This window comes from Lissotriton helveticus, chromosome 6 (genome assembly GCF_964261635.1).
Source record: "Lissotriton helveticus chromosome 6, aLisHel1.1, whole genome shotgun sequence".
Classification (NCBI taxonomy): Eukaryota; Metazoa; Chordata; class Amphibia; order Caudata; family Salamandridae; genus Lissotriton; species Lissotriton helveticus.
In genome coordinates this window covers 363,974,512-364,046,600 of record NC_136067.1, presented here as the reverse complement: position 1 = coordinate 364,046,600, position 72,089 = coordinate 363,974,512, and the positions used below count along the sequence as shown (strand labels likewise).

General features: G+C 48.5%; 1 non-coding gene and 1 pseudogene across 1 annotated transcript; both read left to right on the top strand.

Moving 5' to 3' along the window:
- The first annotated feature begins 38,854 nt into the window (after positions 1-38,854).
- On the top strand, positions 38,855-39,024 carry LOC144764430 (U2 spliceosomal RNA; annotated as a pseudogene).
- A 17,417-nt stretch (positions 39,025-56,441) lies between these two features.
- LOC144764441 (U2 spliceosomal RNA) lies at positions 56,442-56,628 on the top strand. Its single transcript, XR_013596545.1, has one exon. It is a non-coding gene; the product is annotated as a U2 spliceosomal RNA (small nuclear RNA).
- Positions 56,629-72,089: the final 15,461 nt, after the last annotated feature.

Below are 72,089 nucleotides of genomic sequence, written 5' to 3'. Positions count from 1 at the left end.
GGCACACAAGTGCCAAAGAACCCACGTGAAAAGACAAGCGAGCCCCCAGGCGCACCGGCTGGTGCACGGCCAGGGGGCACGCACCGCACTACAGGTCACACCATGGAAAGCACAAAAAGCTACGCATCTGCCGCGGGAGACGCACGAGCTGGAAGCGGACCAAGGAACACCAACAACTTTGGAAAAGCAGCCCCAAAAGGCATCAAATACTCGGTAAGGTTCGAAATAGAAGAGGATGCAAAACACAAACGAAACCTTAGCCACTTAATGGACACTGTACTTAAAGGCATCTTCAAAATAGAACCCTCAGCTGTAAAATGCCTACAGGACTTTAGAATTCGAGGCCTTTTTGACATCACGTTTCGTGATGAGGGATTGTACCAAAACTTTCTGTTTGATCTAAACAATAAGAAAGACAATGTAGAGCTACAGGGTTACTCCATAACACCACTAGCAGCCCCCAGAGAAATACCCATCACAGTACATATGAACAACCCATTCGCCTCCCCATCAGAAATCACCAATTTCCTGGGTAGATTCTGCCAAAGTGTAAGAGGAGGTAGCGGGCTAAAAAACGAATGGGGAATATGGAATGGCAAACGCAGATTTATGGTCATTTTGGAAGCAGATGAGGCAGGGATAGGAGGGACAAAACACCCACCCTTAAACTTCTCCATAGGGCCAAACAGAGGATTCCTCTGCTACCCGGGCCAACCAAACTTTTGCAGGGCCTGCCTACAGTTCGGCCATACAAGAGAATGGTGCCCAGGGGACATCTGCAGGAATTGTGGAAAAGAGGGACACATGGCACAAGAATGCAAAGCACCCAAAAAATGTAACCTATGTGGGGGAATCAACCACCTGTACAAGGACTGCCCGGTCAGGGGTTCTACCACTACTCTTAAAAAACCCCTGTCTAAACCAGAAGCTGGACAACCAATGGAGAAACAGACAACAAAAGAAAGGGCACATAGGGAGGAAAACCCCCCAGAGTCACAAGAAATGTTTATCACAAGCCAAGTAGAAGGAAACCAGGAAGGAGAGGCACAAATACCACCCAACCAACCTAGCACTAGCACACAGCCACAGCAAACAGACTCAGACACAGTCTCAGAAACACCAGAGTGCCAGAGGCCTCAAGAAACCACCCTTCAGCAAGAAGAAAATAGAGATAGTACAGAAATACACCCCAGTGACACCAGTACCCACATCACAGGGCTAGAAATAGAAAACAATGAGGCAGAGAAGGGAGAGGACGAATGGGAGACAGCACAATCAAAGAAGAAAAGGAAATCTCTCAGACTAAAAAATTTGCAGGGAATGGAATCAGAAAAAAGCACAGTAGATCCCAAAGAACAGGAAACAAACACAGACACAGAGGAGGAAACATCGTACGTCAAGATAGCAGCAGCCAAAAACTTCAAAAAAATAGAGAGGAAAATAGAGAAGTCACACCAAAACTCCTAAAAAGGAAGAAAGTCCAACACCTAAAATTCTCCCAAGAGGCAATGTATACACGCCTCAAAAGGAGGGGCTCAATTAAATTAACTGAAGACACACTAGAGGGGTTCGACCGCCTCTTTCCCAACACAGAAGAGAAAATAGTTACAATTTTTTCTAACCTGCCCACCATGTCAGATGCAGAGGGCACAAAGAAATCAAGCTCACAAGACAGCTTAACGCCTTCCGCATCAGAAATAGGGAAAGAATCCCTATATGAATTCGAAGCCTATATGGAGGAAGAAGAAGGTGCCTCAGAGGACCCAAACAAAGAGACTGAGACAGAAACTGAGGAAACAATTGAAATAGACACCATTTAAAAATTGTAATGATGCACAAAATAATCTTCCTAATGGCTATCACTATAGCCACACTAAACGTGAGAGGATTGAAACAAGACAGGAAAAGGGCCTCAGTATTAGAATACTGCAAAATATTACAAGCAGATGTAATTTGCCTCCAAGAATGCCACCTCCCATATAACAACAATTACACATTCCTACAGAAGGAATGGAATTTAGGCCCCTCATTTTGGTCAGGAGGAGGTAACAAAAATGCCAGGATTGTCTTCCTTTTCAAAAGCCACGCTTTCTCCATCCAAAGACAAGAAGTCATAGAACACGGTAGAGCCGTGATATTGTCCATAAACTATAAAGGGAATAACTTCCGCCTTTGTAACATATATGGCCACACAACCAAAAATGAGCGATACGACCTCTTTGAAAGCCTACAACACTTCATAGTAGGAGCAAACCCTACTATCATGATGGGAGATTTTAACTGCATCTCAAAAAACAATGACCGGTTGGGAGCTAATACAACTTACAGATTAGACAAATCATCCAAAATGCTCAAAGAACTTATGGAAAACCTGGACCTGAAAGATGCCTATAGAACAAACAAGCCAAACTCTCCAGGTTTCACATGGAGATCAGATGACAACTCCACAGCCTCCAGAATAGACCTCATCCTGCTTTCTGAAAACATCACCTGTCATTCTGCATCCCTAGAAGATAGTTGCCTTAGTGACCACCAAACCTTAATTGCCAAAATAATCCTCCCAACCATAGACAAAAAAGAAAGGGGATATTGGAAACTTAACACCTCCCTCCTACAGGATCTTGAAACACAGAAGGAATATAAAAAGCTCTACAAGAACCTACAAACAAAGAAATCAAACTACACAACCTTCCAGGAATGGTGGGTGAATGTTAAAACACAGACTAAATCTTTTTTCTCTGCAAAAGGCAGGGAATAGCTAAAAGGAAAAGAGAGGAGTTCACTGAACTACAAGAACAACTAACACACCTTATAGAACTAAAAGATGCAGGAGTCCAGGTGACACAAGACATTAGAGAAACCAGAACAAAGATACAAAATTGGCTACTGAGAAAAAGGAAAGAAACCATTTTCAACTTGCGAGTCCTACAATACGAACAAGATGAGAAATGCAACTCCTTTTTCTTCACCAAAGCAAAAAGGAACCACACAACAATGGAGGGACTCATAGACAACCAAAACACCCTCCAAACAGCCCAGGAAGAAATAGTAAATATTACACACCAATTCTATGACAACCTATTCTCTGCAAAGAAATCAGACTCCAATGGTAGAGACGCTCTACTATCACACTATGACCTGGGTCTCTCCCAAGAGGAAAAAACCTACCTAGACAAGCCACTACAAGGACAAAAATACCTAGAAGTTATAGAAAAAACACCCAAAAACTCCTCCCCAGGGCAAGACGGTCTCCCATGGGAATTCTATAAGACTTTTTGGAGGGAAATAGCAATGGACTACATCACCATGATTGAAGAAGGGATCAAAAACAACAGCTTTCTACCCTCTTTCAACCAAGGGGCAGTAACTTTAATACACAAAAAAGGTGTGGCTAATGACATCAAAAACTGGAGACCCATCACCCTCCTAAATGTCGACAACAAAATTTTAAGTAAATGCATTACAAACAGAATGAAGAAAACCCTAAAGTCTGTCATCCACCCAGACCAAACATGCGCGGTTCCTGGGAGAAAGATCTGGGACAGCCTTATCACCATCAGAGATGCCATATCTAAAGCACTAGAGGAAAAAACCACCCTAGGAGTTCTCTCCTTAGACCTACAGAAAGCTTTTGACAGTGTATCACACGACTACATGTTCCAAGTCTTAAACACAATGGGTTTCCCCCCTCCTTCTGTAAAATTATCAAAATGCTGTACTCCAATGCAACAAGTAGGATTCTTGTGAACGGCAACTTCTCACCCAAAGTAAACATCAAATCAGGAGTCTGCCAGTGCTGCCCTTTGTCCCCAGCACTCTTCATCTGCGCCCTAGAACCACTGTTTTCCACACTAAGAAAAGACAAAGTCATCAAAGGAATTTTTGTCCCTGGAGCCAGGGGAGAGGTAGCAAAATGTGTGGCATACATGGATGATGTCACAGTCCTTTGCACAGGCCCCTCCTCAGCCAAGAGAGTACTGCTTCACTCAAAACTTTTCGCACAAGCATCAGGGCTGGCCCTCAACTTAGAAAAAAGTACATGTCTCACCATAGGGAACTGGAACCAACTGGGTAAACTGGACGTCAAAACAACTAAAAATCCAACCAAAATACTCGGCATCCTTTTTTCAGAGGACACAGAAGGACAAACAAATTGGCCCCCAATACAAAGCAAAATCAACCAAAAATTTGGTTTGTGGAAGAAGAGATCCCTATCCATGACAGGGAAGGTCATGGTAATCAAAGCAGTCATACTACCACTGATACTGTACCTTGCTATGATTTTTCCCCCAGACATATCAACACTGAGACACTTGCAAAAATGTTTGTTTACCTTCCTATGGAACTCCAAAATGGAAAAAGTTAAAAGAACAATCGTTTTTAAACACACACCAAACGGTGGTAAAAATGTGCCTAACTTGTACCTGTACATTTTTACAACGTACCTCTGCCTATGCCTGAATGCGGTGAAGGAAAAAAATAAATTGGGCCGCCCACTTCATCAGGTATGGAGCAGGAGACATCCTGCACAAATATAAACTTTTACCAAAAGACAACACAGTACCTGTGGCCTTTTTTCCGCACAAACTCTATGCATGTCTACAGCCATTTCTGCAGATGCTGAGAACACTTGAAATAGACACTGACTGCATGGGAAACAGAACACTCCTAAAGAAAGAAATTGAAAATCTGGAGAAAATGGAAATGGTCAACAACTTATCAGGAAACCTTTCCAAAAAAGTCTGGGAAAAAGTAAACCACCAAAACATCACCAACTCCCAGAAGGACATCTCTTGGCTGGCGGTCAACAACGCCCTTCCAGTAAAAACTTTCCAACACAAAAGAGGGCTGGCCAAGACCGCGAGATGCCCAAGATCAGACTGCCCAGGAGAAGAAACTGTCATGCATTTTTTGTGGTTGTGTGTATTTGCAAATGCTTTTTGGGGTAAAATGAAGAAACTTATTAAGGGGATCACAAACCTTGACACTGTCACATATGAACAAATTCTTTATGGCCTAGGAACCCCCCTGTCAAAAAATAAAGACAGGAAACTGTGGAGGATACTATGCGCTGGGAAAGAAAGCCTTTGGATAACAAGGAACCTAGTAATGTTTAAACACAAAAACCTGATTGTTAAAGATGCCATTCATATATGCCTAGACACACTGATGACTTACTACTACTCAGACATTAAACTTATGGGTAAAGAGAAAGCTGAAAAAGACTGGAAACAAAAGCAATGGGCAGAATGGGTAACTTGAATATATTAAGGAAACACTTTAGCATAAAAGTGTTCTCCAAATTGAAAAATATCTTGATGGAAAACCGTTAGGTAAATGCCTGCGTGCATTACCTAGACAGGTTAAAATGTTTACCACCCTATGGGATTGGTTGAAATGTAAATTGCACACTCCAAATTTTTAAATAAAGTATATTTAAAAAAAAAAAAAAATCAGATTCACAGCGCGGTTTCTGCGCAGTTGAAAGTTGATTTTGGACTATACTACGACTTTGACTTTTGGAGGCGAAGAAATTTGCTTTATGCAAATGTATGCAAATTTTCGAGACGGCCCGACGCGCTTTTAATTAAGGCGGAGGAGGGACACCAGCGTGCCGGTGCCTGTTTGTTCACTAGGAACTCAAAGTAGAACCCCCCAAGGGCCTGCGGCCAGCTCCTAGAGCACAGGTAACGTTGCGCGCTTTTACTCTCTCTCTCCTGGCGTTTTGGTGGACTAATGCTGGAGGCTTAAAACACCTCCTAACTTCCTTCACAGGCCTGAACAGCACCCAGATCTCTGGTAAGGGGGTTTATGCTTAGGTGGACACACCTATAACCCTGCCTTAGTCCTAGGGAGTGACTGGTCAGAGTTTCTTGCACTGCAGACCTCTAAGGTTTGCTGGGAGACACCCCAGGCACCCAGGCGGACGGTCCAAAGGTGAACCAGGTAATCCGGCGGTAAACCATAATTTACCAGGTGATCCCCCCAACCAACCAAATGGAAGACAGGGACACTGAACCCTCAGTGGCCACCACAGAAGGCATCCCCCAGCTGAACGCCCAGAAACCAAACCCCCTACCCCCTGGGGACAGCGGCAAGGTGGCGAGTAAGGAGGCACCCGTTGAAGTGGGCACCAGCGCAGGGAAGGCTGGCACCCCCAAGACCCGGGTACCCCAGGCCTCAGGGCCCAAGGCACCAGGAGGGCAAACAGGTGCCCCTGGAAACCCCAAGGCAGCCAAACCAGGGAGTGGAGGGAGGGGTGAGGCAGGGACCAGGCAGGGGACAGCCCCAGAACCCTTCAATGGGTACAGCATCACCCACAGGAACACCCAGCTCATGCAGTGGGAGATAAAGGAAAGAACCGGACCCCGAATGGAGCGAGCCTCATTCGTGAACAAAATCCTCAAGCCAGCAGGGGTCCAAGGGGACGAGGTACTGAGTTGCCAGGCATCCGCATCGGGCATGATCTTCCTACTCAGCTTTTTCAGTCAAGCACTCTTTAAGAAGTACTGGGACTTCTTTCAGGGGAAGAAGGAGGAGACACCCTACAGCAACTTCAGCGTAACGGCAGGAATGGAGCCAGCAACCACAGAGAAGAGGATAACGGTTAAGATGACCAGCCCCCACATCCCAGACAAGGACATCGCGTCGCTCCTCCAAAGGTACGGCACCATCCTGACAGGACCCACCAAGGTCAGGGACCCCAACGGAATTTGGAACACGACCTGGCAGGCACAGATTGACCTCCACAAGGACCCATCAGGGAGAGATGGCATGAAACACCCACCGGCCAGCTTCTACCTAGGATCAGACATGGGGAGGATCAAGTACCCAGGACAACCTTTCACCTGCAGGAAATGCGAAGGCACGGGACACGCCAGCAAGGATTGCCCTGTGAAATTCTGCTGGATCTGCAAGCAGTCCGGACACGACGCAAGCTCATGCAAAGGGACCAGGAAGTGCAACCTCTGTGGAGAGGTGGGCCAACACGTACTACCGATGCCCAAAGTCAGACTTGCCGAAGACATACGCAGCGGCCGCTGCAGCGAGCCCAGCCTGGAGCCAACCATGGAGACAGACAAGGCCGTAGCTCTCGGCAACAGCCAACGCCAGCCTGAACACCCTCCTGAAAGACGCCAGAGACCAATCGGGGAAAACAACAGCGACACCCGGGAAGGTAGACCAGAAGGGCCAGGATCCAAAAACAGCAACCCCCGCAGGACCAGGCCAGAGCAACGAAGAGGGCCCCAAAGCAGGACCGGACACAGGACCACCACCACCACCTACTGTGACGGCACCAGTCAAGGAACCCCAGACCCCCAAAGGAAACCCGAGGACGGAGTGTCAATGAGGGCCCCGCCAAAGGAAACCCCGAGGGAATCCACGCCGGCTGAGGGAACACCAGCCAAGGAACAACCGGAGCCCCCCAATGACGGAGCACCGCAAGAAACAGCACCGCCAGAGGAGGCCACCGGAGAGAAGGCACCAACGCCAGACACAGAGACCAAGGAGGCGGAGAAGGAGAAAAAGGACTCTGCCAAGGCAAAGGTTGCCAAGAAAACAGATAAAAAGGGAAAAAAGAAAGGAGGAAGGACGGACAACGACAGCGAGGAGGAGTGGGTTCAAGATTCGTGGACGCAAGTCCAATCCCAGTCGCTGCGCCAGAAAGCCTTCAAACTCGCAGAAGCCAAAGAGCAAACATCTCCAGCGCCAGGATCCAGAAGGCGGCAGCACAAAAACCGCCGCCAACGGGACCCAAGCCAGAGATGCTGGAGGATGGGGAGGAGCCAGACGAAAACCCCCAACGGACAGGCCCCCAGAAAAGGAAGCTACAAGGGAAGGAGGACTTCCTGAAGAGCAAGAAGGGGAACAACGCGGGCACCGATGACGAAACAGGAAACGGAACCCCCATCCTCATCGAGAGCAGCGGGGAGGACGAGACGGAGGAGGAAGAGAGAAACGAGCAGGAAAAGGAGGAATCAACCCTCCAGGATCTCCACCGCCAACTCAACAGCTTGGCGGCCATAGTCGTATCAGAGCATTGGTACCTGGCAGTAGAAAATGAGGAGCTCGTCGAATACGGAGGAGACGCCTCAGTGGAGTGGGGGCCAACGGAGGAACAGGATAACCTACAGGCACACCCAGGGCCTTCAACCCCAGTAGGTACCGAAACCAGACACTGACCGATAGCACAGAGACAATGGCTATATCATTGCTCACCCTAAACGTCAGAAGCATGAAGGATCAGCTCAGGCGGGTCGGCACGTTGCGCTTCCTGGCCACCCAGAACCAAGATATCTGCTTTCTGCAGGAATGCGGAATTCCGTACACCCAGTCGTACAGCCAACTTGAACAGCAGTGGACGCACGGGCCATCCTTTTGGTCTGGAGGGAACGATTGCAAATCATCTGGAGTGGCCATTCTGATCAGGGGAAGGCATTTCACCGTGGACAAAGTCACCGAGCAGGTCAACGGCAGAGTGCTGGTCGTGTACGGCTCGTGGGCCGGTGAGCCCCTTTCCGCTCATCAACGTCTATGCCCCCCCGGAGAAGAAGGAGTGACTCGAGATGTTCAGGGTGCTCAGGATGCAACTCGTGACCTCCAGAACCATTCTAATGGGTGGTGATTTCAACTGCATAGTAGAGATGGATGGACGCAGTGGGCCAGGCTCTGCAGGAATGGATGTGACGTCCAGTCTGTTGGTGGAGATGATAAAGGAGGTGTCCCTCCAGGATGTCATCGGGAGCATGGGGCCGAACGCCAGGAATTATTCCTGGAGCAAGCCGGACAGATCCGTGCGTTCACGGATCAACCTCCTACTCACCTCCCCAACAGTAAAGCCTGGGTGAAGCTCCATGCTCGCCGTTCACTTCTCTGACCACAGAGCAGTCAGTTTCGAGGGGGAACTTACAGGGAAGTTCTCTGCTGGCCCAGGTTCGTGGAAGCTGAACTGCTCTTTGCTGGACAACGAGGAGTTAGTGGTGAACCTCAGAGACGCGTACATAGAGTGGAAGGACATGAAGGGCCTCTTTCAATCCACCAGCGAGTGGTGGGAATGGGTGAAAGTCAGGTTCCGGAGCTTCTTCCAGGATGCAAGCAGAGTTGCTGAACGGGAAAAGAAGAGGACGTTCAGGGGGCTGCAAAGCAAACTGCAGCAACTGTACAAACTCGAGCTCAGGGGATGGGACGTGGATGACGACCTGGAGGACACCGGAAAAGGGCTCGCAGAGCACTTTAGGGAAGAATCTGAGAAAATCATCTTCGGGACCAGAACCAAGAACCTCGAGAAGGGGGAGAAATGCAACTCGTTCTTCTTTAAGAAAATTCACTTAGCTCACACACCGCTGGTGGACCTTCGGGACTCAGGGGGCAACCTCCAAAGTGAGAAAGAGGACGTCATGAGAGTCGTTATGGACTTTTACGGCGAACTCTACTCACCAAAGGCGTCGGAGAGAGCCCAGGCGGACAGTATCCTGGAGGGCATCTCAAAGACACTGGGTCCGGAAGAGAGAGAAGGCCTAGACGCGCCTTTCACCCTGGAAGAGCTGCACTTGGCCGCCACAACCTCCAAGAGAGACAAGACGCCCGGAAATGACTGTCTCCCAGTGGAACTATATGTCGAACTGTGGGACCTGATCGGGCCGGACTTGCTGACCCTCTTCGAGGAAATGGTGGGCAAGGGCAGTATGCCGCAATCCCTGCGAGAGGGCATGATAACACTCTCGTACAAGCAGAAGGGAGAGAGAGAAGACCTCAAGAACTGGAGGCCCATCTCTCTCCTCTATGTGGACTACAAGATTCTCGCGAAGGTAATGGCCAACCGCCTAAAGAAAGTGGTAGCAAAGATAGTCCACCCAGACCAGTCCTGCGGTATACCGGGACGGCAAATCGCGGACAGCCTGGCCCTGGTCCGGGACACGATCGAGTACGTCAAGGGCGAAAGATCCCGACGGCCTTGGTCAGCCTAGACCAGGAGAAGGCGTTCGACCGCGTTTCCCATGAGTTCATGGACCGGGCACTCAGAGCACTGGGCCTGGGGGATTTCTTCTGCGACATGGTGAAAACAATGTATAGAGACATCTCCAGCACGGCAACAGTGAATGGCTGGAGTACCGACCCTTTCCCGGTCCTGTCAGGGGTGAGGCAGGGATGCCCTCTCTCCCCCCTCCTGTTCATCTGCGTAATAGAACTCCTCGAGGAACGCATCCGGCAGAACAGTAACATCAGAGGAGTGAAGGCACCGGGAAGCGGAGGAAAAGGAGAAGTGAAGTGCTCTCTGTACATGGACGACGTCTCAGTATTCTGCGCAGACGGACCGTCCATAAGAGAACTGAAAAGGACTTGTATCGAGTTTGGGAAGGCATCAGGAGCGAAGATCAACAGCGCCAAGTCAGAAACCCTGCTCTTCGGACACTGGACCCCCCCGAGACCCACTACCATTCCCCATCAAGAGGGACTTCCTGAAGATCCTGGGAGTCTGGTTCGGCGGAGAGGGTGCAGCAGAGAAGACCTGGGAGGAAAGACTGGCGAAGACGAGGCAGAAGCTGGGACTCTGGAGCCTCCGGAAGCTGACAATCGAAGGGAAGTCTTTGGTCCTACGGAACGAGACCCTGCCAGTACTCGAGTACGTCGCTCATGTATGTCCAGTGCAGACCACAACGGCCAAGGCCATCACGAGAATGATCTTCTACTTCATCTGGAGCTCGAAGATGGACAGAGTGAAGAGGACGGTGATGTTCAAGACCCACGACAAGGGAGGCAAAGGAGTGCCGGACATCGCCACCATCCTGAGAGGGATCTTCGTGTGCCACTGCGTGAGGAACACCCTGAGGACCGAAGATGAGAGCCACGTCGGCTTTCTGATGGCACGCTTCTTCCTGCTGCCAACGTGGAGGCGCCTCGGATGGGCAGAGTGGGTGAGCGCCGTCCCGTACAACTGGGAGACCCCGTGGTTCTACAAAGAAGTGGAGAAGTTTGTGAAGGAATTTAGCCGGGAGGCAGCTAGCCCCGCCACATGGACCTCCAAGCTTGTCCAGCGCAAGGGACGTCAGCGAGCCAATCGGCGCCCACCCCTCAGCCACAGCAGACCACGTGTGGGAAAACGTCGCATCCAAGCACCTGACGAACCAGCACAAAGACACCGCCTGGATGGCCATCCAAGGAGGACTGCCTGTGAGAGCCTTCATGCACGCAAGAGGACTCAACCGATACAAGTCCTGCCCAAGAGGATGCACCGTAGACGAGACAACACACCATCTCTTCTGGGAGTGCACGTACACACAGGACCTGCTGAAGGCCCTGGGCACAGAGCTTAGGGCCTGGATACCTACGACCTGCATCACTGCTGACTCTGTGATGTATGGACTGTTCCCAGGGACACACGCACTAAGCGACCTTCAGGGCTGCTGGAGGCTCCTGTGCTGTTTCAAAGATGTTCTTCTGTTCTCCAGAAACCAACTGGTAGTAGGGAAAAAGGACACATCAACCCTGGGATGCCGTAAGATGATCCACAGCCTCCTGCGCGACTACGCAGCACTGGACGGATCAGATGGAGATAGCGAAGACAAAACCTGAGGACCAAGGGGTAGCCTGTCACGCAGGGGCCCCAGAAATACTCAGGGAACAAAAGCAACCCCAAAGGAGGCCTCCTTGTCACTCAAGGGGCCCCCAGACGGACCACTAACCTGTGTTTTCCTATTTTTCCCCTCAATCCAGGAACCAGTTTGGCGACCGGGGAGAGGAGAGAACGGATGAAGACAGGTGGAGTAAATGTAAATAATTTACTGTATGTATTTTATTTAACGTGACCTTTTCCCTTCACAAGTAAAAGGTCAATGGGATAGCTTGCGCAATTGTTGCCAAGTTTGTTACCAACGACTTACGAATAAATAGGGTGTTGTGGAAGGTGATGATTGATGTATCTGAACCAGAAACGATGCCCTGACATGTAGGAAAAAAAAATAATAATAAATCTGTTCTTATCAGTTCTTGCGTGGTTAACTGCAAAGGGTTGAGGAGGGACACCAGATCCCTGAGGAGCTGGGCCTGCGACCTCTGGCTTGTCCCGAGCCAGGCTGCGCGACAAAGGGTGAAGGGTTCCTACGGCGAGCTGGACATTGCTTGCAGTGTCTGCCTTAAGGGGCTGGGCCTTCGCTCCCTGGCTTGTCCGGGACAAGGCTGCGTCTCTGAGGCGGGCACTCAGGCAGGAAGATCGATATCAACGTATCAATATCAACGTTTTGGAACTGACACCAGGCGCTCCTGAAGTGGACGGGCTGGGCCTGCGGCACCTGGCTTGACCGGGACCAGGCTGACTCCCAGGACACCGAAGGGCACCTGCTGGAACCCCGCCCCGGCGACCCCCTGCAAGTGGAGACCTACAGCCGGCGCTGGTGACCACTGAGGACGGCGGACATCCCCTGATCGGGACCCCTGCCCAGCACGGGTTGAGCCTTGCTGACCCCCCCCCCCCGCGGGATTCACCGACTGGCCCCTCCGGACGTCGTGGGACTTGGACCGGCACCTGGGCTGTTCCCGCGCTCACAGCACGACCCCCCCCCCGCCCCCTGTCCTGGGGGCCGGGAGGGTGACAGCCCCGGCCTTCCCTCATCTGGCTGGGCTGCCCGAGTCCCGGAGCACCGTTGGGGCGCCATCCGAACACTCAGTGTGACACACGCACACGGAGGTAAGACCGACTGAGCCCTTGAGCTAAGAACACTTCTTACGTCCCTGCCTCTGAACTTGGGATAACAGGGAGTGTGTGAGACTGAGCCTCTTGCCTGTGCTCGGCCTCCGCCGCGAAGCACTACTGAACTGCCTAATTAGCATATTTCGCGGACGGAGAGGCAGGACAGCCGCAGCTGCAGCCTCTCTGCCCTCGTGAGCGGCGCACAGGAAGCGCTCGCCGTTCCCAGTTTCTGGGCCACATTAGCCCGCGTGGTAACGCTTGGGGAGCCCACCACCCTTACCCCCCTCTCCCCCCCCTCATGGCAGCATACTCCACAGCCGCAGGATCCACCAGAATGGGTGATCACATCCCCAATACGATCCGAGTGGAAGTGTGGGGGGAAGTTAGAAAGGAGAAAAATCTATTGTATTTGGTCGAAGATGTTCTAAAAAAAGAGTGTGGCGTGACTGAACGCGCCATTGAATGTGTACAAGATTTTGCGACAAGGGGGTTATATGATGTGACCTTTGTCAGTGATTCAATATGTCAGGAAGTGTTGCGTATTGTAACGAGACCAGCCTGTCCTCAGAGGTCTCCACTTCACACCCATGTTTGCACCGAGGGAAGTGGTACTTATTGTTCATATGTATAACCCATACACTGATCCACGTCTGATTGAGATTTTCCTTTCTAGGTACTGTGAAACTTTTCGGGGGGGGCAAAAGATTAAAAACATGTGTGGCATTTGGAACGGAAAGCGGAAATACCAGGTCACTTTTAAGGAAGACCCGAGCGGAGTGGGGGGCTTTGCTCACCCCCCCAGTCCTTCAACCTGGGGGCAAACAAGGGTTTCCTGCTCTATTCAGGCCAGCCCTCCTTTTGTAGAATGTGTCAGCAGTTCGGTCACGTTAAAGATCAATGCTCTGGACAGGCGTGCCGTAACTGTGGTAGCCTAGACCATAAAACGCCAGAGTGTATGGTACCCAAGAAATGCAACCTTTGTGGTAGTGACCAGCACCTCTTCAGAACGTGCCCAAAGAAGAAATTTTCCTATGCCTCTACAGCCGGTGGAACCCCATCCCCCCCCCCCCCCCTGCCTGTGGGTCAAGCTCCAGGGTCAAAAAACACAGTGGAGGTCTCAGATGTGTCTCAGCTTGGTACTGATCCCCTTGATGCTGAAGTTCTAGGAATCATAGATGGCATAGAAATACGGTGCTGCGGGGGACAGGCGGACCAGGGGGAGGAAGAGGAGGCACAGATCACAGATGACCCCCCCCCCCCCCGCCCTGACCTCGTTGTAGACTTGACAGAGGAGGAGGTGCCGCTCCCCAGTGCGGAGGAACTGGCTGAACAGGCAGAAGCGGCGAGCCTTAGACAGAGCTTTTTAGAGCGTAGGGCTGCACGCGCAGGGAAGACACAACCCCCGCCCCCCAGTACGGAGCCTGCATCTGTGGCAAGAGATTTCCCCCCCTACCCTGGTCGGTCCAATGTCCCTGTCCTGCCTGTGGTAACACCGAGTGTGGTGGCCGAAAGTGTGTCGGAAAATGTGGTCAGCGGTGTGAGCCAGGTGGTGATTGACCTCAGACGAGCAGCGTCAAACACGTCCGTCTCTACTCCCCGTTTGGCCCCGGATGTAGAGAGTACTAGCATGGATCATAATGGGTGGAAAACGCAAAACACCAACAAGCGCAAGAATAGAGAGGCGAAACTCATGGGGGACCAGTCCTCTTCCATCAAGCTGCGCAGGCGTGTGTCCTCCCTAGATAGGGGCTCCAGAGGGAACAGATATGCTCCTCTCTCCTCCCTCTCGCATTCCGAGGAGCGTTTATCAGATCGACCAATAGACACTGGGTTCACAGGTAGCCAAGCCACGGATCTGGACAACACACCAGACCTAGAGGCATTATTGATGCATGCCATGCACCCACTTTCAGATGATGAGTTAGTGATACCAGATAGTGGCTCAGAGGAGCAGGTTGCACAACACCCACGGAAATAAATATGGCTAATGTATTTTTTTACTGTCTACAGATGGCAGTCACTGTGGCATCTTGCAATGTGAGGGGTATGAACACCCCCCTCCCACGAACAATGGTGCTGGACTACTGCAGAAATGTGTGTGCTGATATTATTTGTTTACAGGAGTGTCATTTGCCCTTCCGACCCCGTTATGCATCTCTGCAGGCACTCTGGCCGGACGGCCCATCAGTCTGGTCCGGTGGCCCGGAAAGAAATGACGGTCTGGTAATGCTTTTCCAGCGCAGGCATTGGCAAATCACTGAGGAGCGAGTACTGGACCCTGGACGGGCGGTCCTCCTTTCGCTCCTAATGGATGGCATCCCAATTAAAGTGTGTAATGTGTATGCTTCCCCCCATAAACAAGACCGGGCGGAGCTACTCACCCTCATCAAACCTTTTCTTACAGGTGCAACGCCTTTGTTTCTAGTAGGGGATTTTAATTGCATACTGCATGTAAAAGACCGCCAGGGGCAGGCGACTGGCTACTCACTTGATGCTACTTCTCATTCACTCACCAGGTTGTTAAATGATTTAGGCATGTATGACACTCATAGGATCCACTCACCACCAGGCACTGGCTTCACCTGGGAAGCAGAGCACGGACAGGTGCGCTCTCGAATTGACTATATCTTTGCTTCCAAGGCCTTCACGTCCACATCTTGTACATTGGTGCCGGTGCCCTTCTCAGATCACCAACTGCTATGCGCCTCTTTTACCATCCCGCAGCGCCCGCAGAGGGGTCCGGGGTCCTGGAAGCTCGGTGGTCATCTGCTTCGTGACCCTGCTGTCACGGCCAAATACCGAAAACAATACGTTAAGTGGGCCACCGTTAAAACAAAGTTCCCCTCCCAATATTTATGGTGGCAATGGGTAAAAATAAAAACGCGCTCCTTTTTCCAGGCACAAGGAAAGCTGATCCGGCAAGCGGACTGGAAAGACTTCCGCGCTCTGCAAAACCACTTGGTGTTGGTAAGACAATTGGGGGCAGCGCGGAAACCTGTTCTAGAAGAAGTACGTGCCATAAAGAAGGACATGTCAGACTGGTTGGCAAGGAGAAACAAGGCCATTATGTTCCAATCCCGTGTCAAACAGTTTACTGAAGATGAAAAATGTACCTCTTTCTTTTTTAAAAAGGCTCAGGGATCCCACACACTACTTACCACTCTGAAGGATGCCAAGGGTGTCTGTAAACAAGGAGTTACTGAGTGCCAGGCTATTGCCCATGATTTCTATCGTGACTTGTATGCTGCTCCTACTAACCCCCCTTTGATTGCAGAGCTCGACTCATACTGCGAAGCGGCAGATGTGGGTCTGAACAGGGAACAGCAGACGTACCTTGCAAGCCCTTTTACCGGGGAGGAGTTCCTTGCGGCACTGGGCACAGCCCCCCCAGGCTCTAGCCCAGGCCCTGATGGGCTGACCTGGGAGTTTTACAAAACGTTCTGGGAACTTATTTGCCAGGACTTCATGGACATGGTGGTGACCTCCTTCCAAAAAATGATTTCACTAACGATTTTTTCACAGGTATCATCATCCTGCTTTACAAAAAAGGAGAGGTGACCTCTCTGCAGAACTGGAGGCCCATCTCCTTGCTCAACACGGACTACAAATTGATTTCCAAAGTGTTGGCGTGCAGATTTCGCGCTGTTCTGGGCGAAGTGCTCCACCCAGACCAAACTTGCGCTGTGAAGGGGAGGTCTATTGTAGATAGCCTGACCACGCTAAGGGATGTCATTTACTATCATGCTGACAGGCGCACATCCTTGGGCGTCTTGAGCCTAGACTTCCAAAAGACTTTCGATAGAGTGTCGCATGCTTTTCTTTTCACAGCGCTGCAACGCCTAGGGATCCCGACTACTGTGGTGAGCATGCTGCGGACCCTATATGCTAGTGCTTACAGTGTGGTGAGCATCAATGGCTATCATACCAAACCTTTCCCCATCCTGTCCGGGGTGCGTCAAGGTTGCCCACTGTCTCCTGCTCTCTTTGTGTGTGCACTGGAGCCCTTCTTATGTCACCTACGAAGGGATAAACGTATACGTGGGGTGTTTGTACCAGGGGGCAAGGGCACACAGGCTAAGCTTGTAGCCTACATGGATGATGTCACGATATTGTGTACGGACGCCCAGTCTGTCCGTAGAACGCTCACACAGGCATCTATTTTCCAGGAGGTGTCTGGCTTACGGCTCAATGTTGACAAATGCATATGTTTGAAAATGGGCCCATGGGACCCATTGACCACCCTACAGGTACCGGTGACCACAACGCCCATAAAACTGCTGGGGGTGATCTTCGCGGAACAGGCACCAATAGCACAAAACTGGGACGAGGTGTATGGTAAGCTGTCCAAAAAAATCTCATTGTGGTCCACGCGCACTCTGACACTGGAGGGCAAAGTACTAATTGTCAAAGCTGTGCTCATGCCCTTGATGCTGTACCTCGCCATGGTCTTTCCTCCCCCCCGCCCGTTTTGGCAAAATGTACCAAGTTGTTGTTCACTTTCCTCTGGGGCTCCAGGATGGAAAAATTGAGTCGCTCGAAAGTTTGTAAACATTGGCGGAAGGGGGGTAAGGGGATGCCACATGTGTCCATTTTTCTAATGTCCAACATCGGCGGAGACTGGCACCCGTGGACCGATGCCCCAGAGACTCCTGCCTGCATGCAGAGACTGTGTACCACTTGTTCTGGACTTGCGCCCATGCCCAGGCCTTCTGGAGTTTGCTACTGCCTTCTCTCAAGAACATTGCCCACATTCAGACATTGACTTTTGAGATGGTCTTGTATGGTTGGTCCCTGCCAGACCTGTACCTCCTAACGGCATGGCGCATTTTGAACTGCGGCAAAGAGACACTGTGGGAGGCCCGCAATGCCCTGCTTTTCCATCATAAGGTGCTCCACCCGGCGGCCTGCAGGAACATCTGCCTGGACAAGATGCACACGTACGTCCACATTGACGATGCTCGCTTTGGGGTTTCCCAGGCTAGAGCTCTGTGGCGTTTCTCGGACTGGAAAGGTTGGGTCACTTGAATGACCTCCCGTGCTGCCCTGCCACCGGGTACACAATAGGATTGGCACTGTATAGGCCCAATAAAGATTTAGTCCGCCTTTTGGAAAATGTATTTATAAAGCTTGCCCTGCCCTATGCCACGATCTGTAACACTTGGTTTATAAACGCAATATGCTGGCTTTATTTAGATAATGTACTTACCGACCCTGCCCTATATCACGCTCTGTATCCTATGGCGCTGACAACACCGTACTGATATTACCCCTCCTGGATGATGTATTTTGAAAACCGTACCTGATACCACGCTCTGTAACCTGTGGTTATGAATATACCAGGCTCTCTTGGATAACATGTAAATGTACTTGTGAAATTACCCTGTATTTGTGCCTTTAAAACTAAATAAAGGTTTTCAAAACAAACACTTGCCTCCCCTAGGGGAGGGCGGTCAGTTGGGATGTCTTCATTGAACTTCGTGGGTCAATGATATTCCCAGCATGGTGAAACGAGATTCGGAATCGGAACGTACCGGAACGAAATATGACAGAAATGTCATAACCCATATGACAGCGATGTCGGGCTGATGACCCTGGATGGAACGACAGGGCCAAACGGATAAGCCATGCCTAGTACCCCCTGGGCTAGTGGGCTAGTAGGCCAGGCGAGACGGCTGGGTTGAAGGGCGAGGCCGGCAGACTGAGGGTGTGACGGGTAGGATCAAAAAAATCTGTTCTTATCGGATTCACAGCGCGGTTTCTGCGCAGTTGAAATTTGATTTTGGACTGTACTACGACTTTGACTTTTGGAGGCGAATAAATTTGCTTTATGCAAATGTATGCAAATTTTCGAGACGGCCCGACGCGCTTTTAATTAAGGCGGAGGAGGGACACCAGCGTGCTGGTGCCTGTTTGTTCACTAGGAACTCAAAGTAGAACCCCCAAGGGCCTGCGGCCAGCTCCTAGAGCACAGGTAACGTTGTGCGCTTTTACTCTCTCTCTCCTGGCGTTTGGGTGGACTAATGCTGGAGGCTTAAAACACCTCCTAACATCCTTCACAGGCCTGAACAGCATCCAGATCTCTGGTAGGAGGATTTATGCTTAGGTGGACACACCTATAACACTGCCTTAGTTCTAGGGAGTGACTGGTCAAAGTTTCTTGCACTGCAGACCTCTAAGGTTTGCTGGGAGACACCCCAGGCACCCAGGTGGATGGTCCAAAGGTGAACCAGGTAATCCGGCGGTAACCCATAATTTACCAAGTGATCCCCCCAACCAACCAAATGGAAGACATGGACACTGAACCCTCAGTGGCCACCACAGAAGGCATCCCCCAGCTGGACGCCCAGAAACCAAACCTCTACCCCCTGGGGACAGCGGCAAGGAGGCACCCGTTGAAGTGGGCACAAGCGCAGGGAAGGCTGGCCCCCCAAGACCCCGGTACCCCAGGCCTCAGGGCCCAAGGCACCAGGAGGGCAGACAGGTGTCCCTGGAAACCCCAAGGCAGCCAAACCAGGGAGTGGAGGGAAGGGTGAGGCAGGGACCAGGCAGGGGACAGCCCCCGAACCCTTCAATGGGTATAGCATCACCCACCGGCACACCCAGCTCATGCGGTGGGAGGTAAAGGACAAACTGGACCCCGAATGGAGCGAGCCTCATTCGTGAACAAAATCCTCAAACCAGCAGGGGTCCAAGGGGACAAGGTACTGAGTTGCCAGGCATCCGCATCGGGCATGATCTTCCTACTCAGCTTTTTCATTCAAGCACTCTTTAAGAAGTACTGGGACTTCTTTCAGGGGAAGAAGGAGGAGACACCCTACAGCAACTTCAGCGTAACGGCAGGAATGGAGCCAGCAACCACGGAGAAGAGGATTACGGTTGAGATGACCAACCCCCACATCCCAGACAAGGACATCGTGTCGCCCCTCCAAAGGTACGGCACCATCCGGACAGGACCCACCAAGGTCAGGGACGCCAACGGAATTTGGAACACGACCTGGCAGGCACAGATTGACCTCCACAAGGACCCATCAGGGAGAGATGGCATGAAACACCCACCGGCCAGCTTCTACCTAGGATCAGACATGGGGAGGATCAAGTACCCAGGACAACCCTTCACCTGCAGGAAGTGCGAAGGCACGGGCCACGCCGGCAAGGATTGCCCTGTGAAATTCTGCTGGATCTGCAAGCTCATGCAAAGGGACCAGGAAGTGCAACCTCTGTGGAGAGGTGGGCCACACGTACTACTGATGCCCCAAGTCAGACTTGCCGAAGACATATGCAGCGGCCGCTGCAGCGAGCCCAGCCTGGAGCCAACCATGGAGACAGACCAGGCCGAAGCTCTCAGCGACAGCCAACGCCAGCCTCAACACCCTCCTGAAAGACGCCTGAGACCAATCGGGAAAAACAACAGCGACACCCGGGAAGGTAGACCAGAAGGGCCAGGATCCAAAAACAGCAACCCCCATGGGACCAGGCCAGAGCAACGAAGAGGGCCCCAAAGCAGGACCGGTCACAGGACCACCACCACCTAATGTGACGGCACCAGCCAAGGAACCCCAGACCCCCAAAGGAAACCCTGAGGACGGAGTATCAGTGAAGGCCCCGCCAAAGGAAACCCCGAGGGAATCCACACCGACTGAGGAAACACCAGCCAAGGAACAACCGGAACCCCCCAATGACGGCGCACCGCAAGGAACAGCACCGACAAAGGAGGCCACCGGAGAGAAGGCACCAATGCCAGACACAGAGACCAAGGAGGTGGAGAAGGAGAAGGAGAAAAAGGACTCTGCCAAGGCAAAGGTTGCCAAGAAAACAGATAAAAAGGGAAAAAAGAAAGGAGAAAGGACGGATGACGACAGTGAGGAGGAGTGGGTGCCCATTCAAGAATCATGGGGGCAAGTCCAATCGCTGCGCCAGAAAGCATTAAAACTCACGGAAGCCAAACGCTCCAGCGCAAGGATCAAGATGGCGACAGCACAAAAACCACCGCCAACGGAACCCAAGCCGGAAACACTGGATGACGGAGAGACAACAGACGGAAACCCCCTATGGACAGGCCCCTAGAAAAGGAAGCTACAAGGGAAGGAGGACTTCCTGAAGAGCAAGAAGGTGAACAACGGGGGCACCGATGAAGAAACAGGGAACGGAACCCCCATCCTCATCGAGAGCGAAGAGGAGGATGAGATGGAGGAAGAAGAGGGAGACGAGCAGGAAAGGGAGGAATCAACCCTCCAGGACCTCCACCGCCAACTCAACAGCTTGGCAAACATACACGTACCAGAGCATTGGGACCTGGTAGTAGAAAATGAGGAGCTCATCAAACACACAGGGGACGCCTCAGTAGAGTGGGGGCCACCGGAAGAGCAGGATAACCTACAAGCACAGTAGGGACACTCAGGGCCTTCAACCCCAGTAGGTACCGAAACCAGACACTGACCGATAGCACAGAGACAATGGCTATATCATTGCTCACCCTAAACGTCAGAAGCATGAAGGATCAGCTCAGGCGGGTCGGCACGTTGCGCTTCCTGGCCACCCAGAACCAAGATATCTGCTTTCTGCAGGAATGCGGAATTCCGTACACCCAGTCGTACAGCCAACTTGAACAGCAGTGGACGCACGGGCCATCCTTTTGGTCTGGAGGGAACGATTGCAAATCATCTGGAGTGGCCATTCTGATCAGGGGAAGGCATTTCACCCCGGAGAAGAAGGAGTGACTCGAGATGTTCAGGGTGCTCAGGATGCAACTCGTGACCTCCAGAACCATTCTAATGGGTGGTGATTTCAACTGCATAGTAGAGATGGATGGACGCAGTGGGCCAGGCTCTGCAGGAATGGATGTGACGTCCAGTCTGTTGGTGGAGATGATAAAGGAGGTGTCCCTCCAGGATGTCATCGGGAGCATGGGGCCGAACGCCAGGAATTATTCCTGGAGCAAGCCGGACAGATCCGTGCGTTCACGGATCGACCTCCTACTCACCTCCCCAACAGTAAAGCCTGGGTGAAGCTCCATGGTCGCCGTCCACTTCTCTGACCACAGAGCAGTCAGTTTCGAGGGGGAACTTACAGGGAAGTTCTCTGCTGGCCCAGGTTCGTGGAAGCTGAACTGCTCTTTGCTGGAAAACGAGGAGTTAGTGGCGAACCTCAGAGACGCGTACATAGAGTGGAAGGACATGAAGGGCCTCTTTCAATCCGCCAGCGAGTGGTGGGAATGGGTGAAAGCCAGGTTCCGGAGCTTCTTCCAGGATGCAAGCAGAGCTGCTGCACGGGAAAAGAAGAGGACGTTCAGGAGGCTGCAGAGCAAACTGCAGCAACTGTACGAACTCGAGCTCAGGGGATGGGACGTGGATGACGACCTGGAGGACACCCGAAAAGGGCTCGCAGAGCACTTTAGGGAGGAATCCGAGAAAATCATCTTCAGAACCGAGAACCTAGAGAAAGGCGAGAAATGCAACTCGTTCTTCTTTAAGAAAATTCCCTCAGCCCACACACCGCTGGTGAAACTTCGGGACTCGGAGGGCAACCTCCAAAGTGAGAAAGAGGACGTCATGAGAGTCGTCACGGACTTTTACGGTGAACTCTACTCACCGAAGGCGTCGGAGAGAGCCCAGGCGGACAGTTTCCTGGAGGGCATCTCAAAGACACTGGGTCCGGAAGAGAGAGAAGGCCTAGACGCGCCTTTCACCCTGGAAGAACTGCACTTGGCCGCCACAACCTCCAAGAGAGGCAAGACACCCGGGAATGACGGTCTCCCAGTGGAACTATATGTCGAACTGTGGGACCTGATCGGGCCGGACTTGCTGACCCTCTACGAGGAAATGGTGGGCAAGGGCAGTATGCCGCAATCCCTGCGAGAGGGCATGATAACACTCTTGTACAAGCAGAAGGGAGAGAGAGAAGACCTCAAGAACTGGAGGCCCAACTCTCTCCTCAATGTGGACTACAAGATTCTCGCGAAGGTAATGGCCAACCGCCTAAAGAAAGTGGTAGCAAAGATAGTCCACCCAGACCAGTCCTGCGGTATACCGGGACGCAAATCGCGGACAGCCTGGCCCTGGTCACGATCGAGTACGTCAAGGGTCGCAAGATCCCGACGGCCTTGGTCAGCCTGGACCAGGAGAAGGCGTTTGACCGCGTTTCCCATGAGTTCATGGACCGGGCACTCAGAGCACTGGGCCTGAGGGACTTCTTCTGCGACGTGGTGAAAACAATGTATAGAGACATCTCCAGCACGGCAACAGTGAATGGCTGGAGTACTGACCCTTTCCCGGTCCTGTCAGGGGTGAGGCAGGGATACCCCCCTCTCCCCCCTCCTGTTCATCTGCGTAATAGAACTCCTCGCGGAACGCATCCGGCAGAACAGTAACATCAGAGGAGTAAAGGCACCGGGAAGCAGAGGAAAAGGAGAAGTGAAGTGCTCTCTGTACATGGACGACGTCTCAGTATTCTGCGCAGACGGACCGTCCATAAGAGAACTGGAAAGGACTTGTATCGAGTTTGGGAAGGCATCAGGAGCGAAGATCAACAGCGCCAAGTCAGAAACCCTGCTCTTCGGACACTGGACCCCCCCCCCGTCGAGACCCACTACCATTCCCCATCAAGAGGGACTTCCTGAAGATCCTGGGAGTCTGGTTCGGCGGAGAAGGTGCAGCAGAGAAGACCTGGGAGGAATGACTGGCGAAGACGAGGCAGAAGCTGGGACTCTGGAGCCTCCGGAAGCTGACGATCGAAGGGAAGTCTTTGGTCCTACGGAACGAGACCCTGCCAGTACTCCAGTACGTCGCTCATCTATGGCCAGTGCAGACCACAACGGCCAAGGCCATCACGAGAATGATCTTCTACTTCATCTGGAGCTCGAAGATGGACAGAGTGAAGAGGACGGTGATGTGCAAGACCCACGACAAGGGAGGCAAAGGAGTGCCGGACATCGCCACCATCCTGAGAGGGATCTTCGTGTGCCACTGCGTGAGGAACACCCTGAGGACCGAAGATGAGAGCCACGCTTCTTCCTGCTGCCAACGTGGAGGCGCCTCGGATGGGCAGAGTGGGTGAGTGCCGTCCCGTACAACTGGGAGACCCCGTGGTTCTACAAAGAAGTGGAGAAGTTTGTGATGGAATTTGGCCTGGAGGCAGCTAGCCCCGCCACATGGACCTCCAAGCTTGTCCAGCGACAGATACGTGCAAGGGACGTCAGCGAGCCAATCGGCGCCCTCCCCTCAGCCACAGCAGACCACGTGTGGGGAAACGTCGCATCCAAGCACCTGACAAACCAGCACAAAGACACCGCCTGGATGGCCATCCAAGGAGGACTTCCTGTGAGAGCCTTCATGCACGCAAGAAGACTCAACCGATACAAGTCCTGCCCAAGAGGATGCACCGTGGACGAGACAACACACCATCTCTTCTGGGAGTGCACGTACGCACAGGACCTGCTGAAGGCCCTGGGCACGGAGCTTAGGTCCTGGATCCCTACGACCTGCATCACTGCTGACTCTGTCATGTATGGACTGTTCCCAGGGACACACGCACTAGGTGACCTCCCGGGCTGCTGGAGGCTCCTGTGCTGTTTCAAAGATGTTCTTCTGTTCTCCAGAAACCACCTGGTAGTAGGGAAAAAGGAGACATCAACCCTGGGATGCCGTATTATGATCCACAGCCTCCTGCGCGACTACGCAGCACTGGACAGATCAGATGGAGATAGCGAAGACGAAACCTGATGACCCAAGGGGTAGCCTGTCAAGCAGGGGCCCCAGAAAGACTCAGGGAACAAAAGCAACCCCAACGGAGGCCTCCTTGTCACTCAAGGGGCCCCCAGAGGGACCACTAACCTGTGTTTTCCTATTTTTCCCTTCAATTCAGGAACCAGTTTGGCGACCGGAGAGAGAGGAGAGAACGGATGAAGACAGGTGGAGTAAATGTAAATAATTTACTGTATGTATTTTATTTAACGTGACCTTTTCCCTTCACAGGTAAAAGGTCAATGGGATAGCTTGCGCACTTGTTACCAAGTTTGTTACCAACGACTTACGAATAAATAGGGTGTTATGGAAGGTGACGATTGATGTATCCGAACCAGAAACGATGCCCTGACACGTAGGAAAAATTTAAAAAGAAAAAAAAAATCTGTTCTTATCAGTTCTTACTTGGTTTGCTGCTAAGGGTTGAGGAGGGACACCCGGCCCCTGAAGGGCTGGGCCTGCGACCTCTGGCTTGTCCGGAGCCAGGCTGTGCAAAGAAGGGTGAAGGGTTCCTACGGCGTGCTGGACATTGCTTGCGGTATCTGCTTTAAGGGGCTGGGCCTTCGCTCCCTGGCTTGACCGGGGCAAGGCTGCATCTCTGAGGCGGTCACTCACGGCAGGAAGATCGACATCGACGCTCGGGGCTGATACCAGGCACCCCTGAAGTGGACGGGCTGGGCCTGCGGCACCTGGCTTGGCCGGGACCAGGCTGATTCCCAGGACACCGAAAGACACCTGCTGCACTCCCCCCCCCCCCGGCGGCCCCCCATAGGACGGAGACCTTCTGGATCGGGATCCCTACCCAGCACGGGTAGTGTCTTGCTGACCCCCCGGGGGATACACCGACTGCCCCCTCCGGACGTCGTGGGATTTGGACCGGCACCTGGGCTGCCCCCGCGCACGCAGCGCGACCCCCGCCCCCTGTTTTGAGGGGCCGGGAGGATGACGGCCCGCCTTTCTCATCTGGCTGCACTGCCCGAGTCCCAGGACACCGTTACGACCCCCCCGAACAATTGGTGAGCCCCGCACACGGAGGTAAGACTGCACGAGCTCTCGGGCTAAGAACACTCCTTGCATCCTGCCTACAGGTGTGGGGAAACGGGGGGTGTGAGAGGCCAGGCCCCTTTTCCTGTGCTCGGCCTCCGCCGTGAAGCACTGTTGGATTGCCTCATTTACATATTCCGCAGACGGAGAGGCGGGACAGCCGCAGCTGCAGACTCTCTGCCCTTGTGGGCGGCGCGCAGGAAGCGCCCGCCGGTTTTCAGTTTCTGGGCTTCAATTTGCCCACGTGGTGACACTTGGAGGGTCCATCACCCATACTCCCCCCTCCCCCCTTTTCCCCCTCCCTCATGGCGGCATACTCCACAGCCACAGGGTCTACCAGAATGGGTGATCATATACCCAACTCGATCCGAGTGGAAGTGTGGGGAGAGGTTAGAAAAGAGAAAAATGTATTGTATTTAGTTGAAAATGTTCTCAAAAAGGAATGTGGCATGACTGAGCGCGCAATTGAATGTGTGTAAGATTTCTCGACTAGAGGCTTATATGATGTAACCTTTGCCAGTGATTCCATCTGCCAGGAAGTGTTACGCATTGTGACAGAGCGCCGAGACCAGCCTGTTCTCAGAGGTCTCCGCTTCACCCCCTTGTTTGCACCGAGGGAAGTGGTACTCATTGTCCGTATGTATAACCCGTACACTGACTTGATTGAGATTTTTCTTTCTAGGTACTGTGATACATTTCGAGGGGGGCAAAAGATTTAAAATATGTGTGGTATTTGGAATGGAAAGCGAAAATACCTGGTCACTTTTAAGGAAGACCCGAGCAGAGTCAGGGGCTTTGCCCCCCCCCCCAGTCCTTCAACCTGGGGGCAAACAAGGGTTTCCTGCTCTATTCGGGTCAACCCCCTTTTTGTAGAATGTGTCAGCAGTTCGGACACGTTAAAGAGCAATGCTCTGGACAAGCGTGCCGTAACTGCGGTAGCCTAGACCATACAACGCCAGAGTGTAAGGTACCCAAGAAATGCAACCTTTGCGGTAGTGAACACCTTCTTCTCAGAACGTGCCCAAAGAAGAAATTTTCCTATGCCTCTGCAGCCGGTGGGGCCGGGCACCCCCCCCCCTGTCTGTGGTTCAAGCTCCAGGGTCAAGATGCACAGTAGAGGTCTCGGACACGTCTCAGCCTGGTACGGACCCCCCCCGACCCTGAAGTGCTGGGAATCATAGATGGTATTGAAATACGGCGCTGCGGGGGACAGGCAGACCTGGGGGAGGAGGGGACACAGACCGCAGACGACCCCCCCCCCCGCCCCGACCTCGAAGTAGACATGGGAGAGGAGGAGGTACAACTCCCCAGTGCGGAGGGACTGGCAGAACAGGCAGAAGCGGCGCGCCTTAGACAGAGCATAATAAAGCGTAGGGCTGCACGCGCAGGAAAGACACAATCCCCACCCCCCAGTACGGAACCCGCATCTGTGGCGAAAGATTTCCCCCGCTACCCTGGTTGGTCCACTGTCCCTGCCTGAATGTAGAAACACCGAGTGTGGTGGCCGAAAGTGTGCCGGAGAGTGAGGCCAGCTGTGTGAGCCAGGTGGTGGGTGACCTCCGACGAGCAGCGTCAAGCACGTCCGTAGCTGCTCCTCGTTTGGTCCCGAATGTAGAGGGTACTAGCATGGATCACAGTGGGTGGAAAACGCACAGCACCAACAAGCGCAAAAGTAGAGAGGCGAAAACCACCGGGGACCAGCCCTCTTCCATCAAGCTACGCAAGCGTGTGTCCTCCCTAGACAGGGGCCGCAGGGGGAACAGATATGCGCTTCTCACCTCCCTCTCGGACTCCGAGGAGGGTTTTTCAGATCGGCCAATAGACACTGGGTTCACAGGTAGCCAGACCACAGATCTGGAAAACACGCCAGACCTAGAGGCATTATTGATGCACGCCATGCACCCATCTACAGGATAGTGGTTCGGATGAACAGGTTGCGCTACACCCACGAAAATGAATATGGCTAATGTATTATTTTACATCACACTGATGGCGGTCACCGTTGCATCTTGCAATGTGAGGGGTATGAACTCCCCCCTCACACGAACAATGGTACTGGATTACTGCAGAAATGTATGTGCTGATGTTATTTGTTTACAGGAGTGCCATTTACCCTTCCGACCCCGCTATGCATCTCTGCAGGCCCTCTGGCCGGACGGCCCATCAGTCTGGTCCAGTGGCCCGGGGAAAAATGACGGCCTAGCAGTACTTTTCCAGCGAAGGCATTGGCAACTCACCGAGGAGCGAGTACTGAACCCTGGCAGAGCGGTCCTACTTTCACTCCTAATGGATGGTATTCCAATTAAAGTGTGTAATGTGTACGCTTTCCCCCATAAGCAGGACCGGGCGGAGCTACTCGCCCTTATCAAACCCTTTCTTACTGGTGCAACGCCGTTATTCTTAGTAGGGGACTTTAACTGCATACTGCATGTCAAGGATCGCCAGGGGCTGGCAACTGGCTATTCACTTGATGCCACCTCTCATTCTCTCACTAGAATGTTAACTGATTTAGGCATGTATGACACTTATAGGCACCACTCACCACCAGGTACTGGCTTCACCTGGGAGGCAGAGCACGGACAAGTTCATTCACGAATAGACTATATCTTTGCATCCAAAGCTTTCAGGTCCACATCCTGTACTTTGGAACCAGTGCCCTTCTCTGATCACCAACTGCTGTGCGCCTCTTTCACCATCCCGCAGCGCCCGCAGAGGTGCCCGGGGTCCTGGAAGCTCAGTGGTCACCTGCTACGTGACCTTGCTATCACAGCTAAATACCGCAAACAATACGCTAAGTGGGCCGCTATTAAAACGAAGTTCCCCTCCCAGTACTTATGGTGGAAATGGGTAAAAACAAAAACTCGCTCCTTTTTTCAGGTACAAGGAAAGCTGATCCGGCAAGCGGAATGGAAGGATTTCCGCGCCTTACAAAATCACCTAGTGTTGGTAAAACAATTGGGGGCAGCAGGGAAACCTGTTCTAGAAGATGTACATGCCATAAAGAAAGACATGACAGAATGGTTAGCAAAGAGGAACAAGGCCATTATGTTTCAATCCCGTGTCAAACAGTTTACTGAAGATGAAAAATGTAACTCCTTCTTTTTTAAAAAGGCTCAGGGGTCTCACTCATTGCTTACCACTCAGAAGGATGCCAATGGTGTATGTAAACAAGGGGTTACTGAGTGCCAAGCTATTGCCCATGACTTTTATCGTGACTTGTATGCTGCTCCTACTAACTCCCCTGGTTGCAGAGCTCAACTCATACTGCGAGGCGGCAGATGTGGGCTTGAACAGGGAGCAGCAGACATTCCTTGCAGGCCCCTTTACCGGGGAGAATTTCCTTGCGGCACTGGGCACGGCCCCCCCAGGCTCTAGCCCGGGCCCTGATGGGCTGCCCTGGGAGTTCTACAAAATCTTCTGGGAGCTTATTTGTCAAGATTTCATGGACATGGTGATGACGTCCTTTCAACATAATGCCTTCACTAACGATTTTTTCACAGGTATCATCATCCTGCTTTACAAAAAAGGGGAAGTGACCTCTCTGCAAAACTAGAGGCCCATCTCATTGCTTAACACAGACTACAAATCGGTTTCTAAAGTGTTGGCGCGTAGGTTTCGCACTGTTTTAGGTGATGTGCTCCACCCAGACCAAACTTGCGCTGTAAAATGGAGGTCTATTGTGGATAGCCTGACCACACTCAGGGATGTAATTCACTATCATGCTGACAGGCACACATCCTTGGGTGTCCAGAGCCTAGACTTCCAGAAAGCTTTCGATAGAGTGTTGCATGCTTTTCTCTTCACAGCGCTGCAACGCCTGGGAATTCCGAATACTGTGGTGAGCATGCTGCGGTCTCTATATGCTAATGCCAACAGTGTGGTAAGCATCAATGGTTATCATACAAAGCCATTCCCCATCCTGTCCGGGGTGCGTCAAGGTTGCCCACTGTCTCCTGCTCTCTTTGTGTGTGCGCTAGAGCCCTTCTTATGCCATCTACGAAGAGATAAAATTATACGTGGGGTATTTGTACCAGAGGGCAAGGGCACACAGGCTAAACTAGTGGCCTACATGGATGACGTCACGATATTATGCACAGACGCCCAGTCTGTCCGCAGTCTGTCCGCAGAACACTCACACAAGCATCTATTTTTCAAGAGGTGTCTGGCTTACGGCTCAATGTTGATAAGTGTATATGTTTGAAGATGGGCCCATGGGACATGTTGACCGCCCTACAAGTACCGGTGACCACAACGCCCATAAAGCTTCTGGGGGTACTCTTCGCAGAACAGACACCGATAGCACAAAACTGGGACGAGGTGTATGGTAAACTGACAAAGAAAATCTCACTGTGGTCCACACGCACTCCGACTCTGGAGGGTTAAGTACTAATTGTCAAAGCTGTGCTTATGCCCTTGATGCTATACCTAGCCATGATGTTCCCTCCGCCCCCACCCATTTTGGCAAAATGTACTAAGTTGTTCACTTTCCTTTGGGGCTCCAGGATGGAAAGATTAAGTTGCTCGAAAGTCTAAACATTGGCGGAAGGGGGGTAAGGGGATGCCTCATGTGTCCACTTTTTTGATGTCAAAAGTTTTTTGCCACACAGTTGCCCGGCTTGAATCTGTCATACCCTCACACGCAGCTTCATATGTTAAGTATTATATGGGGGCAACTTTCAGGCACCGGGGCCTTTTCAGTCCCTCTAATCTTGCGCCTTTGGCCCAGACTGTACCTGAGTACTATACTGCTTTGGTTACATTTATGGACACTCTGGACATTGCGGCCATACCCCCCGCAGCCCGCCACCAAGCCAAACAGCTCAAGAACCATTTGAACTCATTGGAACAACCAACACTGCTTGGCCCATTTTCAGAAGGACAATCCTCATCTGTTTGGGAACTGATAGGCCACCGTGGCATGTCACATAGCCAAAGGGACCTCGCCTGGCTCAGCGCCCACGCCTGTCTGCCAGTGAAGGCTTTCCAACATCGGCGGGGGCTGGCACCCGTGGACCGGTGCCCCAGAGACTCCTGCCTGCATGCAGAGACTGTGTACCACTTGTTCGGACCTGCGCCCATGCCCAAGCCTTCTGGGCCCTGCTGCGACCCTTTCTCCAGAACATTGCCCACATTCGGACATTGACTTTCGAAATGGTATTGTATTGTTGGTCCCTGCCAGATCTATATCTCCTAACGGCATGGCGCATCCTAAACTGTGGCAAAGAGACACTGTGGGAGGCCTGCAATGCACTACTTTTCCATCATAAAGTGCTCCATACAGCGGCCTGCAGGAATATCTGCCTGGACAAAATGCACACTCATGTCCACATTGATGATGCTCGCTTTGGGGTTCCCCAAGCTAGAGCTCTGTGGCGCTTCTCGGACTGGAAAGGATGGGTCACTTGAGAGACTTACTACACTACCCTGCCACCGGGTATACAATAGGATTGGCATTTGTATAGGCCCAATAAAGATTTAGTCTACCTTTTGGATAATGTGCTTGTAAAGATTGCCCTATACCACGCTCTGTAACCCGTGATTATAAACGCAATATACTAGTCTTCTTGGATACTGTACTTATCGAATTTTCCCTATACCACACTCTGTAACCTGTGGTTCCTGAAAGCGATATAACGATATTCTCCCTTTTGGATGATGTACTTCTAAAACGTGCCCTATACCACGCGCTGTAACCTGTGGTTATGAACGCAATGTACCGATCTCTTCTTGGATAAATGTACTTGTAAAGTTTACCCTGTATTTGTGCCTTTAACAATAAATAAAGGTTTTCAAAACAAAAAAAATTTGCTCTGCCTTTTGGCTAAGATCAAGTGTAGTATCACTTGCCTCCCCTAGGGGAGGGCGGTCAGTTGGGATGTCTTCATTGAACGTCGTGGGTCAATGATATTCCCAGCGCGGTGAAACGAGATGACTGAATCGGAACGGAATGTGAAGGTACCGGAACGAAATATGACAGAAATGTCATAACGCATATGACAGTGATGTCATAACGTTTTTAGTAGCCTGGCATGCTGGACTGTTGGGCAGGCACCCCGAAGGGGGCTGACTGGCAGGCCGGCTGAATGGCGATTTTTTTCGTAGGTCAGCAGGCAGGACTGGGCTGCTGTGCTGACCGGCTTGGGCCGACAACCGGGCTGATGACCTTGGATGGAACGACAGGGCTGAACGGCATGGCTGGAAGGCTAAGTCGCCCCCCTCTCCAGGCGAACCCTCCTAGGTCCGACCGGCACAAGGCCAACCAGCTAATGGCTGTCTGCGGATTGGTTCCCCGCTTTCAGCTGGGCTGGTTGGCTGCTGGATGGAGGTAGTAGCAGGACAGACTGGGGTTGGCTGAAAAGATAAGCCATGCCTAGTACCCCCTGGGCTAGTAGGCCAGGCGAGACGGCTGGGTTGAAGGGCGAGGCCGGCAGGTGTGGCAGACCGGCCCGACCGGCTGACTGAGGGTGTGACGGGTAGGATAAAAAAAAAAAATAATCTGTTCTTATCATCGCTTCTCGGCCTTTTAGCTAAGATCAAGTGTAGAAATACACTTGTGAATAGCTAGAGGGCGCTTGACCCCTAGAAACCTTTTGGTTGCTGGGCCTTCGCTCCACGGCTTGTCCGTGGCAAGGCTGCGTGACTGAGGGCGAATAGGTTAAAGCATAGGTGACCACCTTCGAGGGACACCTGGGGGACACTGGGCCTTCGCTCCACGGTTTGTCCGTGGCAAGGCTGCGTGAACCCTGGGCACGTTCCGAAAGGGCAGAAACCTACATCAGAAGAGATACCTGGAGCCACCTGAGTGGAGGGACGGGCTGCGGCACCCTGGCTTGTCCGGGGCCCAGCTGATGCCCAGAAACTCGGGGCGAAGGGGAAGCCTCTCCAAACCGGACGAACAGCCCGCACATAGCTGCGTGGCCAGGAGGCATTTTTTTGAGTGACCTCGGGCGCACTGGGATAGTGCACGGCTCGGGGCCACTCACTCACGATCGAGAACCCACCCCAAATCGGAACCCCTGATCACGGTCAGGACCCAGGTGAGCTAGGGAAGGCCACTACAAGGGTGGTGAGAAAACGCACGAAAAGATCTAAAAAAGCGGGGAAACCCTGGGCGCACCAGCGGTGCTCGGCCCGGGGATACCCCGCGAGAACCGGGGAGAAAGAATCCCTTAGCCTCGCTAAGCTTTTTTCTGGCAAATTCTCATTGGAGAGACCCCGGGCGCACCCCCCTGGTGCTCGGCCCGGGGAGACTCCAAAGCAAACACAGGAAATACTTGCATTCCAAAGATTTCTGAAGAAATACCGCGAGCCCCCAGGCGCACCGGCTGGTGCTCGGCCAGGGGGCACGCAGGCTGACTAAATCCACAGCTGGTCACCGCAGATCACAGGCCCACTCACAGGCTCCCCCCAGGGTCGAGAATCGGAAAAACAGTTAAGCGAGCCCCCAGGCGCCCTTAGAGGCTCGGCCAGGGGGCACGCCGAGTAAAGAATAGGAGACAAACACGCGAGGCCCCAGGCGCACTGCAAAGTGCTCGGCCAGGGGGCACGCCAGTGGAGGAAAACACCCATTGAGGGGAAAAAAAAAATCCTACGTTCTCTGGCCGACTTTTAATTTGGAGAGACCCCGGGCGCACCACCTTGGTGCTCGGCCCGGGGAGACTCCAAAGACAGAAAATACCCACATTCCAAAGATTTCTGAAAGTACAATGCGAGCCCCCAGGCGCACCGGCTGGTGCTCGGCCAGGGGGCACGCAAACCGTCGGAAAACACAGCTGGTACAAGACGAACTTAGGAGGGCTCACAGGCTCACCGGCAGGAATAAGTAAAGTGAGCCCCTAGGCGCCCTTAGAGGCTCGGCCAGGGGGCATGCCAGTGCGCACAGCACAGCAGAAGTCACCCGAAGGAAATCGAAATTTCAAAAACAATAGCGAGCCCCTAGGCGCACCGGCTGGTGCACGGCCAAGGGGCACGCAAGGAGGGCCAGACATAAAAGAAAGCGAGCCCCCCAGGCGCACCGGCTGGTGCACGGCCAGGGGGCACGCAAGCGCCAAAGAAAGGGCGCTGAACACCCAGAAGATGGCAGCATCCAAATCCTACGCGGCAGCAGCTGGGAATGGACATGGCAGCAAAGACAACACCTCAGAGGACAGCAACAGAGGTAATATACCCACATCGAACATTAGGTTCACAGTGAGGATAGAAATAGAAGAAGATGCAAGAGACAAGCGCAGCATTAAACACCTCATGGAGGTAGTAATGAGGCAGGTTTTTAAAAGAGAGCCAGCGCAAACAAAGTGTATCCAAGACTTTTGGAAAAAGGGTATTTTTGACATCACACTGTCCTCAGAGACAGACTACCAGAGCTTCCTATACAATTATAACACCAATAGGAACCACCCTGAACTAGTCGGCTACAAGGTCACCCCTGTCGCAATCCCCAGGGAAATACCTATGAATGTACACATGTACAACCCATTCGCACCTACCTATGAAATTGAATTTTTTTTGTCTCGGTACTGTGAAAAGGTTAGAGGAGGGACTGAATTAAAAAATGAATGGGGGGCATGGAACGGGAAGAGGAGGTTTATGGTAGTCCTGTCCCCAGACAAAGACGGCATAGGAGGGACTAAACACCCTCCCTTAAATTTCTCCATTGGCCCAAACCGAGGCTTCCTATACTACCCAGGCCAGCCAATCTTTTGTTGGCAGTGTTTGCAATTTGGGCACTCAAAAGAGATGTGCACAGGAGATGTGTGCAGAAATTGCGGAGTAAAAGGCCACAAGGCACAAAACTGCACAATTGCCAAAACGTGCAACCTATGTGGGACAAACGATCATCTATATAAAGAATGCCACTTAAAAGACAGCAACTCACTGTGGTACAGCAAGAAAGCCAAAAAAAACACAGTCAACCCAAGGGAGAACAGAGAGGATGGAAAAGGAGAAGCGAAGGGAACCACCCCCACCCCAGAATCACAAGACGTGTTCCCCAAACCAGAAGGAAATCAAAAACCCAGCAAACCCCAAGAAGAGCCAGAACCCAACAATAGCCAAACAAACCCTAGTGAGGACACACAGCACATAGTCACAGAAACCCCTGAAAGTCAGAGACCAATCGAAGACCAACTAAAACAAGAGCAGGATACTAGCAGTGCAGATATTAACCCCAGTGAAGCCAGCACACACATCACCGGTATAGTAACAGGACACAGAAGACACAGAAGACACAGAAGGGAAATGGGAGATAGCGCAAACAAAAAGACAAACAAAATCAAAACTATGGAAAGATACACAAGAAATAGAACTAGAAATGGAAGTAGGAACAAATGTAGGGGAAGAAAACAATGAACAGGACACGGATTCAGAGAAGGAGGAAACAAATGACAGCATAGCAGCAGGGACAGAATACAAAAAGATAAAACAAAAAGCAGAGAAGATCCATACTAGGACAATTAAAAGGAAGCAAAATCAGAACCTTAAAATCTCACAAAATGCCATCCATACCCGGCAAAAATGAAGATCAACAATCAAATCAACTGAACTATCAATAGAGGGGTTCGACCGCCTATTCCCAGATTTAAATGCTGAACACACCAGAACAATATTTTCCAAACTTCCCACCATCTCAGGGAAACAGGAAATAAGCATGACAGGGCACACAGCAGCCCTAAAGGGAAATCTTACAGGCCCACAACCTGAGCAAGATAAAGAAGATCTTGATCCATTCGACCTTTTTCTAGGGAGTGAGGAAGAAATTCCCACCACTGACCAACAAAACGTAGAGACAGACACAGCTGAGCCCATCGATGTAGACGCATTATAAAACATAAATGATGTTACAAATCTACTTACTTTCTCATGGCTATCACAATAGCCATATTAAATGTCAGAGGACTAAAACAAACACCCAAGAGAATGGCTATATATGAATATTGCAAACTCCTAAAAGCAGACATTATATGCCTACAAGAATGTCACCTACCTTTTAATTATGACCACTCATCCCTACAAGAGGAATGGGATTTAGGCCCATCCATATGGTCAGGGGGCGGGAACAAAAACGCCGGCCTATGCTTCCTTTTTAAAAACCACAACTTTACCATTTTAAAGCAAGCAAACATCGAATAAGGAAGGGCGGTAATGCTACATGTTGACTTACAGGGTTTCAATTTACGTGTTTGCAACATATATGCACACACAACCAAAAATGAGAGACACACACTATTTGAAAATCTGCAGCACTTCCTAGTAGGATGCACACCCACTATAGTACTAGGAGACTTTAACTGTATTATACGTACAACAGATAGAATAGGCCTCTGCAAAACATTCACCTTGGATAAGTCCTCCAAAAAACTAAGTGAATTAATCTCCAACTTTAGTCTACAAGACTCCTTTACAACCTGCAACCCAAACACTTCAGGCTACACTTGGATCTCCAATGATGGAAATACAATCTCAAGAATTGACCTAATACTAGTCTCAGGGAGCATCCCATGCATCTCCTCAAAATTACAAGATAGCTGCCTCTCAGACCACCAAACCCTAATCACTGAAATCAAAATCCCCACCATGCAGAAAAAAGGGAGCGCCTACTGGAAACTTAACACCACACTCCTAAAGCAACAAGACATCCAAGAAGAATTCCTAGAAAACTACAGAGTATGAAAAACCAAAAAAGGGAGCTTCATATCAATACAAGATTGGTGGGAATATGTCAAAAGACAGACTAAGTACTTTTTCTCTAAAAAAGGTAAAGAAAAAGCCACAGAGAAAAGGAAAATATTCAATGACCTACAAGATTCCCTCGCAAACCTAACTGAACTACAAGACGCAGGGATTCAAGTAGCACAAGAAATAAATAAGATCAAGACAGATATTAGGAACTGGTTCACTAGAAAAGGGAAAGAAACTATGTTCAACTCAAGGGTCCTGAAGTATGAAGAAGATGAAAAGTGCAACACCTTCTTCTTCAAAAAAGCCAAAACGAACCACACACAAATAGACGGCCTTCTAGACCACCAAAACGTCCTACAAAAAGACCAAAAAGACATAGAAAACATAGCAAAATAATTTTTCACAAGGCTATTTTCAACTAAAGAATCTGAGGAAAAAACATGCAACGACCTCCTGGAAGGAAACACCTCAGGGCTCTCCACAGAGGAAAAATAATTCCTACAGAACCCCCTCCAAGGACAGGAGTTTCTAGATATAATAAACAAAGCCCCCAAAAACTCCGCTCCAGGGCAGGACGGCCTGCCATGGGAATTCTACACAACATTCTGGAGAGAAATAGCAAAAGACGTTATGGAAATGATAACACAATGCATAGAAAAACAATCCTTTGGAAACACCTTCACACAAGGAGCTGTTAAACTGATCCACACAAAAGGGGAAGTAAACAATTAAAAAAATTGGAGACCAATAACACTGTTGAATGTAGACAGCAAAATATTTAGCAAATGCATCACAAATAGGATGAGGAAGGTTCTGAAAACACTCATAGAACCTGACCAGACTTGCGCAGTACCAGGAAGGAAAATCTGGGACAGCCTAATCACCATTCGTGACTCAATTAGCAGAGCCCTAGAAGAAGGGAACCCACTAGGTGTGCTGTAATTGGACTTACAAGAAGCCTTTGACAGCGTATCACATGACTACTTGTTCAAAGTTCTATCCAGAATGGGCTTCCCAGCATCATTCACCCAGATGATTAAAATGCTCTATGCCAACGCAACCAGCAGAATTATAGTAAATTGTGCACTCACAGAGGAGGTGCACATCACATCAAATCAGGGGTACGCCAAGGGTGCCCCCTTTCACCCGCACTCTTCGTATGTGCACTAGAACCATTTCTTTGTACACCGAGGAAAGACAAGATAATTAAAGGTATCTTCGTACCAGGAGCAAGTGGACGACGTCACAGTGCTGTGCCCAGACCCTGTAGCGGTCAGAAGAACTCTGCTGCACACCAAACTCTTCACCCAAGCATCAGGATTGACCCTCAACACAGAAAAGAGTACATGCCTCACCATCGGGAACTGGAACCACCTAGCCAAAGTGGAAGTCAAAGTAACAAAACAACCCACCAAAATCCTGGGAATATTTTTTTCACAAGATGCAGAGGTAAAGAAAACTGGCCACCTGTCCAAAAAAAATAAACCAAATGTTAGGACTGTGGAAAACGAGATCCTTGACAATGACAGGGAAAATCATGGTAATAAAAGCAATAATCCTACCCCTAATCCTCTTCACTGCAGTGATATACCCCCCAGACAAAACAACGCTCAGACTCCTGCAAAAAAGCTTATTCACCTTTTTTTGGAACTCCAAAATGGAAAAACTCAAAAGAACCATAGTTTTCAAACACCAAAAAAATGGAGGGAAAAACATGCCAAACCTGTATATGTACATCTTCACAACATATTTCTGCCTCTGCCTCAGAGCGATACGTGACGGCAGAAACGTGGCAGCGAACTTTGTGCGCTATGGAGTTGGAGACATCTTCCACAGATTCCAAATTCTACAAAGGAACAATGCAATCCCCGTAGCCTTTTTCCCCCCACAAACTTTACACCTGCCTAGAACCCTTCATCACAATGCTGCAGCAACTAGAGGTCGAGAAAGACTGCTTCAAAGCAAGAACCTTGCTTAAAAAAGAACTAGAACATTTGGAAAAAATGGAGATGGTGAACAACCTAACAGAAAAACTCTCCAACGCAGTGTGGCAAAAAACCACCCACACAGACATCACAAACGAACAAAAAGACATTGAATGGCTGGCGGTCACCAACGCATTGCCAGTGAAAGCATTCCAACACCGAAGAGGACTGGCGACCTCAGTAAAATGCCCAAGACCTGACTGCCCGTGGAACCATGCATTTTCTATGGAATTGCTGTTTTGCTAAAAAGTTTTGGGAGAAATTAAAAATGTTGATTAAAGAAATAACCTCACTACAAACTCTGAATTATGAAATTGTACTATATGGTATAGGTAGTCCACTGTCAAAAAATAAAGACAGGACTCTATGGAGGATACTCAGTAGTGTCAAAGAAAGCCTATGGGTCGCCAGAAACCTGTTTTTATTTAAACATAAAGAGCTAGAAGTGCAGGACGTCATCAATGTATGCCTAGACAAAATCATGGTGTTCTACTATGTTGATATTAAACAGCAAGGGAAAGAAAAAGCAGAAAAAATATGGAAACAAGGGAAATGGGCAGACTGGGTTTCTTAAACATAGCCTCACGTGAATACTGTATGCATAAAATCTTGATGGAAAACCGTTAGGTTGGTGCCTGCACGCACCCCCTACTCAGGTTCAAATGTACACCACCCTATGGGATTGGTTAACATGTATCTCTGCAAATTTTTATAAATAAAGTATATTTAAAAAAAAAAATCTGTTCTTATCAGTTTAATATCTGATACATCCTCTATCTGGGGACCATATATTAAATTGATTTTTGGAACAGGGAGATGGAATAGGAGCTTGCTCTGTCCATTCTACGCATCAACCTGGTAATGCAGTACCTCCAGGAATGGTGCACTTCCCTACCCGGGGAAAACAATGGTGTTGAAAAATAGACGAGAAAACGAAAGTAGCGCTTCACTACCAAACCTAGTAAAGTGGCGCTATTGTGTTTGCGTGTGAATAAAAGCAAACTGGTCCCCGTGTCTTGCCTTATTTATGTACTTATTTGACTTATTTGTCACTTTGCGGCACCCGGGCCGTGCGTTATTTATTTATTTATTTTTCGCGTTTAATAAAGATAAATAAAAATTATTTCCTTTTTTTTTTCCCCCCTTCTCCATCCAGACGCTGCACTTTGAAAAGAGACAAACGTCGGAAAAAGATTGTTTTTCGAGCAGCAGACTACTATTGGTTTTGGATCCAATTCACTGGGGAATGAATGAAAGAAGGTTCCCAGCAAGTCAGTAGGATGGAGGGATGGAGGGATGGAGGGATGGAGGGATGGAGGGATGGAGGGATGGAGGGAGGGATGGAGGGATGGAGGGAGGGAGGGAGGGAGGGAGGGAGGAGCATGCAGGCAGGCAGGCTGGCAGAGAAGTGGACACTGCCCTTGGCTTCTCTGAGCAAGAAGAAAAATACAGAGTCCTTTTTCTTCTCTGCCCGCCCCGAACGGCCAAGCCTTATCTATAGGCCTTAGGCTGCAGGGGAGCAGTGTCTCCGGCAAGCGAGGGTGAGGGGCCAGGGGCCGGCCATTTCCGGTCAGGGAGCTGTCCAGGGCATCCTGGGCTGATTCCCAGCATCCCCTGGCTGCCAGGCTTTCTGGCCAGCCGGCTGGAAGCAGTGCGCAGGAAGGGGCAGGGCATGCAAATACTAGAAAGAGGACAACGTGGTTATGCTAAGTGACGCCTAATGAGGCGACAGCCGAGGAGGACTCTGGGAGCCGGGAGAAGGCCTGAGGCCGGGGCCTCCTTTCCACCGGCGCATGCTGAGCTCTTGCTGGGAGTCAGAAAAAGAGGCTAAAGGGCGGCAGGCGACGGTGCAAGGGAAGACCCCGGTCCGGGTCAGCCAGGTGGATTTCTTCGGGAGGCGTTCATTCCGGCACTATTCTGGTTATTGCTTCTCGGCCTTTTGGCTAGGATCAGGTTTATTCTGGTCTGCTAGAGGTGGGAGACGACACTTGACACCCTGAGGGCTGGGCCTGCGTTTCTCTGGAATGTCAGGAGCCAGGCTGCGTCCAGAGGGGTGTAGGGTCATTGCTTGGATTTGCCTAAACCTGCGGGGCTGGGCCTACGCTCCCTGGCTTTTCCGGGGCAAGGCTGCGTCACCAGGTGGGGTGGTCCGGCGGTCTGTATTTACAAGAAAACACATATTTACATGTATTTACAAGGACAAATATTTACAAAGAGACTGCCATTACTAACTAGGAGGCTAAACAATTTAGCTTTGTGACACATGTTAATCAACAGTTTTACAAAGAGTTTAGTAATTTGGTATTAATCTTTATTCATTATTGTTAAAACTTTATTGAAAAATGTCTACCAGTACAAGCAATAATGTAATGCAGCCTCCTCTATTCCTCGAGTTGCCGGGAAAGCCTATTAACCCTTGGCACAAATGGTTTAGAATATTTGAAAATTATCTAGAGGCTATTGATGCTGGCAAATACTCAGCTGCTAGGAAAAAGGCTTTACTATTTAATCATCTTGGTAATGCGGGGCAAGATGTGTTTGATAATCTTCCTATTGTTCCAGCTCCCAGGGGAGATGAAACATGGGATGTTTTTAAAGAGGCTATTATACGTATAAGTAGACAATATGTTGATTAGCCTTCGGTGATGGTTGAACGGCATGAATGTTTTAAAAGGAAGCAGTCATCTGATGAATCCATTGAGGATTATTTAGCTAGTCTACATGTTTTAGCGTCTAAATGTGTTTTTGCAGATTATCTGGATACAGCTTTAAGGGATCAATTAGTTTTTAATTGTTTTAATAAAAAAATACAAGAAAGAATTCTTACTTGTAAAACTCTCTCTCTCTCGAAGAGGTTATGGAAATTGCTAGAAGTATAGAACGTTCAGTAGTTTCTTCTAAGATTTTAGCTGGTAATACTAACAATACTTCTTCAGATATATCTAGAGTTGCCACAGTTAATGTTGATTCACTTAACAATGAAACCAGTGAATGTATGGTTTCTCATAAACATTTTTAATTGTATTGTTTTAATAAAAAAAATACAAGAAAGAATTCTTACTTGTAAAAATCCCTCTCTCGAAGAGGTTATGGAAATTGCTAGAAGTATAGAACGTTCAGTAGTTTCTTCTAAGATTTTAGCTGGTAATACTTCTTCAGATATATCTAGAGTTGCCACAGTTAATGTTGATTCACTTAACAATGAAACCAGTGTATGTATGGTTTCTCATAAAAATGTGTATAAAAAGAACACAGAACGAAAAGGTAGTGGGAGTTGCTACAGATGTGGCTCAAAATTTCATATGGGTAACAACCCTAATTGTCCTGCGCAGGGAAAACGATGTAACAATTGCAAAAAGGTTGGACATCTTTTCAATCTTTGCCATGCACCGAAGTCTAAAGTTAGGGTCAGTCAATTAGATGTGGAGAATGATATTTTATCTAAAGCTATCAACAATATTTCTATTTCCGTTGTGGAAATTAATGCAGTTGGGGATGGTGTGAAACGTTGTAAAGGTCCTATTTGTGAGACGAAAATTGGTAATATAGATATGAATGTTACTGCAGACTCTGGATCACCAATCACGATTTTGGCTGAAAAAACTTTTAATAAATGTTGGTCCCAGAAGCGATTGAAACCTACTGCTATCAACCCTAAAGCTTTTGGGGAATTTGATATTATCATGAAAGGGTACTTTGATGATAGTATTTTATTCAAAGGTAGGAATATTTATACCAAGATTTATGTTGCTGTCAATGGAAGAGACATATTAGGTTGGCAGGACCAAGCTAATTTGGGGATTATTTTAAGACCTGGGCATGATGAACCTGTAATCCTAGGTGAAATTCTAGTTTGATCTATTCAAGAGACTCCCAAGTTGGATGATTTTTCTAAGAAATTGCATGATAAATTCCCCACTGTCTTTTCTAATAAGATTGGTATGATTAAGGATTTTGAGCACACTATCAAACTTACGAGTAATGCTATCCCTGTTAAACAAAAAGTAAGACCTGTACCCTTGTGTGCACAGGAAGATCTCAAAACATTACTCAAGAATATGTGTGCACAAGGTATTATTGAACAGGTGGAATCCTCTGAGTGGGTTTCTGTGGCTGTCTCGCATGGAAAAGTTCAGGCGATATACGCTTATGTGCTGATTTGAGGGTCCTGAATAGAAATACCCTTGTTGATTGCCATCCTCTTCCTAGGACATATGAAATGTTAGCTAGAGTGGGGGGTAGTAAATATTTTTCAACAATTGATTTACATTCTGCGTATCATCAGATACCTCTTCATAGAGACTCTCAACACTTAACCACGTTTGTCACACCGTTTGATGTGTACAAGTATAAGCGCATGCCATTTGGTTTGGCGTCAGCCGCAAGCGTTTTTCAACGTATTATGGACAAAGTCTTTGGTGATCGTTTTGGAATACAAGCATTTCAGGACGATATCTTGATCCATACTGAAAAATTGGATCAACATATTGCTTTGTTGGATGAAGTGTTGGAAAAGCTTGGATCTAATGGCATGACTTAATACTGGTAAATGTAAATTTTTAACGCAGGAGGTTAACTATTTAGGGCACAACATTTCTTCAGAGGGTATAAACCTAAGGTTCATTACTTAAACGGATTAATGATGCTAGTGTTCCCACAGATCAAGAGCCTCTGCGCGCCTTTTTAGGTTTAAGCGAATATTATGCTCGCTTTGTTCAAGGCTATGCAGTTATTGTGCAACCGTTGAGGAATCTTCTAAAAAAAATAGTGAAATACATCTGGACAGAAGAGTGTCAAAAAGTGTTTAATCTGTAAAAAAACTTATTGTGACGGCTCCAGCAATCAAGCCATTTACACACGGAGTAAATTGTGTTATTACAGTCGATGCCAGTGCTAGAGGGTTAGGAGCTGTTCTTAGTCAGTTTGTTAATGGCAAGGAATGTACTATTGCATTTGCCTCTTGCACGTTGAATTCTAGTGAGAAGAACTATAGCACAATAGAACTAGAAGCGTTGGCGTGTGCTTGGGCTTCTGAGAAATTCAGAATGCATATATGGGGGACCATGTATGAATTACATACAGATCATAAACTTTTAATATTCATGTTAGGGGACAGTTGTTCTAATAGGGCTTTGTGCAGATTGATTCGTATTTTGTCAAAATTACAGGAATTTAATTTTGAAATTAAGTATATTGCTGGTGGGGGGAACGTAAGTGCTGATTGTCTGTTCAGGTTGCCATTTGATTCTGATGATTCGAGTGAGTGCTCTGGTAAAAATTTTAATGATGTGGAGTATGTTTTTACTGTTCATGACATTAATGAACAGTTCAAGATTTGACTCAGAATGGTTGAATAGTTCCATAAAAGATGATTGTTTAACTCAGGTGAAGACATTTCTGGTTAAGGGTTGGCCGCATGATATAAATATGTCCATGGTATTGAGAAATTTTGCTCAAGTTGCATCTGAATTATCAGTAGGGAATGATATTGTAATGAGACATGATTTATTTGTTCCTCCTGAGAGTTTAAGATCTAATATTGTTGCCTTAGCCCATGAGGGCCATTTAGGGATTTCTGCCACTGTTAAGAAGATAAGACAGACGTACTGGTGGCCAGGTATTGATGGTCAGGTAAAGAGACTTGTGGACACTTGTTCAGAATGTTTATGCTCAGACAAGCATTGGAAAACTTTGAATAGTCCACTAATACCAGTCAATTGGCCTGGTAATGCTTGGGAAAAGATTGGGTTAGATTTCACTGGTCCCTTAAATATATTTGGGAGTGATAGGAGATTTTTGATTGTAGCCATAGATTACTATTCGAAATGGCTTTACTTTTCATTTGTTAGTAATGCCGATTCAGCTTCAGCTGTCGCTTTCTTAAAGTTTTTGTTTCTAATGGAAGGCAGGGTGAAAGAAGTTGTCACAGATAAAGGATTTCATTTTGTTTCTGAAATGTTTGAGGATTTTATTATTAAACAAGATGGTAAACATATAAGAGTACCTTTGTATAGTCCAGCCTCCAATGGTTTAGTGGAGAGAGAGAATAGGTTGATAAAAGAGGGAATTCAGACGGCAGTGGCAAATAATTTGAATGTATTTGAATTTTTGCAATTCAAGATCTGGAATTACAATATAACGCCCCAGAGTACTACTGATGTTGCTCCTTTTATTCTTTTAAGGGGTAGGAAACCTATTACATCTATCACTCCATCTTGGTTGTTGGGAAAAGTTGGAAAATGTCATAATATTGATTTGAGGAAGATTAGGGAACATGTTGAGAAAAAACAAAACAGTTATAAGACAAATTATGACACGAAAATGCATGTTAAAGAGGGTGTTCTCAAGGTTGGGGATTGGGTGTTAGTTAAAAAACCCAATAAAGTGTGTGTAGGACAGTCTAAATTTTCTGAACCAGTAAAAGTTTTGAAGATTAACAAAACTGCTGTTTTGTTACAAAATAAAGGGTGGTGGAACAGTAATGCATTAGTCAAGGTTTCTTCCGAACAAGCTAATATTACTTTACAGAAAGTTAACTCAACTACACCTTGTCATAGGCAGGATTGGTTTGATTTTGATAAATTGACTGAATCAAATCAACCTGGGCATCTGGAAAGTCCGGCTTTGAGAGGTGTTGGACGTGTTTTTGATAGAGGGGATTCACATTCTAGGAGTGGGTCAGTAGGTTCCGAATTTTTACCTGCTCGCTCCAGTGATATTGCTGGTGGAAGTGGTGAAAGTGTTACAAGATGTAGTACACGTTTAAGATCTGCTCCTATTTATTCCAGAGAGTATGTGTATTATTAATTTTTGTTTTATTTTATGTTTTATTTATTAATTTTTGTTTATATATTTTTTTGTTTTATCTCTCTTTGTGAATCTCTCTAAAAAAAAAAAAAAGAAGAGGGAGGTGTGTAATATGTAGGTAAGATGTTCTTTTGCTTTAAAGAATGTTATGAATGTAGAATTCCTTACTTGTTATTGAGTGTTCTTATTCTGCTAAGCTATGTGTATCATTCAAGAAGTAGACTTCATCAAGGTTGTACTGGTCTTGGGTCGTAACAAGAATAAATCTTGAATTCAACTTGGATGTCTCATATTTGGATTTCTTTGGTATAACCTGCATACTACATATTTTGGCGACGGGATTATTGGACTTGGACCCACCGACAATTTAAAAGAAAATGTGAGTCATTGGTTTTCATTATATTTGGAGGCAAAACGAACGGGATTTCAACCATTGGATCGCATTTCGTATCAGCATTAATTAATTGACTTGCACATCTTGTGGTATTTGCCTAGCTCACTTTTGGCTGACGGTGATCTATCATATTTGCATTTTGTGCTTAGAGATGTTCGTTATGCTGTTTGCCTTCAATTAATGACTCTACACTTTGTGCGCTGTGGCGTGTTTGTTCGACTGTCGGCATCGGGCAGTAAGTGATTTTATCGGCTGTCATTTTCCGGCAGTACTGGGGATCTCAGACTGTTAAATCAACACGGAGCTACACCTGCATCTTTCAAAAGTTAAAGTTGCACTTACTGGTTGTCTCGCGTATACCGGAATAACAAAGAACTTTCACATCGCTGGCTGTCTCAGTCGCGCATTTGGAATTACGCACATTGAAGATTCTGACTTGTGACATCATCGCGTGTTTCTACGCACGATGCACGTTTACGGACGGCCATTTTAACTTGTTATTGTGGTTGCTTGGCAACAAGTACAAACGGAGGAAATCAGAGACATTAATGCATGAGCTGTTTCTTCACGAAGGAAATACGAATTAAAGCGCTAGCAATTTAATAGAGTAAATATTGTGAATGTGTTAACATCGTTATAACAAGGAAGTTTAGGATTAGCCAACTGGATATATTTCTATAAGGAATTTAGGTATTTCTTTATTTCTAAAAATTTGCTGATTACTTTACTTGTTTTTAACTAAAATACTTAAACAATTTAGCTTTGTGACACATGTTAATCAACAGTTTTACAAAGAGTTTAATAATTTGGTATTAATCTTTATTCATTATTGTTCAAACTTTATTGAAAAATGTCTACCAGTAGTAGCAATAATGTAATGCAGCCTCCTCCATTCCTTGAGTTGCCAGGAAAGACTATTAAACCTTGGCACAAATGGTTTAGGATATTTGAAAATTATCTAGAGGCTATTGATGCCGGCAAATACGCAGCAGCTAGGAAAAAGGCTTTACTATTTAATCATCTTGGTAATGCAGGGCAAGATGTTTTTGATAATCTTCCTATTGCTCCAGCTCCCAGGGGAGATGAAACATGGGATGTTTTTAAAGAGGCTATTACATGTATAAGTAGACAATATGTTGATTAGCCTTCGGTGATGGCTGAACAGCATGAATGTTTCAAAAGGAAGCAGTCATCTGATGAATCCATTGAGGATTATTTAGCTAGTCTACATGTTTTAGCGTCTAAATGTGTTTTTGCAGATTATCTGGATACAGCTTTAAGGGATCAATTAGTTTTTAATTGTTTTAATAAAAAAATACAAGAAAGAATTCTTACTTGTAAAACTCTCTCTCTCTCGAAGAGGTTATGGAAATTGCTAGAAGTATAGAACGTTCAGTAGTTTCTTCTAAGATTTTAGCTGGTAATACTAACAATACTTCTTCAGATATATCTAGAGTTGCCACAGTTAATGTTGATTCACTTAACAATGAAACCAGTGAATGTATGGTTTCTCATAAACATTTTTAAAAAAAGAACACAGAACGAAAAGGTAGTGGGAGTTGCTACAGATGTGGCTCAAAATTTCATATGGGTAACAACCCTAATTGTCCTGCACAGGGAAAACGATGTAACAATTGCAAAAAGGTTGGACATTTTTTCAATGTTTGCCATGCACCGAAGTCTAAAGTTAGGGTCAGTCAATTAGATGTGGAGAATGATATTTTATCTAAAGCTATCAACAATATTTCTATTTCCGTTGTGGAAATTAATGCAGTTGGGGATGGTGTGAAACGTTGTAAAGGTCCTATTTGTGAGACGAAAATTGGTAATATAGATATGAATGTTACTGCAGACTCTGGGTCACCAATCACGATTTTGGCTGAAAAAACTTTTAATAAATTTTGGTCCCAGAAGCTATTGAAACCTACCACTATCAACCCTAAAGCTTTTGGGGAATTTGATATTATCATGAAAGGGTACTTTGATGATAGTATTTTATTCAAAGGTAGGAATATTTACACCAAGATTTATGTTGCTGTCAATGGAAGAGACATATTAGGTTGGCAGGACCAAGCTAAATTGGGGATTATTTTTAGACCTGGGCATGATGTACCTGTAATCCTATGTGACATGCCAGTTTTATCTATTCAAGAGACTCCCAAGTTGGATGAGTTTTCTAAGAAATTGCATGATAAATTTCCCACTGTCTTTTCTAATAAGATTGGTATGATTAAGGATTTTGAGTACACCATCAAACTTAAGAGTAATGCTATCCCTGTTAAAAAAAAAAGTAAGACCTGTACCCTTGTCTGCACAGGAAGATCTCAAAAAATTACTCAGGAATATGTGTGCACAAGGAATTATTGAACAGGTGGAATCCTCTGAGTGGGTTTCTGCGGCTGTCGTCGCAAGGAAAAGTTCAGTCGATATACGCTTATGTGCTGATTTGAGGGTCCTGAATAGAAATATCCTTGTTGATTGCCATCTTCTTCCTAGGATATATGAAATGTTAGCTAGAGTGGGGGATAGTAAATATTTTTCAACAATTGATTTACGTTCTGCGTATCATCAGATCCCTCTTTATAGAGACTCTCAACACTTAACCACGTTTGTCACACCATTTGGTGTGTACAAGTATAAGCGCATGCCATTTGGTTTGGCGTCAGCCGCAAGCTTTTTTCAACGTATTATGGACAAAGTCTTTGGTGATCGTGTTGGAATACAAGCATTTCAGGACGATATCTTGATCCATACTGAAAAATTGGATCATCATATTGCTTTGTTGGATGAAGTGTTGGAAAAGCTTGGATCTAATGGCATGACTGTTAATTTTGGTAAATGTAAATTTTTAACGCAGGAGGGTTAACTATTTAGGGCACAACATTTCTTCAGAGGGTATAAACCTAAGGTTTCATTACTTAAACGGATTATTGATGCTAGTGTTCCCACAGATAAAGACTCTCTACGCGCCTTTTTAGGTTTAAGCGAATATTATGCTCGCTTTGTTCAAGGCTATGCAGTTATTGTGCAACCGTTGAGGAATTTTCTAAAAAAAATGTGAAATACATCTGGACAGAAGAGTGTCAAAAAGTGTTTGAATTTGTAAAAAAACCTATTGTGACGGCTCCAGCAATCAAGCCATTTACACACGGTGTAAATTGTATTATTACAGTTGATGCCAGTGCTAGAGGGTTAGGAGCTGTTCTTAGTCAGTTTGTTAATGGCAAGGAATGTACTATTGCATTTGCCTCTCGCACGTTGAATTCTAGTGAGAAGAACTATAGCACAATAGAACGAGAAGCGTTGGCATGTGCTTGGGCTTCTGAGAAATTCAGAATGTATATATGGGGGACTAGGTATGAATTACATACAGATCATAAACCTTTAATATTCATGTTAGGGGACAGTTGTTCTAATAGGGCTTGTGCAGATTGATACGTATTTTATCAAAATTACAGGAATTTAATTTTGAAATTAAGTATATTCCTGGAGGGAGGAACGTAAGAGCTGATTGTCTGTCCCGGTTGCCATCTGATTCTGATGATTTGAGTGAGTGCTCTGGTAAAAAATTTAATGATGTGGAGTATGTTTTTACTGTTCATGACATTAACCCCATCGACGCTCATGACGAGCCCAGCTCGTCATGGAGTTTCCATTGACTTCAATGGAAATTACATTCAAAGCCATGAAACACCTTAGCATCCAAGTGGTTAATGAACAGATCAAGATTTCTGAGTCAGAATGGTTGAATAGTTCCATAAAAGATGATTGTTTAACTCAGGTGAAGAAATTTAGGGTCGGCCACATGATAGAAATATGTCTATGGAATTGAGAAATTTTGCTCAAGTTGCATCTGAATTATCAGTAGTGAATGATATTGTAATGAGCCAGGATTTATTTGTTCCTCCTGCAAGTTTAAGATCTAATATTGTTGCCTTAGCCCATGAGGGCCATTTAGGTATTTCTGCCACTGTTAAGAAGATAAGACAGACGTACTGGTGGCCAGGTATTGATGGTGAGGTAAAGAGACATGTGGACACTTGTTCAGAATGTTTATGCTCAGACAAGCATTGGAAAACTTCGAATAGTCCACTAATACCAGTCAATTGGCCTGGTAATGCTTTGGAAAAGATTGGGTTAGATTTCACTGGTCCCTTAAATATATTTGGGAGTGATAAGAGATTTTTGATTGTAGCCATAGATTACTATTCAAAATGGCTTTTTTTTCATTTGTTAGTAATGCTGATTCAGCTTCAGCTGTCGCTTTCTTAAAGTTTTTGTTTCTAATGGAAGGCAGGGTGAAAGAAGTGGTCACGGATAACGGATCTTATTTTGTTTATGGAATGTTTGATGATGTTCTTATTAAACAAGATGTTAAACATATAAGAGTGTATAGTCCAGCCTCTAATGGTTTAGTGGAGAGAGTGAATAGGTTGATAAAAGAGGGAATTCAGACGGCAGTGGCAAATAATTTGAATGTATTTGAATTTTTGCAATTCAAGATCTGGAATTACAATATAACGCCCCGGAGTACTACTGATGTTGCTCCTTTTATTCTTTTAAGGGGTAGGAAACCTATTTCATCTATCACTCCATCTTGGTTGTTGGGAAAAGTTGGACAATGTCATAATATTGATTTGAGGAAGGTTAGGGAACATGTTGAGGAAAAACAAAACTGTTATAAGACAAATTATGACAAGAAAGTGCATGTTAAAGAGGGTGTTCTCAAGGTTGGGGATTGGGTGTTGGTTAAAAAACCCAATAAAGTGTGTAAAGGACAGTCTAAATTTTCTGAACCAGTAAAAGTTTTGAAGATTAACAAAACTGCTGTTTTGTTACAAAATACAGGGTGGTGGAACAGTAATGCATTAGTCAAGGTTTCTTCAGAACAAGCTAATATTTTTTTACAGAAAGTTAACTCAACTACACCTTGTCATAGACAGGATTAGTTTGATCTTGATAAATTGACTGAATCAAATCAAACTGGGCATCTGGAAAGTCCGGCTTTGAGAGATGATGGACGTGATTTTGATTCACATCCTAGGAGTGGGTCAGTAGGTTCCGAATTTGTACCTGCTCGCTCCAGTGATATTGCTGGTGGAAGTGGCGAAAGTGTTACAAGATGTACTACACGTTTAAGATCTGCTCCTATTTATTCCAGAGAGTATGTGTATTATTAATTTTTGTTTTATTTTATTTTTTATTTATTCATTTTTGTTTATATATTTTTGTTGTTGTTTTCTCTCTCTTTATGAATCTCTCTGGAAACAAAAAGAGGGAGGTGTGTAATATGTAGGTAAGATGTTCTTTTGCTTTAAGGAATGTTATGAATGTAGAATTCCTTACATGTTATTGAGTGTTCTTATTCTGTTAAGCTATGTGTATCATTCAAGAAGTAGACTTCATCAAGGTTGTACTGGTCGTGGGTCCTAACAAGAATAAATCTTGAATTCAAGTTGGATGTCTCATATTTGGATTTCTTTGGTATAACCTGCATACTTCACACTCGTGATATTTTAACCCCTTAGGAACTTTCTGCTTTTTCAGTGACTTTGGTGATACATTGCATTGCGAGCAGTGTCAGCTGCCAGCTCGTCTATAAGTTTCTTTGTGGTTGCATTTGTGTTTTATTTCTTGCCATTAAGTTTCTACACTTGCTCCTTTCCCTCAACACGGAGCTTGGCACTTTTCTTTTTTCTCCTTGTTGGGGGCCCCTCCCCCGGGCTGTGCAGGCATTAGCATGGCTTATTCCCGTATGGGTAATGCACGGGGTTTTGGTTTCATATCTAACACTGTACGTGTAGAGGTTAGTGAGGCTTACAAAAAGGAAAAAAATTGCTTTTTTTGGTTGACGCTATTATCAAGGAAGAATGCAAAATTGTTGAACGTGCTATAGAATGTATACAGGATTTCTCAAACTGGGGCATTTTTGATGTGACCTTTTGAAGTGAAACGATCTGTAAAGATTTTTTGCAATGTGTGGCGCCTCGTCAGGAAACCAAGCCCTTTTGGGGTCTCACTGTCACCTCTATGTCTGCCCCTAAGGAGGTTACCCTGGTGGTACATATGTACAATCCTTATGCAGACCACAGGCTCATTGAGGTGTATTTAAATCATTACTGTGATACTATTAGGGGTGGCCAAAAAGTTCACAATATTTGTGGGATATGGAATGGGAAACGTAAATATGTTGTCACCTTCAAAGAGGATCCTGGGGTATTGGGGGTCTGGCGCATCCACCGCAGACCATCACATTAGGGGCAAATAAGGGGTTTCTGGTCTATTCCGGACAGCCCCAGTTTTGCAGGCTCTGTCAGCAATTTGGCAACGCAAAAGAGCAATGTTCTGGTATGGCGTGTAAGAATTGTGGAGGCCTTGATCACAGGGCCCAGAACTGTGTGGTACCCAAAAAATGTAACCTCTGTGGTGGTGTAGATCATTTGTTCAAAACCTGTCCTAAAAGTACATTTTCTTATGCTTCTGCTGCTAGCGCGCAGGGTCCTCCACCTCCTGCCCCAGCCCCGCCTGATGCAGCGTCCGTTTCTGCTCCAGTTCCAGAGATTACTGACTCCGCCATCTTAGGGGTAATAGACGGTATAGAAATTAAGAGATGTGGTCCCACTCAGGAGGTTGAGGGGGAAGAGGAGGAGGAGGAGGAGGAGACTGATGCCGCCTATGGTATTGATCCTTGCGCAACAGACCTGGACATCCAGTCTTTGCAGGACGAGGATGCGGAGAAAGAACGTGCTGAAACCTTGCGCCTTAAGAAAAAAGCCTTGGATAGAAAGGCACTGTGTGCAGGTTTGTCCCAGTCAGAGCCTGTGGTGGTTGTTGTTCAAAGTGATGTTGCTCAGGCGCCTTCCAAGTCTACAGCTTCCCTTACGGAGGTGCCTGAAACTATTCCTTCTGTTGTTCCTCCAACAGTAAACCCGCCTCCTAAACCACAGCGTATGGTGAAATTGGTGAAGAAGACCGTTGCATCCCCTGGGTTGAATGTGACCCCACCGGTTGTGGCCAAGGAACAGACGTCACCCATGGAACATAGTGGATGGAGCACAAATAAGCAGAAATCCTGTGTTTCACAGCAAGTGAAAGACTCCATTCCTTCCACACGCTCCAAGCAAAAGCGTGTTTCCTCTCTGGATCGTTTTTCAGGGGGGGGGCGGTATGACCCCTTACTTTGCCTCTCTGACTCAGAGGAGGCTTTTCAGGAGGTTGCCCAGGTGCTGGACATCACTGATAGTCCGGCACTGGACCTAGAAGGTACACCAGATTTGGAGGCTTTGTTCTCGGCATCCACTCTCCAGGGTACTGAGGTCCAGACTTTGTGTGAAGGGGATGTTTCAGGGGTGGCATCTTGAACTGTATGTCATTATGGCACTTGTCTTACTTTTATGTATCACGGCTCTTTCCCTTGCCTCCTGCAATGTGCGGGGTATGGGGACCGACTTAAGTAGATGTATGGTTTTGGATTATTTTGGTCAAACCACTTATGATGTCATTTGTTTGCAAGAATGTTATATCCCTCATCAGCTAAAACATTTTTCTTTTCAGCGCTACTGGCCTTACAGACCCTCAGCTTGGTCCGGAGGCGCAAACAAAAACAATGGCATTGTAGTCCTTTTTAGGAATAAGCATTGGCAAATCACGGAGGAAAAGGTCCTCTGGCCGGGCGTACTATGCTGTTATCAGTTCTAATGGATGGTCTTCCTTTCAGGTTATGTGTTGTTTACGCTCCAGCTACTAACCTGAGAGGGAGCAATTGTTCCATGTGTTAAAACCCTTTCTTGCAGGTGCTACACAGACGCTCCTTGTTGGCGATTTCAACTGCATTTTACATATGAAGGATAGGCAGGGTGCACAGGTCGGCTATACTTTAGATCTCACCTCGAAACTTTTGTTGTCCCTTCTTCACGATTTAGATTTTTATGACACCTACCAGAAGTATTATCCGCCCGGGGTAGGTTTCACTTGGGAGGCGGCTCATGGGAACTCCCGCTCCCGCCTGGATTTTGTGTTTGCCTCCAAGTCCTTGCACGCAATTAGCTGTGGTCTTATTAGGGTGCCTTTCTCAGATCATAAAGTGTTGGCTATAGGTATCACCCTTCCGGGTACACATCAACGAGGTTCTGGTTGTTGGAAACTGAACAATGACCTCTTATTGGATTATAAAATTTGTAAATCATATGCTCAATGTTATGGTGCATGGACTGTTCAAAAAAAGTAGGTTTCCAGATATTTACAAATGGTGGTGTTGGGTTAAACATAAAAGTAGGCTTTTCTTTCAGGAACAAGGACGGCTCAAGCGTAGGGCTGCCTGGGCTGCTTTCCAAAAATTGCATTGCCGCCTTATTCTTCTACATCAGTTGGGGGAAGCAGGCAAGGATGTCAAATATGAGGTCCGGTTGCTCACACTTGCGATGAATAATTGGTTGATACGTAGAGACACGATCTTTCATTCTCGGGTCAAATATTACCAAGAAAATGAGAAATGTACATCTTTTTCTTCAAAAAGGCTAAATCTGCTCAAAAACTCCTGACGCATTTGCGTGAGGAAAATGGGACTGTTGTACAAGGTGTAGACCGATGCCAGCGAATCGCATTTGATTTTTATTTCAATTTGTATGCTTTGCCACAACACTTGTCTACCGATGCAGACCTTGAAGAATATTGTTCAGGCCTGGAGGGTGGTCTCGATTAGGCCCAAGTCGCTCACTTGGACCAACCATTTGATGGTGAGGATTTTCTAGTTGCACTTCAGTCCGTCCCTAGGAGGTCTGGCCCAGGGCTCGATGGGCTCACTTGGGAGTTCTATAGAAAGTTTTGGGGTCTGATATGTATTGATTATATGGCTATGATAAATGCTGGGTTTGCCAATAACCTTTTTTCCACAGATTTCTCTGTTGGGGTACTTTCTCTGATATTCAAGAAAGGGGATGAAACATCACTGGACAATTGGAGGCCCATTACCCTCCTAAATGTAGATGATAAATTGATGGCAAAAGTGTTGGCACGTCGCTTGCGAACTGTCATGCATACATGTGTACGCCCAGATCAAGCTTGTGCTATTCGCGGGCGTACAATTGTGGATAGTCTAGTTACCTTGCGTGATACCTTCTGGTATGTATCATCAAGAAAGCACTCTCCCTTTGGGTCTTCTCAGCCTCGATTTCCACAAGGCCTTTGATACAGTGTCCCATGATTTTCTTTTTTTATTTTTGAAACGCATGAAAGTTCCACCTGCGTTTCTTCAAAAGATACATGCTCTTTACAATGGTGCTACCAGCAGAGGTAATATTAACAGGTTTTTTTCTGCTCCTTTTCCTATTCTTTCCGGGGTCCGTCAGGGGTGTCCTATGTCACCCATCTTTTTCGTTTGTGCATTAGAGCCTTTTCTGTGTAAACTGCGGCAAGACAAAGTCATTAAAGGGGTTTTTGTTCCTGGGGGTTCGGGGATTCAGCACAAATTTGTGGAATACATGGATGACGTCACGGTGTTGTGTACCAATGCTGCCTCTGTCCGCAGGACACTGTTACAGGCCTCTCTTTTTCAGTCACATTCTGGTTTGAGTCTTAACATGGGTAAAAGTGTTTGTTTTACTACAGGGCCCTGGGATCGAATGGAAAATTTACCAGTCCTCGTTACTTCGGAACCTTTTAAAATCCTGGGAGTATACTTTGGGGTTTGCGGGTTTGAGGAGTGAAATTGGGCTGAACTTCAGGCGAAATTATTAAAAAAGCTTTCCCTATGGTCCTTGCGCAAGCTGACGCTTGAAGGCAAAGTTTTGGTTATTAAAGCTGTTTTATTTCCGTTATTGTTGTACCTTGCTATGGTTTTTCCTCCCAAATACCGCACTTTCCAGAAAATTCAGAAAATGTTTTTTACCTTTTTATGGAACTCTCGCATGGAGAAACTTAGCAGAGATAAAGTTTGTCGACAGTGGGGGAATGGGGGTAAAAGTTTACTTTAAAACGTTTTTGTTGTCCAAATTATTATGTTATGTTGTATCACGCACTGCTGATGATCTGAAATCTGTTCCTGCCTTATTTACCAAGTATTTTCTAGGAGCACGGATACAGCGTTTTGGACTTTTTTCCCCTTCCAATTGTTTTTCCTTGGCCCACGATGCACCACCATTTTATAAAGACCTTTGTTCCTTTTTGCAGACCTTGGACACAGAAACTTTTGATAGGGACATCTGTATTCACCCCACCAGGCTAAAGAACGAACTTCGTAAAACTGAGCAACCGATCCTGTTGGGTGTTCGAACTGAGGCTCAGTCGGTGTGAGTCTGGAAAATGGTGGGTCACAGGGACATTACCCGCAGTCAGCGTGACCTGGCTTGGATGGCCGCACATGGAAGCCTTTCTGTAAAAGTTTTTGAACATCGGAGAGGTTTGGCCCCCACAGCATGTTGTCCGCGCCCCAGATGCGGCCACGACGAAACCATTTTCCATCTCCTGTGGGGTTGTCTTTAAGCGAAGAAATTTTGGGTTTTGTTGCGGCCTTTTCTTTCAAACATTGCTGGCATTGCTGCCTTGATTTTCAACGCCCTTTTGTATGGACAGGACATTTCTGCACGGCGCCCTCCCACTGCCTGGAGACTGTTGAACTGTGCCAAAGAGGCTTTATGGGATGCCAGGAACCTGTTTCTTTTTCTCCATAAGGAAAATATGCAGAAATCTTTTTTTGGATAAAGTTATGACCTATGTTTCTGTTGATCGTGCCACCTTAGGGATTGACGACACCAACACCTTGTGGCAAATTAAGAACTGGGAGGGTTTGGTCACCTAGAAAACTAGACAGTTATGATTAAATAACTTGTTTATACGCTTGTTTTTGTTTGTCTGCTTTGCCACCGTGTTGTAACAGGATTGGCATTTATAAACGCACCAAATTTATCTGCCTGTAGTGTACAAAGTTTTCATCATCATATCTGTATGTATTTCCTAAAGACCACTTAATGTAACCTTGGTCTTTTAAATGTTATATATTTCTGTATCTGTGCCTTCATCCAGATTTACTCATCATATCTGTATATATCTCCTATGGACCACTTGATGTAACTTTGGTCTTTTAAATTGTATATTTCTGTATCTGTGCCTTTATCTATTCAATAAAGGTTTTTGAAAGAAAAATAAACTGTTCTTATCAGTTTAATATCCGATACGTCCTCTATCTGGGGACCATATATTAAATTGATTTATGGAACAGTGAGATGGAATAGGAGCTTGCTCTGTCCACTCCACGCATCAACCTGGTATTGCAGTACCTCCAGGAATGGTGCACTTCCCCACCCGGGCAAAACAATGCTGTTGAAAAATAGAATAGAAAACGAAAGTAGCGCTTCCCTACCAAACCATGTAAAGTGGCGCTATTGTGTTTGCATGTGAATAAAAGCAAACTGGTCACCGTGTCTTGCCTTATTTATGTATTTATTTGACTTATTTGCCGCTTTGCGGCACCCGGGCTGTGCGTAATTTATTTATTCATGTTTAAAAAATAAATAAAAAATCTTTCTTTTTTTTCCTCTTCTCCATCCAGACGCTGCACTTTGACAAGAGACAAACGTTGGAAAAATACTGTTTTTCCAGCAGCAGAGTTTCATTGGTTTTGGATACATTTCACTGGGGAACGAATGGAAGAAGGTTCCCAGCAAGCCAGTAGGATGGATGGAGGGAGGGAGGGGGGGAGGGAGGCAGGCAGGCTGGCAGAGAAGTGGACACTGCCCTTGGCTTCTCTGAGCAAGAAGAAAAATAGAGAGGGGCATATTACCAAGGGCCTCATCGCCATTTTAGCAGGAATTGTTCCCGCTAATGCGGCGATAAAACTATCGCCCTATGATCAAGCTGCCGCTAACTACTGTTAGCGACAGTTTCCACGCGTTAGCAACAGGAAAAATTATCGCGAAACACGGAAGCGATAAATATCGCTAATGATATGCGAGGTAGGCGTACCCTCGTTAAATTTCACCAAAAAAGTCGCTAAAACGATATCACACTATTAACAACTAACGCATGGACATGCTTAGTGGGGAAAAAATTCCCGCTAAGGGCCCTAAGCTGGAGATAAATAAGAACTGCTAAAACCAGTTCTAAAACAGCCAAACTGGAGATAAAAAAAACAAATAAAAGGAGACATAGGCCAGCCCAGCCCAACCACAAAGCTGAGGACCTGCAGACGCCATGGAGGCAGTAATCATACAGCTTGGAGTTCCACAAAGGCCACAGCCCCCAACACCGCCACCACCACCGCCTCCTGGACCACCACCAAGGCAGCGGCAAAGACGACGGCGGCCAATGCGCACACGACTTGTCCTTGGAGATCTACAACCCCAGGATTTCATAGCCCACTACAGGCTCAAACGGACATCTATTGAGTATATACTGAACCACATTGGCCACAGACTCACACCAGGAACCCAGCGGATAACCAATATCCCCCAGCAAACAAAGCTACTGGCTGTGCTGCATTTCCTGGCCTCAGGAACATTTCAACCCACAACATCCAGAGTGGGTGGAGTCTCACAGGCAGCCTTTTCAAGATTCCTCCCAATTGTGTTGGATGGCATAATCAGCCTGATACCTCAGAAGCTACACTTCAACAATACTGTGCGTGAACAGCTCCTGGTCAAGCAGGGTTTCCACGCCATAGCTGGATTTCCACAAGTACTGGGTGCAATAGACTGCACACATATCCGATTAGTGCCACCTGCGGACAGTGCACACATATATAGAAACCGAAAGCACACTCACTCAATGAATGTGCATGCAATAGTGGACCACCGTGGAATGTTCACAAATGTCATCGCAAAGTTCCCAGGGAGTGTGCATGATTCGTATATTTTCCAGCAGTCAGTCATCAACCAGCGCTTCCAGGATGGAACATATGGGAATGCAGTCCTAGTTGGTAAGTAGTAATCCAACATACCACTTCCATCTACAGCACATACATGCATAACAGAAATGTACCAATATCAATGTCACCATATCACATACAAGGGGGCACATTTACAATAACTGGCGCATTCCTGCTAATCAGCAGGGATGCGCCAGTTATTGTGCGCCACAGCTCCGACATCATGGATGGGCGCCGTTTACAATGCGGTGCACCACGGTGCAAAAACGGCACAGATGTGTGACGCATCTGTGCCGTAAAAGTGATGCATAGCTGCAATTGCGTCACAAGCGCTACGCAGCTCCAGCAATGCTCTGGGGGCCCCATCTAGTTCACGCTGCGTCAATCCTTACACCTGCTTCAGCCAGGCGCAGGGTTTGACGCAGCATGGGCCTAAAAGTGACAGAGTGAAATCTTGTAGATTTCACTCCACCACTTTTAGGAGGTGTCCCAGCGGTGGAAGGCCCCCCCTGCACAGGAACGCCTACATGTGGTGCAGGGCATTACAATGTTACGCATCTCCCAGATGCGTCACGTTGTAAGTACCCCTGCACAAAAGTGACGCAACGGCGTTGTAAATGAGACGCAAGGGGCTTGTAAATCTGCCCCAAGATGTCCAAAAACATCAGCCAACACCAGACACATTGACACCATGAACTGCGGTAACTGTAGCCAGATACATAGACCAAAATCACTGCAAATTGTACATCCCTGTCCCCCTCCCCAAAGTTGCAAGATGTGTGAAACATGCATGTGTGACGGAGAAACATCACTCACAAGCAAACTTGCAACACAACTCCCACTGTGCATGTCCCGTGCTGGACAGGCATGATGAATACCACAGGAGAGACTGACATGTTGCCATTTAGTGTGCTAGTGTCGTACTGCTGCATGTCACTTACCGTCAGTGACCCAGTAGCACACTTCAATGTGTGCATAATTGCTAAGGCTGTATGGAGTACGCCGGCACATGTGAGGCAGATGCAGACTACCTGGTACACCTCTAGGTATATGGAGACTGACCCTCAAATATGGAGCTGATACAGGACTGTTCCCTCATTACATTGTTAATTTACCTATTCACAACATAACACAGTAATACTGCAATCTACGGCAGTACATACTTGAAAAACAAGAGACGTCAGTGGATAATACAGCACAGGCATGCACAAAAACAAAAGGTTCATACCTCATATTATTTCTTGCTTTATGATATAGGTGTCGCATCAACCACGGTTTACAATTAACTATGGAAAGTATGACTCGTGGAAGAATGTTTGGTGACACTTACAGGTGATGGAGGAAAAAGGAAACTCAGCAGTGGACCCCAGTTGTACTTGGGTTTAGACATCCTTGCCAGTTCTTCAGCATAAGTTGACAGGGTCCCTACAGTAATCCAAGTCTTCCAGCCAGCACTCCATACCTGGCTACGCCCTACTATCCCATGTAAATAAGATGTGGCGTATATCCAGTCTGTGAGCAAATCTGACCAACCTGGCCACTGTCCCCTTAATGTGCAGAGTATGATGAAGTAGTCAAACAGAGGTGTACACGGAAACTGCTAACCCATCGTGGTGTGCAAGTATCTTAATACTACCTCCCAGTATAGATGACCAGGAAAACAGCCCCAGGACAAAGTAATAAAGACTGCCCCAGATTGTTCACAGCACTTGCAATGATCATTTCCCCTGAGACCCAATCTATGGAGCTCCACGGGTGGGTGGCATGTTTGGTGCCCAGTTAATAAATTAATGATCAGAAAGTTGACATTGGGGGTGAGGCAGTTCGTCAGATGGCACACTTTGCCGGTGCTAGCGCCTCCGTGCTTGTCATTCCCCATGCTGACACCCGTGCCGCACTGCACCCTGGATCCCATTGGCTGTCCTTTCCTCACGCCTCCCGCCTCCCAGCTGACCCCTCCTCCCCTCCTCCCCTTATTTCGCAGCTGCTGCACAGTGGAGACAGCGACCCTTGACCCTTGGATAGGTCGGTTACCCACAGCTGCAGCTCCATCTGCCCTGTCCGCTCTTCCAGCTTTGACCCTTCCTCAGATCGACGCTGATTCACCTGTGTCATTGCTGCATGGCCCCCCTTGAGTGCCTGTGCCCCTTGCCTTCTGGGTCCCTGTGTGCCTGCCCTTGTACCCCGTGTGAGTGTTGAGTGGTATTATTTTTCATACACTATTGCTCCATTGTTGTTGTGCAGCGGACGCACCGCTGTTGTGCCGAAGGCGCAACAAAGGTAAGCCCGTCTGTGCCCGTCTGCGCATGGACGGTGCCCAGCGCAAGGACCCCTGGCCCTCAACAACACCAGGCCACCGGTCTGAACTACGATGCCGCCACCCTCCACGCACTCAACGCCAACTGGAACACCACCTGCCACCAACCCAGCCTAAAATGCACACATGCACCCTTCACCTGCCAATCCTGCAAGTTCACCTGCCTCCTGACCAGCACCGCATCCGCCCGGCCAGGCCCCAGCAACAACCACCTCAAGGGCATCCTGCTCATCACCCGCTCTGTCCACAGGCACACTGTTGAACTCTGGAACCTCCTCGACACAACATCACCAGATGTTGCCATGCTCACATAAAACTGGATGAATGCCTCCTCTGCCCCCCACATCGCCATAGCCATTCTGGATGGCCCCAACACCACCCTAAGAGGCACTCACATCTACAGACCCCTGTGACCACGCACACAATTCAGCAAACCCATCGCAGACTTTGTCATTTCGCAGGGCCAAACACCTTCAGACTACGACTTCCTTGGGGACCTCAACTTCCACCTGGGGAACAACAATGACAAAAACACCACCACCACCCTGCTGGACAACCTCGCCAACCTCGGCCACAAGCAACTGGTGAACACCCCCACCCACTATACCGGCCACACGCTTGACCCCGTCTTCTCCTCCAACAAGCACATCTCCTTCAGCCACTCCACCGTACTACACTGGACAGATCACAGCTGCTTCCACTTCTACTTCAGGAGAACCACAACTCACCACCACCTGCAACAGGTACCCCATAGAAGCTGGAGCAAGATCACTGCTGACCAGCTCACCACCTCCCTTAGCTAGAACCCTCCCACCAACACGACGGACCCCAACGAAGCTGCCCCAAACCTTACACAGTGGCTCAACAACTTAGCAAATGAGCATGCACTGCTGAAGTATCCTCCCAGCAGACCTGGCAGCAACAAATCCTCGTTGTACTACAAAATCAGAATCCAAAGATAACCTGCAGCACCCTCGAGAAAGCCTGGCGCCATGACCAGTCAACAGGAAACATGACAGCCCTCAAGAACGCCGTCCGCGAACAACACCAGCTTATCCCAAACACCAAAAGGACAACAGTCAGAGAACTACTAGACAACAACACCCACAACAGCAAGGAACTCTTCAGCATCATCAAAGAGGTCTCATACCACTGCGCCTGCAACGACATCACACCCTCGCAAGACCTCTGCACCTCACTTGCCTCGTTCTTCCACCGCAAGATCGGCGACATACACAACAGCATCAGCACACAGACAACGCAGCAAACCACCGAACCTGCGCCACCCCCACCACCCTCTGCACCTGGACCTCGGTCAGCTCAGAAGACACCACCCGCATGATGAACACCATCCACTCCGGCTCGCCAACTGACCCCTGTCCACAACACATCTTTAACAAAGCCTACTCCATCATCGCACCCCAACTCCGGGACACAATTAACAGCTCCCTCGCATCCGCCACCTTCCTGGAGAGGTGGAAACATGCTGAGCTCAGCGCCCTCCTGGAGAAACCCATTGCTGAGCCACCGCTGGAGGAAGATGCTTCTCCTACCTGGCAGCCAAGACATTGAACTCCCTCCCCAACCACCTACGGCTGGCACAGGACCTTCTCTCCTTCAGGAAACTACTCAAGACATGGCTCTTGGAGCAGTAGTGGCTCCCCCTCCTCCCAGCGCCTTGAGACCCTAACGGGTGAGTAGTGCGCTCTATAAATTTGTTAGATTGATGTTCACCCACTCCTCCTCAGATACAGGCTGGTACAATATGGTATTCCATTTGTGTAAGCCTTTGTCTGTCCCCCTGCCCATCTCCTCCTGCACCGCCTTCTAAAGGTATGAAATTAATTACTTCATTGAGGGAAAGACAAGGAGCAACTGCAGGGCCTGTAGTGTTGGTGGTTCTGAGGGGGAGTCTGGGAATTGATCATGTATAGTTCGCTGTAGGCAAAAGCAGGAATAGTGAAAAAGTGGAGAGGGCGTATGGATATAGCCTAAGTCAATGTCTGTCATGTAGTGCCCTTCAGGATATAAGTCCCCCATCTGCACAATGCTAACCTCACGGAGAGACCGCAAAGGACCCTACTCCTGTGTAACGGACAGTGCTGCGTGACATGGCAGGGGGAGTGCAGGTGCATATAATGTTACTTTATTCCGCTTAGCTATTGCGTGACACGCTGCTATAGTGGTGTGTATTGTCTTCATACCTGTTTTTTGTGTTTGACTGTTCACATGTGTAAGTACGCTTAATAGTGGGGTAGGACCTGCATCCCTGTCTACTACGGCAACATGAGGCGGAAAGGCATGTAGTCATACCCAGTTGTAAGCATACTGTGGTTGGCCACAAAGGTAGTAGACATACAAATGTATGGAACTTGAAACCACCCTTCTCACATGGCAATGTCAGTGTTTGCACCATTGGCAGTACCTACTGTGAGTACATGTATTATTGATTTTTTTGTAGACATCGAAGCTGCCCTGGCATTGTCAGTGAACCATGGTGCCAACTCATTGTGTGCCAATGTGAAGCAGGAGTATAGTCGTCTGTAGGCAATGTCAATGTCTGGAACCAACATGCTTTCACAATCATGTAAACCGCCAAAAAATGTGCTTGTCATGAGTCATCCCACTGCCTGTGGGCCACTGTTTGATTGGTCATGCATGGTGTTACAAGTAGACATGGCATGGGAAAAGTGTTACTATGTTGGTAGGACCATGGAAATGGGCACGAGCAAAAACAATTCCATGGTAGTCAGGTCAGTGAAGAATGCCACCTGGAAGTGAAGTGCTTGTTGTGTGTGAGCAATGTCCAATTTGTTTCACGTGCTGCACCATGAGCACGTCACACAATAATGGTACCCCTGTATTCCCAAATCCTACTAAGTGTATGTACAGATAATTTGGGATGAGGAACTTTTTGCAAAGTGTTCCTCAATGTAGATAAATGAATACCTACAGCCAAGTAAGTCATGTGAGATCGTGGCCCACTGCTGTTACAACTCAGGACACATGCTGTGTAATTTCAATCAATGATGTTGAGTGTGGATACACATCCTCAACATCTTTGCATGGCGCTCTATCACATTTTGCATGTGCAATCAAGTCTCAAAGACATTGCTAAACCATCCCTCCTTGTCACACATGATCCAAACTTGTAAACCCCTAGCCTCCAGGTACAGCATTGAGGATTACAGGGGTGGTATCATTAACAAGCAACGTCTTTGCAATGTGCATCTCACGTCGCCTTGTGTCCCTTGTGTATGGTGTTGCATACAGAATCATGGAAGCTAATGTGTAGAATAAACAGCTTGCGGAAGGACAGGTCTCTAGCCAGTTGTGTGACCATAATCAAGTGTGTCATGTCATTGTTGCTGTGTCCACCATATAAAGTTTACTTGTCTCCATTTCACCAATGCTGACATACATGTACAAACGTGGCAGCCCTGCTCTGCAGTTCATTGGCTGTGTACCCAATGCTCTGATGGTGTGTATGACTTGTATGTATCTTAAGAACTGGCCCGGACTGTGCGTAGACAGGTGCCAAGGTGATGGCCCGAGCTGTGCATAATGCCAACTCAAAGGTGTTGCCTGCATTGTGGATCAGTGTGCAGTGTGGTGATGGCGGTGGTCAGCCTAATGTCCGAGATGTGATATGGCAACTGGTGGGTGGTGTCTGTGCCGATGGGGAAGGCTGTGTGAGCGCTGACCTCCGCGCCTAATCCCCCATAGTAATCCTAGGATTGATGCCTCCTGACTCCACAACCATAGCCACAGGAGTGGGGGGCGGCCTGGCGCGGAGGGGCACCAAGACTTGCCCAGAGAGGAGCGAGTGGGGGCCACACTAACTGCGTGATGGAGCGGGAGTACCAGCTGCCACCCACATTCATATGGCGCCGGGGCAAAGTCTCCGTAATGGCTGTGCCCAGCTGTGACGCCGCTAATATAGGAGTGCGGACATGTGGCGCTGCTCCCGGCTGCCTGGGGAGCGCTGGCACCCTCACATGACAGGGTGGGGGGGCAGTGTGATGCGGCCGACAGCAGGAACGGTGCCTCGATAGCGAAAATTGGAGCACACACACCCTGGGCTATGTGTGCAGCCACTCCGGCCTCTGTAAATACAGGTGTGCCCTTATGTGGATCACAGCTCGGCTACTGCTGACTGTGGAGCCTTGATCGCACGCCGGTTGCGCAGCCCCAGCAAGGAGGGCAACGAAAGAGGACGGGGCTCCAAGATACACCCTCCCGCACTGACAGTGACTTGACCCCCGGCACGGCAGAGATACGGGCAGGGCCTGAGGTGACTGGTGCGGCTGGCCACGAGCTGGGGGTGCACTGGTGAAGGGAGCGGCAGGCGGTTGCCCTAAAGAGCGGAGCAAGCCCACTGTGGACGACACCGCTCGGCCCTCCATGTGATATGCCGCGCGAAGTTTGCTGAGCCTCCCCCGGTGAGTGCAGTGGGTCGCATCTGAAGCCTGCTACTGACGGCCCCTACCCTGAAAGTGCAGATCACAACTGTGGAAGCTGAGCAGGTGGGGTTTGGACTTCTTGTAGGGCAAAGCGAGCTGGGCTGTAGACTTGCGCCTGGGTGGGAGCACCCCCTGCCCCAACGTAACTGAGTTAAAGCGGCACAGTTTGGAGGGTGCCGGACCCTCGAGAAGCTGCAGACCCTACCCCCACCTCCAGCAATATTGGAGCTGTGTGAACGCACTGTGGATTGAGGGAGGGATAGGCTGGTGATGGCACTGGACTGCCCTGTTGATTTGTGTGTGGAGTGAGTGCAAATTGCGGAGGGGCGCAAAGGATGCAGAGCCAGCGACGGCCACGGATAGAGGTGTGGGAAGTTACTTGAGGAAGTTAGACCTCCCAGTGGTGGCGGGCTGCTGCAATCTGCACTGCAAAGAGGATGTGTGCACACCCGGAAATGCCCACTGAGCGAGGGAGTACCGGTGGTAGAGCTGCGGAGCGGGCCTCACAGCTGTGGACGCAAGTGTAGGGGCCAGTGCAGAGTGACCTTGCTCGTGAGGAGGCCGGGATGGCTCAATAAGACGCACGGGAGGTGCAGCTTAACAGGACTGCGCGGTGGGTGTGAGTAGACGGGGGCGCAGGATTGGAGTACATCGCCAGCTGCAACCATGGGCAAGCCCCGAGGTCGGAAGGAAGGGGACCCACCTCCGTCGGACACAGAATCCCTACCGGTGGAAGACTGTATTGAACCGGAATTGCTGCAGAATGCCGGTATTCTAGAGCAATTTGACAAGATCCTGGTGGCCATCACGGACACACGCACTGCTCTTCAGCAGGACATTGCATAAGTTGCGACTGGATTAGGCCTACTGCGTGCAGACCATTCAAGAATTGCAGACTCACTAAAACAGTTGGAAGCTACACTTCAGGAGGTTGGCACAGCGCAGACGGCACCATCTGCATCAATGGAAGGGCTCTTGGACCGTCTCTCAGTAGTGGAGCGGCGAGCTGAGGACGCAGAAGGCTGAAACATGCGCAAATAAATCCGCATGCTGGGCCTGCCTGATTAAATTGAGGGCCCGGACATAGAGGTGTATATTGAAACTTGGCTCTGGTCTGTTGTGGCCCCTGAGGGACTTTCAATTTTTACACTCTGGAACGGGCGCATCATGTCCCGGCAGGACCGCCGGCACAGGGCCCTGCTCCAAGACCGTAGGTGTCGCGGGTGCAGCACTTTCAAGATCGCAACCTGCTTCTCCGGAAAGGCCGCTGCCATGGCCCCTTCCAAGTGGACAACAGCAACGTCACTCTCTCTCCAGACTACTCGTTTGCCACGCAGCGGCATCGTATGTCCTCCCAAGCTGGGAAGAAAGAACAGCATGCGGAAGGCATTCAATATTCTCAATTTTTGCTAGCCAATTAACGCATAGTGTTGGACGGTAAAACCCACTTTCATGATACACCCGAGGAGGCCTGGGAATGGTTGGAGTCCCATTAAGCAGGGAAGGATGGTCAGGAGGGGGAGGCGCATGAGCTGGTCTGCGACTCGCAGCCTTGCGGATCGCAACGACTACATTGAGGCAGGTGCGGCCTGCGGAAACCATTGGCTTTGCACACTGCCATGGAACGCAAGGCAGCCCTGGCTGCGGTGGTGGCGATCTCTGGGAAATAGCAAAACACTGTGTCGGCAGAGTTTTGGCATGGGAGTGGAAAGGAACACTCGGAGGGTGGATCCTCTGTATCGGACAACCAGGCACTGCCATTGTTCACCCCTGGGACAGCTGACGGATTGTTGGATAAGTAGCTATTGGAGGGTCTGTGGAGATGGCACTTTGGTTTTGAGTAATAATGTTGACGTGTTGGTATTAGTGGTTTGAAAAAGGCAGAGATGAATCACATGGGGGGCGGGAGTGCCTGTTTTGCCAGCAAATGGGGGTGTAGTGCAGGCGTGGAACGGTGATGGGCTCAGGGAGGTCCTGGGAGGCAGGATGATTCGGGGAAATGGGGGGGGGGCAGCATTGGATGTTGTGTTTATTTGATTCGTAGCAGATTGTGACCTAGGCCCTATTCAACCTCCATTGGATGGTAATGGCAGGTTTGCCTTGATTTAGAATGAGGAGTGCATTTGTGCCAGTTTGGATGGAATTCACAGTGTTGGTGCCTGTTCTATTGGGGCTGGGAGGGTCAGTGGGGGTGTGGGTTGTTTGGGGTTTGTGATTTGTTTGGTTGGGGGAGATTGCCTGCTGGTGCGCCTATTGGTCAAATTGGCATTATTATGTATTGTGTTTTTTTTTTTTTTATTAAAAGAAGAAAAAGCAACGTACAAGGCAAAAAAGGAAACAGTGTACATGGACATATGTTCACATAGGAGGACACCTAGGCACAATATTATTCAATAGATCAATAGTACATATTGTGGGGAGGGGGCCAGCGGGGAAACAAGTTTAAGGATAACAAAGAGCACACAATACATGGAATGCCGGATCAGGGGGACAGAGGGACTTCGGGGTCGTCCACGAACGGAGGCGCACATAGATTTCCACGGTATGCGTTCCATTGGCTCCAGATACTATTCCATTTTCTAGATTTGCCCCGCGCCACATACACAGTCTTCTCTCTGAACATACACCAGTCCATATTCTCCTTCCACACCGATACCGTGGGCGGGCGCTGGGAACCCCACAACTGCGCTATATCTCTTTTGGCTATCATATTCCCAAAGGTCGCCCACTGCATCTGGGCCACACTATATTAATTCGGCTCCCACACATTCAACAGGCAGCACCTGGCCTCGGGCTACAGCACCACCCCCGTGACTCTACCCATCACTGCATGCACATTATTCCAGAACTGCACCACCTCCGGACACTCCCAAAGTATATGGAGGAAGGTTCTAAGCATCCCACAACCACGCTTACATAGCCCGTCCGAGGAATAACCCATGCGAATCAAGTGCGGACCAGTGATATATACACGATGTAAGATTTTGAGCTGAACGAAACGGAGACGGGCAGGAATCGCGACTTCTTTAGGTGAGGATAATGCAGCTTGCCAATCCTCATCGTCCAGCTCCAAACCATCGCCGGTCCAGACCTCCCTAAGACGCACTAACAGATCCACTCTGGTGTTAATCAACTTCTTATATATCAGGGAAATGGTACCGTCGGGGACGTGGCCGTCAAGGATACTATCTTCAAGGGGGGAGGAGTCGGGGACGACAGTAACTGCAGGGAGAACCGAACTCAAGGCATGGTGAATCTGTGTGTATCGGAATAATTCCCTGTCACTCAATTCATATTCTGTCTTTAGTGCCGCAAAGGTCTTGATTTTGCCTTTGACCCAAAGATCGCCCACGCAGCTAATACCAATCATATCCCATTTTTCAAACCCTTTTGTTTTACAGAGACATCCCAACATTTCAGAAGCATACAAGGGGGTCGCACGAGTCAATCGATCTTCCCATCCCACAGACGCATTCACAGCATGCCACACGCGTATAGCAATCTTGGTAGGTCCAGATAAATCCTTGCCCACCGCCTTGGAGTAGAGCGCCCTCCTGTAGTCCCCGCCCGGTAGCAAATACTTATCCATCTCGAATGCCAGGTTAGGAGCAGGTGCATATGTCGCATGGTTGATCGCACTCAGTTGCGAGGCCCAATAGTAACGCCTAATATCCGGCAACGCTATACCCCCATCATACCAGGGAAGAGTAAGTTTAGCGAGGGAAATACGCGAACGTCCATCCCAGATTAACCGTCTCTGCAGGCTCTCAACTTCTCTAAAGTAGCTCGCCGGATAATATCGAACGTATTCTGAAGCGCGGACAAAAACCTCGGCAGGGCCATCATTTTAAAAAGGGCTGCGCGCCTGAGCGGCGATAGCGGCAACCCTGCGCCAGTGCACAACGTCAAGTCTCAATCTTTGAAGGGGGGGGAGCAGATTATGTTCGTAGCGAGCCGCAGGGTCTAAAGATATAAAAATCCCCAGGTACTTAAAGCCAGTCGGAGAGACCCGAATGGGGCATCTGCGAGGCAAGGGAGGGGGACCGCCCGAGAGCACGTATACACAGGATTTAGCCCAGTTGATAACGAGGCCCGAATTTTCCCCAAACGAAGTGAGCACATCGAACAAAACATTCAGAGATTTTCGAGGGGACGTAAGGTACAATAAAATATCATCCGCGTAAAGAGAGACGCGATCCTCAAAGTCCGGGGAGAACTGGATCCCCTTAAGCGAGGGCTCCCAGCGCAACCAGGCAGCCAGCGGCTCAAGGGCGAGCGCGAAAAGCAGTGGTGACAATGGGAAGCCCTGTCGCGTCCCCCTCCCGAGAACAAAAGACGCTGAGACCCGACCATTCACAACTACCTGCGCCAGTGGCTCCGCATACAAAAGTTTCACCCAGCCGATGAACCCGGGGCCGAATCCGAATTTCACAAGAGCGGCCCAGAGATAAGGCCACTCAAGAGTATCGAAGGCCATCGTAGCGTCCAATGAAGCCAAGATGGCCGGTTCTCGAAGAGACGCCGCCCTCGCGAGAACACCGTGCAAGCGCCGCAGGTTAAGTGCCGTGCTACGGTGCGGGATCAAACCGGACTGATCCGGATGGACCAGGTCGCTGATAACGTTCGTCAGGCGATTAGCTAATAACTTAGCCAGAATTTTCGGTTCAGCGTTTAGAAGCGAGATCGGTCTATAAGATGAACAGCGATCCCGTGGCTTCCCTTCCTTGTGAATCACTACGATAGTAGCAAGACGCTGGTCACGTGGGAGGGAGCCAGAGTCGCGGGACTCTACAAACATATCACGAAGATATGGAGCCAGTTTGTCTGGGCACAATTTATACAGTTCAATGGGCAGACCATTCGGACCCATGGCCTTGCCAGAGCGGATTGAACGAATGGCGGTAGCCACCTCATCAGCCGACAACACCGCGTCCATCAGGTTTCTGTCAGCCGCAGACAGGCAGGGCAAAGTAATATCCCGAAGCAACAAATGAGAGTCAGCCTCCGGTCTGTCAGAGACCGGAGCATATACAGTTCGGAAGTGTTCCGCAAAGCATTCAACAATCGCAGCCTGGTCAGTCACGCACACTCCGTCCAGGATCTCAATCACAGGAACTACACGACTCGCCCTTTCTTTCTTGTCCAGCCACGCAATCAATTTACCCGCCTTATCCCCATCATCATACAATCTGCCCTGCTGTTCCCTGCTCATGACCTTCGCAGCATCAGTAACCAGGGCCTTATAATCTAATTGTTTGAGGCTGAGGGAATGAAGCTTGGCACGGGATACTCCGCGCTCCAAGTCACTCTCCAGTGCGGTTATCTCTGCCTCCAGACGGACCACCTCTTCATGCTTACTTTTCTTGGCGGTGGCGATCAAAGATAAAGCCTGTCCACGTATCACAGTCTTAAACGCCTCCCACAACGATACCGCAGATGACACAGACCCCACATTTTCTACAAAATAATGATCAAGGGATTTCACCAATTTGGTACGGGTCTTGGGATTGCGAAGAAACCAGGGGTTAATAGGGGCGACAAGTCCCTCATTACTCATAGTAGTATCCATGCTAAGCCAGACTGGGGAGTGGTCGGATATGCCCCGGGCGAGGTGCCTCACCTCCCCAACAGAGGAGGACAGCGCCGCCGGCAGCAGAATATAGTCGAGTCTGGACAGACTGCCATGGGCTCCAGAGTGAAAGGTGTATTGCGCCTGATCCGGGTGCAGCAACCTCCAACAGTCCACCAGACCAAGTGTCTCCAGGAACCCACTCAACCATGATTGCGACTTGGGGAGATCCCTGGGGGGGTAGCGATCCATGTCACCTGAGACAACCGAATTGAAGTCTCCGCCTATCACCAAAATGCCCTCAGGGAGCCCCAGTACTACACGCCCAAGATCAGCAAAAGTCGAAGTCTGTAGACCCGGCGGGACATAGACAGTGACAAATGAGACCGTCCTCCCCTCCCATCTACCAGTGAGAGCGGCATAGCGCCACCTATCGTCGAGAAGCACATCATCGATTGCCAAGGGGAGGGAGGACCTAACGAGGATACCCACACCCCTAGAACCAGAGGTGAAGCCAGAATGTGCCACCAGACGATACCCTCGCCGATTCATGGCATGGCACGTGTTCCCAACCAGATGCGTTTCCTGCAACAACACAATATCGGGGGAGAGGCGCCGCAGTAGCTGCAACACCACACCCCGTTTTATCCTGTCCCCAGCCCATTGACATTCCAACACATTAGTTTCAACCCACTAACCCCCATCCCAGAAAGATGTGCAGAGTCCACCCCACAGCGAACACAATGACCTAATCAAGAAGAAATACGATACGTTGCCTTGAAAGAAACCCACAAACACCCAAGAACCCCCCACCACCCCCCAATAAGAACCCGTTACAACACCCCCCACCCTGCACCCCTGCGTTAGACTCAAAAGCCACCCCAACTTGCAGTGTGCCTGTCGCCCCATCATTAAACTAGTCTATGAAAAGAAACCCCATAGGAGGAAAGAGTCCCACTCCCCCCGCCACCCTCGGGTACATAGCAATAAGACACAGTAATAGAAGAAATATCGAACCCAGCCAAATAATACGTGAATGTTCAGAAATCCGGAAACATAATGTCACTCTTGTTCCGATACGCCGCCCTCGGCTCCACCCGGATGCCCGGTTGAGTCAGTCTGTTTGGGGAGGGTATCCAGCCAGTCACTAACTCCGTCAGGACGATCAAAGAAGAAAGTCCGGTCTTCATATTCGACACGCAGCCTGGTTGGAAAGAGCATTGCATATTTCAGGCCCAAGTCTCTCAGCCTTCGTTTCACTCCCTGAAACCCCATCCTTTGTCTCTGAACAAGCTGCGTGAAGTCCGGGTAGAAACTCACCGTCGTGTTCTCGAATTTTACGGGGCCACTTACTCTCAAGGCCTGTAGGATGGTGTCTCTGTCCCTAAAATTGAAGATCCTGGCGATGATAGGTCTCGGCGTGGCGCCCGACTTCGGCTTTCCGCCGGGCACTCGATGGGCACGCTCCACAGCAAAGAATTTGCTCAGGCCTGTGGGGGCCAGGTGATTCAAGACGATGTCCTCAACAAGAAGATCAGTTGCCGAGGC